Below are 71,125 nucleotides of genomic sequence, written 5' to 3' on the forward strand. Positions count from 1 at the left end.
GAGTGAGTTGAAATTTAGAAAACACACCACTATGAAATGGGCTTCTAAGAGCTGTTACATCACCACCTCATGTAGTTTAGAAACTGTGCAAGTAGAAGGAGTAAAAGATTTCACTGTGAAATTACATGATTTTGTAAAATCTAAAACTCTCTAAAGAGAGTTTAATTCCAAGTTTGTCTTTTTTTTATGTTTTCTTTTTGTATTTAGTCTCTACATTGCTTTGAACAGGTGGGTGAGTCAGCTCCACTCCTGTTTGGTCATGAACTCATCCCTGTAATATCTAACCATCATTTTTCCCATCCATACCATTACAGTGAAGTAAGGATGAGAACTGTACCCTTATTATTCTTTAGAAAGCACTTGACACAGTTTTTAATACTGTGGAAGGTCTGAGATCTTTTCAAACAACAAAGTATATATATATATTGCATATTTTGTCTGATGTTCACATCAGTTCCCAATTAATCACTGCTCATTAAGCTTTTAATTTAGTTTTCCATAGCAACAATTATTGCCAAATAAAATTGTTTTGAGTGAAGCATGAGTGTGGCCAGAGCTTAATAAATGTTTCTGCATGAAGATCTTAGAGCTCTCTAAGCCTTCTAAAGACTGCCAGTTAAATCCAGGCCATTGGAAGATGTTTATTTAGTAGTGTGGTGATGACTACTCTGCCTTTTCTTGTGGATTTGACCTCCAAACAAAAGGCCATAAAGATATTATTTGCCTGCTGAGAATAAATCCCTCTCTGCCCCAGAATGTAAAAGTTTAGTGATGGTGATGTAAATCTGTATTATTTGATTGTATTTATATGTGATAACTCCAGAAGCTTATAACTGGGTAACAGGATTTGTAAATTATCCACAAGAGTACTGGTGGACCTCTAAAAATCTTTTTTTTTTTTCCCTACAGGTTGGCTTGTGGACACAACTGGCAGCTATACTGCATCATTTCTCCTGTGTGGATTTTCTATGATATTTAGTTCAGCACTATTGTGCTTTGCAAGACTAGCAAAGAAAATCAAAAGAACACATTTGCCATCCCTTACTGGTAACACAGCCTTGAAACAGCACATCTGGACAAATGGAGCAATAGCTTATTCTGTCACAGCAGAATTAGACCAAAGGGATGTTGAATTTTTGGCTGTGGATAAAAACAGCTCCAGCAACAGGTGACAAGTGCTGTTGAGATTCAGTAGGGCACAGCCTGAGGCAGACGTGGCTCAGTGGTGTTACACTGTTGAAGATACTTCTCATGTGAAACAAGACCTCTCTCAATTAGATTGTTCTGTTGTGTTTTAGTTGGCTTAAATCTACATAGAGCAACAGTAATACCAAGTTAATGCAGTAATAGAAGAAAGCTAGACTGAAAATAGAGTGTGTAGATAAAAGTGTTCACAGATTTATTTGAAATGCATTGTTGACTCCACAGGGATCAGTCACCAAAACTGAACAATAACATTTACATTTAACAATATTATTAATGACCCAAACGTTTTCATTTTGTGGTCTAGTATGTTTCAATGGACTAATTACACACACCATGAAAAAAACTCTGCATTTATCAGTTTGCATGAAACTCTTTGCAAATGAGTGTTTCCAATGCCAAAATCATGTTTGTTTTGCTTTTGTTTTGTTTTGGTTTCGTTTTTTTCTTTTTTTTTTTTAAGAAAATCTGGCAGGAAACTGATTTATGCTGAAAGTATCTCTGGAGCAGATTTAATTTTTACAATGTGCCTGAACTTTGTACATACATTGCAATTTAATTTCAAATACCATTTTAGACCTGCTTTCACACACACTCTGTAGCAAATTTTACTTTTTTTTTTTTTTTTTTTTTTTTTTCTTCTGGATACCTTTAAAATTTGAACTTCTAAACACTGACATTCTGTTTATGATTTTTCAGTTGATCCTTGTCTTGAAGGGTGTAAAATGTGCTGTGGTGGCTCTACTTATGTGAAGAGGAGTAAATTTGTGGCATGGGAACAGGCATGCTGATAGACAAATGTGCTTTAACTGCATTAGTTGGAAGAAGCCCAAAGGCAGCCCAAGAGACCAGAGAGGCTCTTGTGTTTTCAAACACAGAACCTCTTCCTCTTGTAAAATCAGCACCCGTTAGAGAATTTTAGAGTCCATGCAACCAGATAGCTGAGAGATTGCCCACCCCACGGGCTGATAATGGAGAGGATGCTGGCAGAATTGTTTCTGTGTATTGCAGTGGCAAGTCTGTCTTTTTTCAGACCCAGAAGCTGCATCTTCAGGTAGTGCCAATTGCTCATTTGTACCATCTGAAGAGCTGCCAGGTCACTTTTCCTTGTGGCCAGAACACAAGAGCTGTGACTTGCTGACAGTTTCCTGCTGCTTGTGTGAGGAATATACTCCAGTTGGCTGCTTCACAGGAGCTAGGGAGTGAATGTAGCTTATGGAGTAACTTACTGTTGTGATGGTCCAATAAATACTGTGATTTTCTACATTTCCACAGTGAAAACATTTTTAGCAATGGAAAACTTCACATTCCACAATGCAAATAGTTTCAGTGTTTTAATGCTGTATCAAGCCATATTCTGTTCATTAACAAATTGATCAGAGTCCAAATAATGTTAATTTACACTGAACTAGTAGTTTTGTTAGTCAATGGCTTCTCATGGTGTCCTTTTCCACTCTGTGCCTTGGAAGTGAAAGCAACATAGACTGATGTTTATCAATTTGATCAAGAGTACAGCCATAGGAGTATAATGTATTTATATATATATACACACACACATATATATGAATAGCATGTGTATCAAATCATTTTATTATCCAAGTGTATTTCAAATATGACATATTAAAATTGTTTGTGTTTAAATGAAGCCTTTCTTGCTGTTCTGCTTCAGGAATGTAGTCAGAGCCAGTAGCATGATCTATGTGCATAGACTACAGAATAAGCAAGAGCAGTGCAAAATCTTCTTAAAGCCAATGACATAACTTTTCTTCAGTTCAGCATGAAAATTGACTCTTGGGCCCCAGAGTTTTTAACATATATTCGTAAAAAAAGAAAAAAAATTATCCATGGGTGTTTCTTAATGAGTTAGGAAAAATATGCACATTTGGAAAAAAATTAATTGGTTTTATTATTCAGTACTGATGAAGATAATGTCTGAGATCTTAATACAATATTTTAATATTTTAAAAGGTAGGGAATAGTGTGGTCAATCAAAAATACAATTTTTTGGAACAAGTTATAAATTACTACTGTAAATAAATTTACAAAAATTACTTTGTTATTACATCACAACACATTATGGAACTGCATATTGTAAAAGTCTGTTGGAATAATGCTATATGCATTTTTATCATAGTATATTATAGTGTGTAATACATTATTAGCATTTTCTTATTATTTCAAGATTTTTTTTCATATGCTTTTCCCTTTATGTTTTTAAGCACTACCTATTGTTTCAAATATCTTATTTAGTAGCAAACATTCAACTGGTTTTATCCACAGACCTTTTATAGAAAATGGTAAAATTCTTTCAGGGCTTTCCAGTATTGTTTCTGCTCTGACTTAAGTCAATGGAGAAAAGCTTATATACTGCAATAAAGACTTCTGTGTATAAAGCACACTGTGAAATATCAGCCCTGTCATGAATGCTCCCACTAAGAAACAGAAGGAAAGAAGCATAGCAGGAAATGACCTGCAAGTGGAAGAAATGGGAATACAATCCAGGCTGGTGAAGCCTCAGGCCAAACTTCTAGCTCCTGCTCCGCAGAACCCAGGCTGAACAGATCACCTTCATCCTGCCATGTGAAATATTTCAGGCAATGCATTACAGAAATCTCTGGCTCACAATAGTTTTAAAGAATGATTTATGGTACTGGCAATTTTTTTTTTTTTTCAGAGATCATAATATTCAGGCTGTCCTCCATGGAGGACATTTCCTGGCATGGCTTATTATGGGAATAAATCAAGACACCTGAGCTAGCTGTGAACAATCTGCCAGATGAACACTGCATGTTTGAGGATTTAGGGGTCTTTTCCACCCTTAACAATCCTGTAATTCTATGTTCCCACCAGCCCTGACGGACACAAGCATTGATGGATATGAGCTCGGCTGGAGCACTGCACTGCTGCCTGGCTCCCCAGGACAGCGTGGTGGGACTTGGCTGGGGGTAACATCTCATTCTACCTCAGATGGATCCTACCTGGGATTATGCTCTGTTCTGTGCAGTGGATGGAAGTTCAGTGTAAGTAAGTGAAACTGCTTACTGCGGCTGAAGTTATCCCATGTGTCTCCATTCCATGAGGTTTGAAATGGGGAAATAATAATTATTTTGAAATTACTTATATTGTAGTGATAATCTGGAACATTTAATAAATTGTACCTTGGAAAGTTGTGTGAAAAGAACATTGGAAAAGTCAAGTACCTTCTGTTGAAAAATGACTCTTTTTTCAGAAAAAGTATTCCTGCTACATTCCTATCAGCTTGGATAATAATTTAACTCCTGAAAGACGAAGGCTGTGTTACTATATGGTGAATGTATTTTATATTGCCAAACATTATTGCTTTGTAAAGTGTTACAAATTTATGTGAGAAGAGCTTTTTTAACTTAAACTGTAATACTACTTCATGGTCAGCATAGCAAAGTCCTTAGTGGGGTTTGCCTCAATAAATAATACCTTCTTCTTAGTGATTATTCTGGTGTATTTCAGTAATATTTTCTATATACTTTAGAAGGTGCTTTTGAGTCATAAATGGATACTTCCTGAATTGTTATTTTCAGTTATTTCCCCCCTACACTGCTAGCATCTGCTTCAGTGATGTATTCATAGTTGGGTGTGAATTAATTGACCGGTGTGTTCACCCTCTGTGCAGTTCTAGTTTTGCCTGAAAAAACCATATATTTCTCAAAAATGTGTGTTTCATTTTCTCTAACTCCCGAAGCTCCAACTCAACCTACTCCCCATGTCGGCATAGCAGGCAATGCAGCAGCACCACCCTGTGGGAAATAACGTTTTTACCTCATTTACAAGACAGGCAAAATCCAGAAGGCTGGATGGGTACCTGGGAGCATCCCCAGGCATCTGTGGTCCAGAGCAGTCCTGCAGAGTACAAAGGAGGTGAGGCACAACAAATACACTATTTCCATTACTATGTCTCACAGTTTCTTCACTGTGCAGATCGAGCTGCTATGACTCTTCATAAAAATTCAGGCTCATATTTTTTTTTTTCCCCAAAAATAATGTATATCTTATCCTTATTTCTTCAAGGTTCTTTTTTTAGGAGATATCCTGGTGGCAGTGTAGAGGGGAGAAGGGATGTGTCATCATGGCTTGCACCACCTCTTCCTCAAATTCTTCCATGCTGCCGCCCACCCTCCATGCCCTCAGTGGAGTTTACATAGCACTGATGGTGAGCTTAGAAGCCCTCAAGATTCACAAAGGCAGTGAGATCACCTAACAGACCCTTTTGTCCCCACAGCTGGGCACACCAATGTCATGTCACCAGTTCCTGACTTTGCCCCCACTGCTGTTGCCGCCAGCTTTCAGGAGTGGTCTGTCAGAACTGTTTCCAGTCCTTCCTGCTCTCCCTCCTCACCACTCCCTCCCTAGGCAGGGTTGCCTGTGTGTGTAAGAGAGAAGCTGGCTGGTGGCTGGGAAACAAGGGTGGGTTTTACTCCTGTTTCTTAGGAAGAGGGTGTTCGCAATTATATACAGTTGATTGCTTTTGCTTGTGTTATGAAAGATTCTCTGAAGGAGAGCTGAGAAGAAAAAGGTTTGTTGGTATTTTGTGATCTGGCATTGGTGTTTTGCACTCCTTCATAGCTTGTCATCCTGTCTGAACAGGGGTGCTGCTGTGGGTGAAGGAACACTCCAGGATGGCTAGAAACTAAAGTGCACATCCTTCCTGATGGGCTCTGTCGCCAGTTTGCTTCATGCTACACTACTGGCTAGGATTCCTAAGTGTTTTGGAAGTACAGCATTAGTTTTCCCTGAGTACCATGCTCTATCAAACACAAGGACAGCACTAGGAAATTGTAACGGGACACTACAAACAATATTGAAATTTAGTTGTACAGCTGAAGACTTCTGGCATTTCAGCATTTTCTTCCAACCATGTAGATCCTATGGGCACCTGCCGAGGCTCAAAGTCCTGCCACTGAAATGACAGCACAGGCATGCAGGAGGAGCAGAAACAAGCTAGGAGAAACACCAGATCAGGCTGAGAAAAGCCTGCCTCCCATGGGCCTCTGCAGGCACATGTTAATCGTTTGAGTTTCATTGGCTCTCCCAGTTGTTCCACCCCCATTCAGCCCCTGTTTACCATATATGCATATCTCCTGAATGGTTCTTCCCTTTCTCAATCCTATTGGCCCCAATTTGCTGCAGTGTTCTGCCCGTTATCCCATTGGTTCTCCTAGTTTGCTGCCCCTCCCCTGCACCACTTTTCCCTGTTCCCATTGGTCCTCAGCCCTCAGAGCCACCCCTTTTTTCCCCATATTTAATCCTGTACACTCCACCCTTTTCTGTCTCTATCTCTGGACCTTCTTGGAAACAATGGACAGCCTTTGGATCTCCAAAAAAAGACCTGTCCTTTGCCTTTGTTAGCTTTTATGCAAGTGTGCTCCAGGCTCCGAAAGTGTGGGTTGCTCTCTGGGACCTGTTGAAGTGTGCTGCCTCGGGCACCCACCCCTTTTTCCACACGCCCCTTGTGCTCCCCTGCCCTGCTCTGCTCTGGTTGTGCACTCCCCTCCATGTCTAGTACAGGTCATTTCTTGTGTGTGTTTGCTATCCCTGGCTTTTTTAACAAGCATGGCCGTAGCCATCTCTTTGGCATCTAAAAGAATGTCCTTCCTTCCTCTGCAGATGTTTACTGTTGTGGTTCCTGATAGGGTATTTTGGGTAAACTAGACAGATGTTGTTTTGTGCACAGTTTAATTCTTTGGTGCAATGCTTCTGGAGCCAGCTTTGCTAAGAGCTCAGGGAAAATAAATGGGTGGGGCTGTCTGCTCAGCCTTTCATATCCTACCAAAACTTTATCCTTCTTATTTTTTGGAATGGTTATTTCACTTTACTTAATATACTAACATGAAGGCTGGTCATCAGAGAGATACCCAGAAGCAACAGTTTATAGATTCAACAGGCTCTAGTAGTTCACAACAATAATACATATTTTGTAAGCTTTCCAGTGGACGAGCTAAACAATGTTTATTTTTCATAATTAAACAGCATACAAGATAGTAAACTGAACAAGCCTTCAACAAAAAGTTTCTTCTATGAAAGATATTTTTGAAATACTTAAGCTTCAGAAATTTTATTTGTGTATAAGCATGCCCTTCAAGTATACAAACAAAATACTACAATATGATTCCCTTATCTTTTTCTCAGTAGAAAGTAATATCTGATTTCGGCGTGGAAGTTCTGTGTTCTACAGACCATCACTTAAACACAACATTTATACCCGTGTTAGCATTGAAGACTAAGTTAGATTAGCTACAAATATATAGTTAGCCAAGCATGCTCTCTGTTAGTGAATGAACAAATCAATTGTTGCCTGCAGTTTCTACGTTATGAGCGGAAAGTGATGCCACCTATGTTCCATTTCGTCATAATGTCTATCTTCAAAAGAAAAACAAACAACAACAAAAGTTTCGAGAGTCTGTTGAAACCTCCTTGGTTTGGGGGATATTTTGGTACATAGGATTTTTGTGAGCTTTAGCTTGAGATGGAAAGTCGTAGCTCAGCTAATGCGTTCAGATATTCTTCATTGTTGGGATCCAAAGCAATGGCTTCCTCATAGCATTCAATTGCTTCTTGTTTCTTACCATTTAGTTTATGAACGAGTCCAAGTGTACCAATATCGGTGGCATCTCCTAAACCGCTCTCAATTTTCTGTTTCAATAATGTCTCCACAGCTTCACTGGACCTTTTTCTTGGATAGGAATCTGTTTCCAGTTTCAGACATTCTATGTAATATTTTATGGCTTTTGATTCTGACTTCATGTGAAATTGCTGAAAATGGCCATAACTGAAGTAGATTTCTTGTTTTTCATCACAGGCTAGATCATTTCTCTGAAGCACTTTCTGATATATCTCTTCTGCTTCTTCATACCTCTTGCCTATTGCATATATGCCTGCTAGGTCACTATAGGCAGAAAAAAACACTGGCTTTTTGTCAATCGCTGTTTTAAAATGAAAAATGGCAAGCTGGATGAGATTCTCCATTTCCTCTTGAGGTGGGTATCTTGTCTTTTTCAACTGAAGTACCTTGGATCTGTAGCAGAGTCCTAGTTGGTGATGCAGAGTGGCAGACTTTGGTGTCAGTGCTAGGGCCTTCTTCAAAATCTCCATTGCCATGTTCACTTTTTTTTGCTTTCTGTAAAAATTAGCAGCATGTCGCAGGAAAATAGGAAAGTCAGGGGTTTTCTGCAGTCCTTCTTCAATGTACCTCTCTCCTTCATCAGCTCGATTTAATCGCTGAAGTTCTAAAGCAAGCAATGCCATGACGGTGGTGTCCTTTGGATTCAGTTCCACTGCCCGCTTCAGGGCCTCCAGGCATGGCCTTACCTCTCCACCATACCACTGAGCATTACCTTCCAAGCGATACATTGCTGTTGCATAGCCAGCACTAAAATCTGAGTTATTGGGCTCGCTCTGCAGAGCATTTTCAAAGCAATTCTTTGCCCTCTCAAAGTAATTCCTCCCAAACCGTAATAATGTCCATCCTTGCTCAGCGTAGATCTCTGGAAGCTGAATCTGCCCATGAGCAGTACTTGAAAGCTTTTTGCAGCTGTTTTGCACTTTGCTTACATAGGTTTGAGCTTCTTCATATCTCTGCATGTGGTAATAGATCCAGGCATAGTTCCCCCAGGTAACAAGACTTCTTCTGGCAATTTCATCTGGATAACGTTTTTGAATAGCTTCTTCAGCTTTTCTGAGATTTCTCAGGGCTTCCTCATTTGAATTCTTTAGGTGATTTACATAGGAGAGTAAATTATAATCTCTAATCTCATATTCTGCCAAAAACTTGATATGATTAAGTATTGTTTCCTCTAGGGCCTCAAGACTTACATGCTTCTTCAGCAAAGTCCATGTAAAATGACATTCTAACTGCAACAGGGAAGTCTTCAAGGAATCCTTGGAAATGGCACTAGAAGAAATCAAAGAAAAAGTTGTTTATACCCCATTTACTTTTTGCTATTCTTGTTTTTAAGCCAGGCATTATGTACTTTAAAGGCAGGCAATACCTCACTTGGCGCCCTTAGTCCACAATACTTTAAACAAGCCAAAGCTGTAGGGAGCCCTGTAGAGAGCTGTAGGTCCAAAGTGCTGAATAGTGATTTTAGTAATTCTAATTGCCAGTCTATGATGGTGCCTCTTACACAGAAACATGTTACTGTGGATGATAACATGAAGGGCTGGTCTCTGTAGTAAAGCTGGCACACCCTTGGGCCTCAGGAATATATTTCCTGTGCTGGGAACAATTGTTGAAGCCTACCCAAAAGATGTAATCACTTAAAATTCCCTTAAGCTATAAATAATGTGATTTGATCAATTTCTTAAACCTTTGTACATGTTATGGTTGGTATTATAAATTTAATTTTGCATTTCCTGCATTTTTAAATCCTTGTATGTTAGATCATAGCACCATTCCTATGTAATGGTTATACTGATTATATGGTTAATGTATCCAGGAATTGGGTCCCAGATCTCACCAGCCTCTCCAGTTGCTGACACTTGAATGTACAGCCCCATTCCACTTGCTGGTACAAACCACGCACTCACCCACTAACCCTGTGGCTCCTTAGATGCTGCCTCTGGATGTCCAGTGGCTGGTTAGGGAGCTTCTCTCTCTCCCCAGGTGCCTCATCCCTAGACACACACACTCACACACCCTTATTAACCAGACCTTGGTGACATACTACTGGTCCTTAATACAGTATCCCTGGTGTGGTTTAAGCCCAGCTGGCAGCTAAGCATGATGCTGCTGCTCACTTATGTCCCCCTGTCCCCCACTGGTGGAACAGGGAGAAGAATCAAAAGTAAAAATTGTAGGTTAAGATCAGAATTTAATAATTTTTAATAACTGAAACAAAATTAAATATAGTCATAGTAAATATTAATAATTATGATAAAAGGAAAAAAGAAAAAATAAAACTCAAAGAAAAACAAGTGGTGCACAGCACAATTGCTTACTACCTGCTGCCTGATGCCAGACTCTGTCTCTGCACCCCAATCAGCCCCCTTCCAGGTGGCTCCCTCAGTTTATATACTAGGCATGATGTTCTCTAGTGTGGAATATTCCTTTGGCCAGTTCAGTTCACCTGCCCCAGGAGTGCTCTCTCCAGCTTTTTTGTGCACCTCCTCACTGGCAAAGCACGAGACACAAAAAAGTCCTTGACTAGGATAAGCACAACTACAAACAAATTGTGAGTGTGTTATAACTGGCATAATGAAATCAAAAACACTGTACCAGCTGCTGAGAAGAAATTAACTCTATACCAGATGAAATCAGGACAATCCCTCTCCATCATTCAACAGCTTTTTCTTCCTAAATGGGGTCTGGGAGCCACCAGAGCAGAATGTTATTTGGGTTTCCCCTGCTGCCATTGCCTGCCTGTGTCCTTGTGTGGGTGCACAAACTGGCCTTTGTCACACAATCAAGGGGACATTTTTACAACACAGAGATGACATTTTAGTCCACACTGTCCTTTCCCTTAATTAAAGAAGGATTGACACACAATTCTGTTACTGAGGCTTCAGTCAAATCTTTATCAGAAACACTTCCTTGCTCTCCCTCCTGTAAATCCTAGCAGGTCTAAGAGCCTGTGGGGCAGAGCATGTGCTGCTTCTCAACTGCACAATCAAATCTTTTGGGTAAAAAAAGGACTGAGTGGAAAGACTGCAGAATTATGAGAAGGCAAATCAAGGAGGAATCACCACCATAAGTCTGAGAGAGACAGATTATACCTCTTTGGCTGGGCACCAGCTGCACCTGCTACAGCCTGGATTTCATCCCCACACGGCATGCACAAAATTTCTCTCACTTTCTGTTCTACTCACAGAGACTTAACCTCATTAGAGAAACAGTAACATGACAACATTCAAGAACATCCTTATTTTATTTTGGTTCTTCTCTAAATATTCTGTAAAATATTTTCTGTTTTTAGATGCTCAAAGTCCCTCACTGCTTACATCTATGTAAATAATAAGCATTATTTTCCCGTGGCATAGAGAAAAAAAAAAAGTATCTTTCAGAGACTGGATTGCTTTCTTACCTCATGGTTTTCCTTCTCTGCTCACTTGTCTTCAGGTAGCCCCAAAGCCAGAGGAGTGCTGCCTACTGCTGTTGTGCCTTCAATTTATTTGGTCCAGCCCTCACATGCTCTGTGATGAAACTACTGGGAAAAAGAAAGTGAAACTTATCTTTCCCCTGGATGTACCGAAAGCAGCCTGCAGCTGAGGAATTGAAACTGATTAACTAAGCTGCGCTGTTTCTGCCTGGCTCTGTGCCATGTATTACTATTTGTTGTGGAGAATGTGGCAGCAGCTCCTAATGCTCCCAGCGTTTACTATGTTCAAAGGCAGAGACATCCATGATAAAGAGAATATTTCAGGCTAGTGGGGGCTGACCTGGTTATCCTGCATAGGCTAGGCAAGGGTCATTTGCCCCTGGTGCCTCTGGTGATACACTTTGCACAATTCTGTGCCATGCTGTGGGCTCCTGTTTTATTGATGTTGTGTCACCCACATAACACACATACTTACAAACCTTTACCTCCCCTGTCTGCACTCCTTCATCCTGTGCCTCCACACCACGAGGCCTCTGCTGCTGTGTTTTTGTGTCACAGGCCTGTGTTTTTCTGCACTATGCCATTGTCTTAAGAGTACTGAGTATCCCATCTACAGGAAATGTTTGTTGCTCTCCATAAACCCACGACTCTCTGTTACTATAAGACACGAAAAAACACGATGTGAACATGCTGCTGTTCTCAAGGTAAAAAGGGGGAGGTTATTTTCTGATTCTAACATTTACAGATTTCCAAAGGTGATAGTGGACTGGAGGGTGAAAGTGCCACTTCTCCAATGACACTGGACAAACCAACAGTCCATCAAATTTCTCCTCTTCCATGAAAGAATGCAAAACAATAAGTTATTTACAGAAAGTGTGTGAGAAAGTTTGCTACAAGAATGTAAACATCAGAAGGCTTAGAAAGTCTTAAAAAATCAGAACAACAACTATCCTTTCACAAGTCACATTAGACAGAGGCAGTCAGTTTGAGAAACTGCTGTCACAGGTGTGCCAAGCAAAACAAAGCTGAAGACAGGTTGGGGCAAGGTCAAACTGAGCAGACCTGCATGGTCCCCAGGCCATGCAAAGCCATTGCAAAGCTTACAGCCTGATGCTGGCAAGAGCAATGCCTGCTACAGGCTACACACACGGCAACAGAGATGGGAATGGCCTGGGGACTGGAGCATCTATGAACAAACAACTCATTGGTGCTTAGTTTAAAAAAATTAAAAATGCAGACCTGGCTCGTAAACTTGACTTTGGGAGTAATAAAAAGAACCAAGAAATAGATCATAACATAAATAAATGGCAGTATATATAGTAAATTCAGATGTAACCTAAAGCTGCAGATCAGGGAAGAAAAAGGAAGGTCTAAAAGTGTGTTACCAAACTTGTAAAAATTACTCAAACTAGATCTGGTGGTGAGAGGAAAAAGAAACCACAACCCTCAGCATGACGGCGGAGATATAAGTACGTGATAACTGTTCCTTTCCCTAAATTTCTTCTTCCCTTCTTTTCTCTCCTTTCTCTTTTCCACCCTTTCCCTCCTTTAAAAAAACCCAACAAACCAGTCTTACATATTAGAACTTCTGGTTTCTACAAAAAAATGGAGAGCCTTAGTAACACACCCACACCCACCCCCCTTGTGTCTCATTTAAGTGTCTGTTTGTGTGCTTGTGTGTTTGTGTGCGTGTCTGTGGAGGGACTGATGGAGCTGATGTTTCAGAGCTCAAGACAAAGGTTCGTACAGCTACTACTCGGAGTATCATTCAAGATTCTAGCAACCAGATATTTGATAGATGATAAAAAGACACAGTGGATTGAGAAGGAAAAAGATAAGGGTATCTACACAAATCCATGTATTTAATGGAAAATAAAGGTTGTAGGTAGTTACAGGGGAAAAAAAGTTTGAAAGGTTGCTTCAATGCCAAAACCAAATGTGTAGACTAATGATTTATTATGGTACTAAGTATCTGTGGGTTTCTTGCCTCTGCTTCTGTCCCTGGCATCTGTTTTCCCTGGTACACTGCTTGGCTCATGTGGGAAAATGCAGGCATCTTCCTTCTGAAGTGCAGAAGTTTGCCCTAGTTTCCTTAATTTTTTACTAATTTAGTTGCATCTCTATGCTATGGTTTGACACAAATGCCTATTAAATAAAGTACATGCAGAAAAGTGCTTAAATTAGAATAAGTAAGAGAACACTTATGCAAAGCCTTTCTGCACCATCTGCAGCTTGCTGAGCACTGCACAGGAAAATTCAGAAATCTTTCTACAGCTCTGCTGCTTTCACTTCAGAGCAAGCTGTGGCTAGGCTGCCTGCTCTCAGGAAGAGCTGCACTGCATAGCAGCAAATGCAGAACCTTCTTGGAAAACATGTCCGGAAATGGGCTGGGAACAACAAATGCATTCATATTTAATAAAAAGTCTTTGGTTGTACATACAGAAGAATAAGAAATGTCTTCAAACGTATCTACACATTTTATGAAAGAAAATTCAAATCTGGATATTTCCTTGGAGCTGAAATGGATACATGCTGACAAAGAATTCCCCCTGGAAGCATTAGGTCAGCCAAACAATTGCCTGAAATGCAGTTTTCCTTTTTTAAAATAATGTAAATTAACTATACCATAGTAAATTACAGGGTCCCTTTACATATCCTATTTTACAGTGGTTCCCATTTCGCCTAGGTTAGCATATAATTACTATGTTTGACAGCAGCAATTGTGGCATTTTATAATTTGGGTTTTTCCTTAGCAGGGAAGAGTAACCCGTAATTAATTTGACAAAAAAAAACCAAAAAAAAAACAACAAAAAAACCCCTCACGTGAATCACTGAGCAATAATTATCCCACCCCAGTTCTTCAAAAAGTTCTTTAAAATCAAACAGCTTTAAGAAATGACAGCCAGGAATGCAAAGGAACGTACAGTATCTCTGTATCTAGTGACATATCCACGTATCAAAACACAGGGATGCTATGAAAGCTTCTATGATTTTTCAATTAAAATGTTAATGCTTTCTAAATAAACAGAAACGTTTCTGTTCTGCACACCCTCTTGCTCTATCACTGTGTATTTAGTATCAGCTTTCTTTATGATTCTATGGATATTACTCCACGGTAATGGGCAGAGTAACAGAATATTTATTTTAAAGGATTGAATTTGGTCCAGGTTTTCGCAAGCCCGGTCACATATCCCCTGACCACAGGCACGCTTCTCTGGGGAATTACAGCTGTGCAATGCAGTGCCTGCAAATCAGTTGCCGCAGAGCATGAAGATGACACAGGCTTGCAGGAAGCTGTGACGGCAACCCTGCACGCATGGAAGCCCGTTTTTATAAGGCTGGGTATGTTTAGACAACGCTCGAAGGTGACGGACGGTGATGTGTGTGTGTCAGAGCAGCAGCGGCGGCGGCCGGGCCCTTGAAGGACGGGCGGTGCCCAGGCGCAGGTGTCCGGCCCCGGGGGCACGCCGGGGATGCTCGCTGCGGACACGGGAGCGCCGCCGCCCTCCTCGCTGCTGCTGCCGCCGCTTTGTGCCCGGAGCCCGCTGCGGAGCACGGCACAGAGCCTGGCAGGGCGGCACTGTGCGGGCTCCGGAGGCGGAGCACATGCAGAAGACGAGGAGGGCAGGGAAGCAAATTCACGGGCGCCGTTCTGGAGGCTGCTAGGTTTCTGGAAATGGAGCCCGGGGGGCGGGAGGATTCGCACAGTATTGCTGCGGAAACGCTGAATCACGCCGGGCCCAAGGCCGCGGCGCGGCACCGGCGATAGGGCCGCGCCGTGTGGGCTGAGCCCGGCCCGGCCCGGCAGCGCCGCCCCCGCCGCTCCCTGCGCGCTGCGAGCCGCGGGGCACGCCCGGCCCTGCCCGGCCCGGCCCGGCCGCGCCGCTGCTCCCGCCCCTGTCACCGAGCGGTGGCACAAAAGCCTCGACCGGGCCCGCTCGCAGCCGTTCTGCTTGGCCGCCGTGTCCCGGCTCCCTCTCGTAGGACGAGGATGAGGGGCCTGGTGCTCGCCGCTCTCCTGCTGCAGAGCATCGGCGGCTCGGGCGCGTTCGCCGCCGGGAGGAGGAACGTGGACCCCGAAACGAACATGAACATCGTGAGTGGCGCGGCCGCGGCGGGGAGAGCCGAGCCTTGTGTGCGGCGCGGCCGGGCTGCAGCGCGGCGCGGGAGGCTGGGCGAGCCGGGCAGCGCGGGGAGCCCGGCGGCTGCAGACACCTGCCAGCGTTCGCTCGCACCACGCGTTACACGTCCTCTTTCCCCGCTCCTCCTTCCAGGTCCTCTTGGTCCGCTGTCGCCTTTATTTGTTCTTTCTCTCGCTTTTCTTCTGACGCAGACCTATGGATTTTTGCTAGCGGCTCTTTGCCACTGTCTTTCGGAGCCGCTATAGAAGCGCGTGTTGGTGGGGCACGGTGAAGTTCGAGCACCATGCTCCTGCGTTCTTACCCACGACTGCTTTTCTCCCCGTTTGGGATTTACTCTCTTAACTTCTTCTGCGGCAGGAGCTGACTCCTGAAATATTTCCTGTTGACAGCCGGTATTAGTTGCTCTTTCCTCTGCCCTATCTAAACTGTGCCAGTTTTTCACGTGTATGAGAAGATGCTTCAAGATAGAAATGCTTAAGGTGTATAAGAATAGAAGTGCTTGGATCATGTAAATACAGTATAAAGGACTGAAAATAATAATTTAGTCTAAGGCTAATAGCATTGGAATAATACTTAGCCTTAAAATAGTTTTGGAATGTTAATGTCACTGTGAATACTTTTAAGATGTATTTAAAATAAATAGCATGCTTAATTAAATTCTTCCCCTCTTCCTTGCCCAACAGTCTAAGAGAAGAACTCTGATCATGTCTTGCATTTCTTAGACTTTCTCAAGGCATGGTTGGTATAAAACCAATGACATAGCAAGTTCATTGCCCTAGAGGAGCTGCATCAAAGTAAAATAACATAAAGCCCAAGACATAAGAGACGAGAAATTAAACCTAATAATGAAATCAGAGCATTTAAGAGGTGTGAGGATTTTTAGTATTATTTTCCCTTTTGCTTTGACAGCAAAGTCACTTAAAACCTCTGCCCTCGGTATAAGTTTTGAGGAGAAAGGTAAGAAATGGCACATCCTTCTCTCCTTCTGTATGCTGCAGTGGTGCCAGTGTCTCTCTTCTGTCTTCACTTGTACGTTACTTGTTTTCTTGAGAGCAGACAGTTTCAATTTTTGTCTGACAAATCTGGCTCTTGGTGTTTTGCCCTGTTACCATAGTCTCCTTTTCAACACTTCCTTTTCTTTCTCGCTGTAAGCCCCGTGTGGCTGGGACAGTGTAGGGAATCCTTGCAGATTCCTGGGATGTCTTACTAAGAAAATCTGCCTGATAGGCAGATGGCATATTACTACCAGACCCTTTAATTCCACATTCCAGGCTTAGAAGAAACCCATGGTACTTTGCATGTATTAGTGGACTGAAGAGCCTGACAGTCTGGTTCCAAGATGGTTTCTTTTCTCTCCTCAGAGCGAAATTATTACCTTCAGAGGCTACCCTAGTGAGGAATATGAAGTGACAACAGAAGATGGATATATTCTTTCCATTAACAGAATACCTTATGGAAGAAAAGGCCGTGAAGGAAGTGAAGGTAAGATTTATGTCTGTTTGGGAAAAGAAAAAATGAAAATGCTATCTTTGCATTATAAAACTTTTGTTCCTGTAACAATCCAGAAGAAGATTAAGGACTGCTGTGGTTTAAGACCATGGAGGAGATGCAGGGGTTGTACAGGTGAGGAGGTGGGGGACAGAGAGAATAGTGGTAATGTAATCTCAACATTACAAGGGAGCAATATGGGCAAAGGCTTTTGTGAGGACTGAATGATAGAATGCTTTAAAAATGAGACAGATGTGAAGAGAGACACATACGTTTTGCCTTGCTGTCCTCATACACTGTGTCTGGAATTGAAATTGTCTGTGCAGTGGTTAAATTTGTTATCAGTCTTGCCACCATCCCTTATAAAAGCTCCTACAGAAATTCATATAACAGCAGCCCATTTGCATAGAAGTTATGTGTTCTGAGGATTGCCTCAGAATACTTTGGACTGAAAAAATCCTAGGATTACAGGTAAAAACATGAAGCTCCCAAAAGAAATTTATGGTTGTCCTATAGCCTTGGGTGTGAACGAGACCTGTGGAAAAACCCTCTCCCCTGTCAGAGGCCAAGCAACAGCCTTCCTGAGCTTATCTGTTGGATTTGTAGGAGTTAGGATGTTTGCACTGTCTGTTGTCTTTCACAAGGAATGTGTAAAGATCAGTGCATGGACGAGCCCCCTCAAAACTGTCAGGTGTCTTTGTATTTAATTTCAGAGATGCCCACAGGAAAAAGGCTGCCTTTGTACATGTGGTTTTGTTGAATCCTTCATTGATGACATAAGTAAACAGAAGTTTCCTGACGGCTGGGAATTCTCCACATACCCCTTGCCATGCCCTCGACCCCAAGTTCATGTTTTGCAGTGCTTTAATTTGAGAAAACAAGGATTACTGACCACATTTGTGGAAGTATGAGCTTCTGGGAGAATGAAGATTTCAAAGTTCATGTTGATCCTAAGTTTTTATAGACTTGGTATCTTTCCTCAGAAAGATACCAATGATGTGTTACTGCTGACTTTGCATATATATGCCGTATTTTTCTTTTGCAATACCTGCATAATGTGAATGGAATTCCTTGGAATTATGTATCACATGGTGCTTTGGAACAAAGCCCACCATTCTTCAGGGAAAAAAAAAAAAAAAAGGGAAATGTACAGAGAACCTAAAAGCAAAACATCAAGGATTTTTTTTAAATTGTAAAAACCCTAAAACAACTGCATAGCATGGGTAAGAAGGGCATGGAAATAAATCTGTCTTCAGCTTCTTGGGTCTTGGGTAGTGAAGAGGACAAAATGTTCTATGCAGGGTAGTTTAAGGACCCACCTTTTTTATTTCCCTTCTGGGGTTTTTAGGATCACAGGTGATAGAAAGTCATTATTATTATGCAAGTCAGTTTGTCATATGATTGTGCAGTTCACATGGAGATCTGGTGACTGCTTGGTAAAGTGAAAAAGGAACTGGCAGATATTGGAGGTTATGAGAACAGAATTAAAGCATTAAGGCAGTTAAACAGTTTTCCCCTTCCAATGTTATGAAACAAGCAATAGCAGCTTGAGGAGAGCCTGTTCTTCAAAAATTCAGAAGTTGGTTGATCTGGGTTTAGTAAAAGGGAAGAAGGTGCCAATGGGAAGTGGAACATTACTGGAAAGAAATTCAGTGTGAGGCTTGACAGTCCTGTTTATAAGACAAGAAAGTATTAGCGCAGCAGAGTAAATAGTTATGTTGCACTGTACTGTCACCAGTGCCAGCTGGGCACTGCTGGAGACTTGCTCTGCTTGCCTGGACAGTATGCCATGTGGGTTTTTTAACAAAGTGGGAAAAGCAGGCACTCAAAAGGTTCCTTGCCACAAGTATAAAGATTTCCAGAAAAGGGGAGTATTGTTAACTTGGAATGTGAAACTTGCAGCAAACATTTATGGACATGACCTGTGATGGATGATATAGGTGACTAGGAGTTATGATTTACCTGTTTCTACTGAAAGATCCAAGTCTAAATTATCAATGGAGGAAGTACTGTGTGAGTCTGTATGTCACTGGAAGAGGTAAATTCCTGAGTAATCTCAGGCATTGCGCTAGTTGTCATGTCACCTATTTTCAGTTTTCAGAGCAGAAGTAAAAGCCAAAACACCTGTGCTACTGTGAGAACCAGAGACAGGTCTTTGTAGTTTTTGAAGGCCTTTTTTCTCCTAAGGGATTAGATGTTAACTGATTTTCTTCAGGTAGAAGCAGGAACTTTCAATTTTTAAATCTGTATTCCGCATAGAGGCGCCATGTCCCTTTCCAGGATGGGGAAGGGAAGAGAGTCTTCTTAAATTCTCCCTGGGTCTTAACTGTGGTTCTTATAACTAGTTAAATTAAGGGGAGAAAGTCCTCTGGAACACAGATTCCTTTGTTGGCTATTGAACTGCTTGTCAGGTTCTGCCAGAGCTTTGGTGATGGAAGGGTGTTGCACAGAGATAATACCAGTACCAGTTGCAGAGATTTCCACAGCTCAACATAGTAGTTTGGCACTGCTTTGACTGGAAAACAAAGACCTCAGTAGCACATATGTGGGAATGCCTTCCCCACATGTAGGAGCAGAGCAAAGTTCATAAGTGTTAAAACTGCCACTGTCTTTGAGCCACTTTTCTGAGTCTTGAAACAGTTGTAAGGGCTACCTATATTTTTCTTGTAGCTCCTGCTTGTCTCGTGTTTATTTATTGCACACTTGTCTGTTTTGAGCTTCAAGTTATGAAACTAAGAAGTTGCTAGTTTAAAACTCTTAATGATAAAAAATAGATTTTGGTGAAAAAGCATGCAATTTCATGGCACTATGACCATTATACAAATTGCTGTTCTTAGTAGATTAAGTCAAGTAGATTAAATACTCAAGTGCAAATCTAAAACAGACTTTCAATAGCTCACTTGAGTTATTCTTGTGTATGTAATGCTTAACAAACAGGAATCTGACATAAACTCTTTCTTTTTCAGGTCCAAGGCCTGCTGTGTTTCTGCAGCATGGTTTGCTTGCAGATGCCAGCAACTGGATCACAAACTTGGATTACAACAGCCTTGGCTTTATGCTGGCAGATGCTGGCTATGATGTATGGCTGGGAAACAGCAGAGGGAACACCTGGTCCAGGAAACACACACACTTCACAGTGAAGCAGGAAGAATTCTGGGTTTTCAGGTATCCTTGTTTTGCTATCCAGTCACATTGTGGACTGGCAGGATATTTCTGTGTGGTTAAATGTGGTTTCACACATGTAACCAGATGAGGGATAGTAAGGGGGAGTTTTGAGGTCAGTTTGGTGTGCTGAAACTCATAGGTGGTCAGTAGAAAACTGAAAATTCGATCATCAGAGTTCTGTTTCATCCTAAAGAAGTTTTTCTTTATGTCCACACAATAGATCGGTGCAGGAAAGTTCTGTGCAGCTGTTCCTTGTTGGTTTCTTACACAACTAACTTTTTGTCTTTGCTTTGTAGCTTTGATGAAATGGCTAAGTATGACATTCCAGCCTCCGTGGACTTTATTTTGAAGAAAACTGGCCAGGAACAAGTATTTTACGTTGGCCATTCACAGGGCACCACAATGGGTATGTGGAGAGATGCATTCATTAGAATATATTGTGTTTGAAATTGCATCAAGTTCCACATGTGTGGTTTAGTGATTAAAAACTAGGGCACTTGAGAACTACTGCTTTTGGTTTTTAGTGGCTTTCTGTAATATTAGTCAGCATGAAAATGAAAAGATGTAATCTTTCTGTGTTTATTTGAAAGTTGGTCTGATAAATTGAAGTCACAGGTAGCTGGCAGTACAGCTTCTATTAAAAAAATTCCATGAATTATGCATAAAAAAATTAGACTCATCAGACACAGTGAATAAAGATTCCCATTTCCAGAATATTTTGCTGCACATAAGGCCTGGCTCATGTGCTTTAGACCTTCTTGTAGAAGAAGGGTTAGTAAGCATTAAATTGCTTTCTGGAAGAAAGCAAATCTTCTGAATTACTGTGTTTAATTTGGGCTTTGTAGTAACTAGGTCGATTTGCATTATTTAACCTAATCCTAGATACTGCAATATAGTTAAACTATTAATCTTAAAAATACTTTTGCACAATTTCTCATAGATTTTTGTAGAATTTTACCAGGTAAAATTCTTATCTAACTTGTGTCAGTGACGTTTGTTAATTGTTCTTATATTATTTACAGCTTTTGTTGCTTTTTCAACTTTGCCACAGCTGGCTAAGAAAATCAAAATGTTCTTTGCCTTGGCACCAGTAGCTACAGTCAAGTTTGCCACTAGCCCTCTGGTAAAATTGGGATTGTTTCCTGACATGCTGCTCAAGGTTTGTATTTTAGTGTTTCAAGCCAAATGAGGTATGTCCCTTTCTATCTGAAAATAGCATAGGAAAGAATGTTAATTGCTGTGGATTAGAGAGTAACATATGATAAGGATTCTGGGTCAGTTTTTCCATAATGATGCTATTGAAGTCAACAGTGTCTTCTGTAGCTTTATGACTGTCTAGTGAGACAATTTGCGTCAGTTTAAAGTAGTATTTTACAATTACAGCTTAATAGGTGGCATAAAATTGTTTTTCCATTTACACGTTTATAGAATTTAAGCTAGGAAAATCATATGATTAACTAGTCACTATGTTTTAGAAGAGTTGTATGATACCTTTATATAGAATACAGTTCCTGAATTGTCCATGAACTTTAACAGATTTGTTTCACAATCAGCCGTTTAGTATTGGAAGAGGATCCTTCAGAGGGTGATTAAGAGCAACAGCTTTATTTAGATGCTGTGAATCATCCTCTGGATGAGTTTACCTCTTCCCCACTAACATCAAGGGGAATGAGGCAGGCTGCAGTAAGTGCCTGAAGTCAGACATTGTGAACACCCTGCTGTGTGTCATTTTTAACCATCACTTTTCTTTCTACCACCCATGGAGATTCCCACACAGAGCTGTTTGTTCTGTGACATAAACCCCCTTCTGATCTAGCTTGTACTGATTTAAAGTCTGTCTGTAATACTAGTTCCTTGCTCTAAAGGCAGTTAACATAAAAGCAACACTAATCATTGTGATCTCCTGTTCCTTGCATAATGGACTTTGTCTAATGAGACTAGCAGCTGATCGGTGCCTTGTGCAGATGTTCGTGTTGTGCTGAGGAACTTGATTCTCATGGTGACTTGCCAAAAACTGGAGTGCAGGGAGAACCTGACAGTGACAAACCCCTGGGTCAGTCACATCTGTAAAGAACTGTGTCACTTTTAAGGAAGTATTCAGTGGGACATTTTAAAATCCTTGAACAATTTAAAAATACCCATCAGGAGGAAGAGGTCACCACATCTCATGCAACTTGTTTTTCTCTCATGGTTTGAAGAGAGGAAGTTGCAAGTACAAAGTCATTTAAAATTAGCAGGCAGAGCTTAACATACTTTAACCTGAAACAATCTGATGACAAAAAGCTGTACAATATAACTGTAAATTATTGAATTTAAAATTTATTTGAATTAGAGGTTAGGTTTGAAATTCTTGCAAAATTTTCCCAGTTTCCATGCACTCTTTGTGGGGTTAATGTACTGCACCATTTGTAGCAGAAGCACTAACCATGACATGCTGATAAGGAGATCAATGATTTTCATATGACACACCTGTCACCAGTGCAAATGCAAATAATTACCTCAAGAGTGTTGTTATATAAAAACTGAAAATAGGTCATTCTGTGCAATTACATGGTTGTCTTATGTGTTTGTTATTTTGTAGGACATGTTTGGAAAGAAGCAATTCCTCCCTCAGAATTTCTTGCTGAAGTGGCTTGCTACCCATGTTTGCACCCACAGAATACTCGATGACCTTTGTGGAAACCTGTTCTTCCTTCTATGTGGTTTTAATGAGAGAAATTTGAATATGGTGTGTTCTAGTGACTTTCTTTAATAACGAAGTTATTGTGAACTCTAACACAGTATTGACTGAATATATTAAAAATGCTTAAGGGATACCATTATTAAGTTTAAAATTCAGCTTGAGAGTTCTGTTGTTCAATGCAACTAATCCCCCAAATGTTTTAACTTCTTATCTCATCTGTATGTATGACTCCAGTTAACTTTTGTTTATAACAGTTCTAAGTGGAATGGAATAGTTTGTTAGTTGTTCAGGAAGCGAGGAGTAAACTATGTTAATGATTTTGTTGCAGAGCCGAGTGGATGTGTATTCAACACACTGCCCTGCAGGAACATCTGTACAAAACATGATCCACTGGAGCCAGGTAGGGTTTCCAGAATCTAAAGTGCCCATGACTTCTGGTTTGTTTGTAGAATATTGATGTGTCTGATATTTAAGTGAAATAAAATGCCAAAATATATTTGTAGCCTAGCCCAAGTGAAATTTGGAACTGTCAGAAGTTAGAATGGCAGTTGTTCAATGCAGCTGCTTTCATGATAAGGATTTATGGTGGTTCATCCTTCTTCCCTATTTCTTTGAAAATATTGGAACTGGAAATACTTAAACCAACAAAAAAAAAAATACAGCAGAATAACTCCCCTCAGAGAGATGCTGTAAGGAGTATGTGTTTCCCTTTTAGTAAACCCTGTTTTGATTACAGGTTATATTTTTAGCCAGGGGAAAGCAGGAGATTTTCTGTTCTATTCTGTTTGGCTTCATTTGATATTTTGTTAGCATATTTTGATGTTTGTCTCAGTGCACAGTTTCATGCCTGTGATGCTGTTGTGCCTGAAGCTTGGTCAGCAGGCTGACAGGTGAGACATTTTCCATGGAATCAGTGGTCAGTACTACTTGTGATCTCATAGCTGGATTTGGTCACCTCATCAGAGGCAGTGTACACAGCTGTTCAAAGGTTGGCTCAGAAACTTGCGAAGATTTTTTTTTCCAGATCCCTGTTATATAAACTTCTGTTTCTGAAAAAATAGTAGATGGTAAATTATGCAGAATAGGCTTGCTAAGAAAGCTCCCTGCTTTATTTATACACATTCAGATATCAAGGTAAATATTTCAGAAGTAAACATGGAGCTTCCATATCCTGGCTTTGGATACATTAAGCTGTTTTCCTTAATCTTTTCTACCATTGTCATGAGAGAGTGTGAAATCTTAAGGGACAAAGTCTAATGGTATTGAATGTTAATGTTTTCCATTCCTGTGACACTGGGAGAAGCAGTGACATTTGTTCTTGTTAATATTTGGCATTCCACTGTTTCTTGTGTAGGTTGTCCGTTCTCCAGATGACTACACTTTTTAACTCTTCTGGTAGTAGTGTTGGAGTTCTTTGTATGTGCATTTTTTTTTATTTCTAGGCTGTGAGGACTGGGGAACTCAAAGCTTATGACTGGGGAAGCAAAGCTGCAAATATGGCTCACTATAACCAGGTAGACATCTCCTACATTTATAATTCTAGAGTGTCACAGAAAATAGTCCTTGGGCACTTCTCTGGGTGCTGTATTTATGCTGCATGCTAAAGAGCTGTTGGTGTTATCCAATAACCAGAATGGAGATCTGCTTTTTCCAAAACAACAAAAATAGAAACCAGCTGGGACTGTAGAGCTCAGAGGTACTCCTAAGTCAGTGTGGGGCTCACATTTGGAAATGAAGCTGTGGTGGCACACACTTCCTTGAGGGGAAGTCCTGCCAGTCTAGATCATGAGATCCCCCTGCACTTCTCATCATAAGGCACAGGCTGTCAGTTCATGTGTATTGTTTATCTTTAGTCTGTTTAATCTCCATGAATTTTTGTTTCTAAATTGCTGTGTACAATGCCAAAAATATTTTGCCCCTTGTCTCTTAGTGACTGCAAAATACTTCAGTGTCAGACTTTGAGAGTAGCAGTCACTTTGGGCCTTAGATTAGAGTTGAAATATCTTGAATAGAATGCACTTTTGCATTCTCTGAGGTCCTGCTACCCTGCTGTCTTTGTAAACTCCTTAAACCACATCTTTACTACTTCACATGCTATAATATTGCAGGACTCTTGCAGTTAACATTTTTGGTTGAGCCAGGACTCCATCTCTAGCTGTCCAAGAAAGAAAATGAGTATCTGACACATTCTTGCAGTTGCTAGTATGTTACGCTGGCAGTGTAGGATCACAATGAAGATTTTTTTTTTCTAATGCTTTGTTTTCACTTTCCCTCTCCTCAGTCTACTCCCCCTTTCTACAAAATAAAAGAGATGACTGTACCAACTGCAGTGTGGACTGGTGGACAAGACTGGCTGGCAGACCCAAAGGATGTTGCTATGCTGCTCACTCAGATCTCTAATTTGGTTTACCACAAAAACATTCCAGAGTGGGAACATTTGGATTTCATCTGGGGCCTTGATGCACCTTACCGCATGTATAATGAAATAATTAAAATGATTAGGAAGTTATCTCTAAACTGATAGGGCTATTGGTTCACCAGGAATTTGTCAGTTTTTAGAAAATACACTTTTCAGGCAATAATGCTACATTGCTTAGGATGTTGCATTTTTAAAATGCCAGCAATGACTCCTAAATTGGATTAATATTTGGTTGCTTTTTCTCAGTATTATTTCTCTCTCTTCACAGTATTTTGCTTATTTTGCACACAGTGGCATGGTACTCAAAACACAGCAGTAGCACAAAAAGAGTATGTCATGTGCACATAAATTTAGTCACCTGTCTGAAAGACAAATTAGGCAAGTTAGTCCATTCAGCACCTCAGGTGTTTGACACTTACAATAAGTGTTTCACTGTGCATAAAACACAGCCCTTTCTCAGTATGTGGCCATTTCTAAGTACCTTTGAGAAGTACTTCTTGTACTGAAGTGACCTATTTGGTGCTGGCACTTTACAGAGCACTTAGTAACTTTTTGCTGTGGTATTACTTTAGTCAGTCACATAAAATCAGATTACTTCCCTTTTCAATATTGCCCAGAAGAACTGTGGTGAAGCCAGAGAAACCACTGTCAGTTAAAATCTCCAGTTTTGGGACTGATTCATTGCTGCATTTTCTTGCTTTGATGGTGTCCCTGAAGCCTGTAGTGTTTCACATACCAGCTGTGGATAGAGGTCGCAATTTGCCCTGGCAGATTCCTGGAACAAGAGTAACGTTCAAACAAAACCACTTTCAGTTAACTTTGTCAATAGGCTCTGGCTTTCAAGGAGAGTGATGTAACATGCTTGTGTTTTGCACTGACCACTAACTAGAAAACAAGCTCCCCCAGTCTACTGCTGGTGAGAGAAGAGCCAAAGCATTAATTCTACAGCTTGAGTGACTTAATTTCTGTGGACTTTTCCCCTTAATCATCTGCTGCATTGAAGATCTGTTTACTTCTTAACCACTTACAGGGTGCTCCCCACCATTGTGTTTAGGAACTAAATAACAGCCTGGAGAAGCCTGACAGCATTGCAACAGCTCAATTTGTCTGCTTCAAACTGGGGCTAAGACCCATTTAATGGGGAAGAGGCTTCACATCTGTCTCAGGGGGCTGACTTTGGAGCTCTTTCCATTGACTGTGCAGAGGACTTTGGTTTCTCTGAGATCCATCAAAGTTCTGTGCCAAATGAACAATCTCCAGAGTCAGTTGCCTCAGTCCAGATGATAATTTCTGTGCCATAGTTGGATTCAACTCAGATTTCTTCAGTAATCCCAACAGGATAAAGAGCCTTTCTACACGTCATAGGAAATAATGCATTTTAAATTGAGGCAAACTTATTTTGTAAAAAAAAAAAAAAAAAAATTGCAGAAATAGACACAGGTTGTAAATTAGGACTTGTTTCTTTGGGTATTTTTTTTTATTATTCCTAATTCAGACTCAGGGAATTCTCAGGTGTTGTTTAGGGATGAAATGGTTGGTTCATTGGTTTAGGAGACTTCAGTCTTTTGTAAAGCACAGCCAGATGTGCTTTACTCAGTGTGCTGAAGGGAAGCTTCTCTAGGAATCCAGCGTGGCTAATTTAACAGTTGTGAGGGTATGTGGTGTAGCAAGAGCCATATGCAACATGTTTATTAAGCTGGAGCTATTTCAATAAACATGAGACCTGCTTGGAGTTTGGAGTGGTGTGGTGTTTCACTTCCTGTTTCATGAATGCATGGGAGTCTTTGGGACAGAATTCAGAAAGCCAAGTCTATTTTTCACAACCATTAATTCATAGAACAAGTATAGAAAAAAGTAAAATAGCTAAGTAAACTTCCATTTTACTTTTTTCCTGAAAGAAACTTTTCCCAAGCTTAAAAGCCCATTCTTATTTTGGTGGACTTCTCTGAGACTTTTAAGTAAGGTAATAATTGTAAATAATTACTCACAAGACAGAGTAATTTTCTAAGCCTTCAGGTGAGGCTTCTTTTAAACCACTGACGTGGTGGAAAGCTTCTTGTATCACAGTCTTAAACCCTGGGTAATTGGATTGCTTAACAGACTGTCTGGTAATCTCATAAATGGCATTTAATCACATAGTAAGGCAGGGAGCTAATCTTTGCCACAGTACACATGAACCAGCTTTTGACCTTTGTCACCTTCAATGATAAATGTGCTCAGGCTATACTTTTCTGTACATTCTGAATACTGTAGTTGTGCAGTCGAGACAGTAGAGAGTATTAAATCCTACGTGTTGCCACCTTTGTCAGCTGATGAACACCCTGTGTGCCTGGAAATAAAGCCAGAATACTGGAAGCTTTACACAAAATCCATTATGGAGCTTCTCTGCTTCACTGGAGTAAGGATAGTTATGGAAATGGTGAGCTGCTTTAGTTCTTCCTGACTCCCTGAAGTTGCAGGTCCTGTGTGACAGAAACTTGGAGAGGTGCCAGTGGAAAGAATTGTGCAAAATAAGACATCCTGAACACAGAGGAGACGACTGAGATGCTTGGTCTATTTAGAATCACCTGTGAGGAATTAAGAGTTCAGTGATGAATAGTACATTTTTCTAAGCAGATCTTAAATACTGAGTGCCTGTTCTATGGACCTCTGTGTCACAGGTATGTATTTATGTATGTGCTGTTGAAGGTTGGCTGAACATCAGCTTTGGACTGTATAAAAGTGCACTGGCTTAACAGAGGGCATGGGACACTTTCTGCTGGCTTGGTCTCAGCATTTAGCAACTTCTAGAAAGGCAGAAGAAAATAGTCCCAGCTGATGGATCTCAGACTCACAGACCTGTGTGCAGCTGAAGAGAATCCATGGCCCATGACTTTGACGAGAGATATACAACAGTGCGGCGTATCAGGGATAACACGGACAGAAAGACAAGGTTCTGTCCTCATGTTGTGCTTGGAGCTTGACAAGGATTTTTTTGCAGTCATCTGCAAGTATATTTACAGTGTTCATTTCATGCAGAAGGCCTGAGGATGGTGGAGTGTGTGTTTGTTAGTGCAGTGTACTGAATGATGCACTAGTTCCACACAGAGCATTTTTACGCTGGTTAGTGATTCCATGGCTAGTGATAGCACTGATAAAAGTTTATACATCAACTCAAGCAGTACAGAAGTGCCTCAGCATAGGAAGAGGTGGTAAAACAGACCTCCTACTCAGGCCCTGCAAGAGAAACAGTTTTGTCAGCTCGGGAACAAATTTTTCTAGAAATTATTTATAGTGAATGTGCCATACCAACAAACAAACAAACAAAAACCCCAAAGCCCCACAAAACCCCTCCAAATGAAACAGAAGTGCCTTTATATCATTGAAAGTTACAAATGGCTTTACTCTGTAAGATGTGAGAGAGAAACCTTGATGGCTGGATAGGTTTTTGGATATCTACTAAAACGGCTCCTGGTCTAAGATTTTCTTGTAATGAAAGCATTTATAATGTCTTCTCCCTCTATTGTGTTATAAAATACAAACTCATGCTGCAGCACTGCCTATCAGGAACTTGCCTTTCTTCCTGTCAGCCTGTTTTCATAAAACTTTATATGACCAAAATAATTGAAATCATCAATGAAATAAAAAACTATGAAGGTTGGTGGGACACTAGCCACATCTGCAACAGGACTGCCTAATTCTTATTTTCTGAGTGGAAGTGTCTGCATTGCATTCCGACTCTTCTGGAAATTATGTCTGTAAGCTGCTGAGAATACAAATCAATTTCTCATTCCTGAGTTAAGAATTCTGAATGAAAGGATTGTAGGATATTTTCCTAGTGGTTATTATTTTGAAAAAGGATCCTGTTAAGGTAAAGCTTGAGAATTAGCAATTTACTTCACCGTCAGTTTTCCATCATCAGCCATTGTTGGAAGCTAATATAAAAGTGACCTTTGATTATGTTTGATACTGGCTGGAGAAGTTTTCAGTGAAGCTTGGCTGGGGAGATTAAAAATTTGAAGAAGAAAATGTGTTGGTTCTGTTGTGAAAACTATTTTGTGTTTAGGCTAAAGTTTTTAATCAAAACTGAAGAGGAATGGGTGTTCTTCGTCCTGAAATTCTCAGCATCCCTGTGGGCTCAGGGTTCAAGCTGCTTACCAGGAATGCGAGGAGAGTTTTATCTCACTTATTTGTATCCAGATCCTGCATTTTAATATGCAGATTAACTAAACAGAAGGGAACTATAGGTTAGATTCATAAAATCATTTAGGATTGGAAAAGACCTCTAAGATGGAGTCCAAGCGCCCTCCTTCCCTCCAAACCCATTACACCTATAAAGCCTGTGACAGACCCGTGCCTACCAACTTTCCGTGCAGCTGCAGAGCAGTGTGTAGTTGGTTATCCCTGGATCCGAGGAGCGTTTCCCGGCTCCCTTATCCTCCAGCCGGCGGCGGGGCCAAGGACGGGCACCAGGCGGCGCTGCCGCTCGCGGGGAGACGGGACCGGGCGGGACCGGGCAGGGCTGCGGGCGGGACCGGGCGGGACCGGGCAGGGCTGCGGGCGGGACCGGGCAGGGCTGCGGGCGGGACCGGGCGGGACCGGGCGGGGCTGCGGGCGGGACGGCCCCGCACCGGTTCGGCGGGCAGGTGAGTCCGGGCGTGAGCACCGCGCTGTGCCAGCATGGTAACAGCTTCCTTGAAAACGCGAGCAGGCAGTGCCGCTGCTCCTGGTGCCTGCCCTGCTTCCCTGGTGCTGGTCCCAGCCCTCTTGCCCAGCACGCTTTTCCCGGCAGAGGGCTCTGCGTGTTCTGGGATGTTGCCTTATCTCTGGTACAACAATAATACTACCATACAGAGGGGGAGAAGAGGAGGATGGAAAAAGAATTTTCCCCTCTAATGCTGCATTAGTTTCAGTATGTCGATTCTAGTTTTCTCTCCCGCTAACTTTCCCTTATTTTCCTGCTACCCGCTGTAGGGCTGTGCTGTTTACGTTGTAGCCCGTACCTAACAGTGCAGCCTGGGGTAGGTGCTTGCGTCTTGCGCTCATGTGGAATCTATTTAAGACCCTTTGTGGGGCCTCATTCCAAACTATGTGCCCTTCAACCTAAACTCTGTAGCAGGAGTGAGTTTTTGAGAGATTCTTGCAACACATGGGAAAGTTTGGCAGCATTGTAAACTAAGTGAAAAAAGCTGGGGTTGTGTCGCTGAGTAAGGTACAGAAGGGATTTGTGTGTACTTTGTCTTTTTTTTGTGTCATACCTTGTGCTGACAAGGAAACTGAAGTTAGCAGAGCGGAGATACGCGATAAATGCCATTGGGTGGCTAAGCCAGGCGGCTCGGACTCGGATCCTGGAGGATGAGGGTCTGTCCTCTGCGGAGCTGAGCTCTGGCTCTCCCGCGGGCAGCCCGGCGGAGCGGGCTCGGGGCGGCGCCAGCCGCGCAGGTAAGTGCTGCTCCTTGCGCCTTGCTTGGGCTTCGTGTTGCAGGATACCCTAGAAACAGCGCTGCAGGATTCCGTTATTTTTCCTTAAGGGATTTAAGAATATTCTTCTATGACCTAATCTGCAGGCAAAATGCCTATTCTTTAAAATATAACTTGTGGGCAGCTCTAAATGGCTCTAAAACTTATTGGGACTTCACGAATCTGTAGGGATTAGTCGGAGGAGTGTCTTCAAGGCGGCTGAGCAATTTATGTCAGTCTCCCTTCAGTGAGATTTGGAATACATTATAAAATAAATTGATTCCCTGCATAATGATAAGAGAGGATCACTTATCCCATCTGGGAGGCTTAATTTCTGATTGTGACTGTATAAATCAACAGAAATCACATTAATATTCTTGGACCCAGGTGGTGATCATGTTATAAATGCCTTATTGTGAAGTAGAGGTTAGGATAAAATGCAGCCAGAAGCATTTGGATATAGATCCTCACCTGTTAGATTAGTGTCTTGCACCAGGTTTTAATTCACAACAGATAATGGTTTAAATAAATTAATTCAACAAATAATCTCATAACAGCACGGAATCTGAATTCCAAAATATATGTGGAACAGGTAGAAACCTGTCTCCAACAAGGACCTACTGATTGCCTGAATAATAGCACAGATAATGTTACTACTTAAGTAAAATTCTTGGAGCCTAAGGAGGGAACAGAATCTAATGAAAAGAAAACAGTTGAAACCAAAAGCAAACTTAATGCATATTCAGAAAAGGTCACTGCTAATTAATAATACCTAATTATTCAACAGCAAGGAAATACAGTCTCACATTTGCCCCATCAGATTTATTTTCTGATTAGCAAAGAAGTAAAATCATCTGAACAAGCTAATAAAGTCATCCAGGAAGTTGACCTCATTTCCAATATTAGAATAAATGCTTTACTGACAAAAGAGGTGAGTTCATAGGAAGCTTATGGCAAGCTTTGTTTCCCTAAATGTTCAAAGCTTTGTTTTTCTTTTTCTAAAAGCACAAAAGAAGTGATGTCTTAGTGGTTAAATCAAAACTTCCATCAATTACCTCTAAAAGCTTTTAGCAAATTAGGAATGTTGGAGTCAAGCCTGCTGGCTTCTGCCTGTGGTGTGCTTGCCTGTGGCCAGAGGAAGATCCTTTAAAGGACATGGGACTAATGGGTGGATCTTTTATGTGCATATGTTAGTTTGATACATGGGTAAAGGAGGATTTTCATATCAACTTGCTAATAGAGCCATTGAGATATGGAGTGAATATTGTAATATTGTGATAATACTGGTCACTAAGCATCTGTGTGGAGGTATAATGAGACTTTACCCTCTATTCTTCTCTGCAACTGGGGGATCTTATGTTCTTCAAAAGTGGTTGGCTCAATTTTGCATCTAGTCAGGTCAGGTGAATTTTTCCATGTCAAGTAGATACAGGTACATAAAGGAGAATGTGACCACAAATATCATGTTAGATGGAGATAAGTCACAGCCACCACATCCACACTAGAAGTGTATTGTAGGTCTCCTTAAGTTTTTAACTAAGGCTCTTTTATAACCAAGGGATCATTAAGGAAATGTGTGTTTGCACACAGCCATTACCCACCAGATACCCACAGGTCTGACCTGGAATTTAGGTAGCAGTCACATTAAAAAAAAAAATCAATGGTATTTTTTATTGCCTTATCTATAAAGACAAAATGATAACAAAGGATGGCACATTTCAAACTTAATAAGAAACAGCAACTTTTGAAGTGTCTGCAGTAAGTGGAATGGAAGATGTTCCAACTCTTTCTCTGAATTCCACCACTAGAGTTCTGCACTTCTGCTTCTTTTTCCTACTGTGCAAGTCTCTGGTAGAGCTCTGCTGATAACCTTGGCCAGCTATTTCTGTTCTGAGATTGTAATGCATTATATTGCATTCTGTATGACAGGAAAGGGAGCTTTCCCTTTAAGGATACACACTGCTATGTGAGAATTTCGGGGGTGGAGTCACTGCTTCAGCAGGCTGCATAAAAACCTGCAGGATTTCCAGCTGCCTCAGACTGCAACCAGCATGAACTGCAGCCTGCCGCAGCGGGTGCTGCTCAGCTCTCCGATGGAGGGACAGCGGGACAGGTTGTGCCTGCAGCCTCTCTGGGACTTTGTCACCGCAAAGGAGCCATTGATCAAGTCACCGTTTTTTCCAGTGCTGTTTTCTTTTACAGCATACATGGCTTTCTGTCTTCCATATATTGCACTGGACTTTTTAAGCATTAGACTACCAGACTTGAGAAAATACAAAATCCAGCCACAGAACTATCCAAGTCTTGGAATGATGGTGCCTTGCATTATTCAAAGTGTATATCACCATGTTGTTTTGATCTTCCCGGTGACGTTTCTACACTGGTACTGGAGACCCATGAATCTACCAGTGAAAGCTCCAGAGCTGCCTGAAGTCCTGCTGCAAGTCGCAGTTTGTCTGCTGCTGTTTGATTTTGAGTACTTCCTGTGGCATTTGCTTCATCACAAGGTGCCTTGGCTCTACAAGACCTTCCACAAGGTGCATCACAAGCACGTGTCGACGTTCGCCCTTACTACACAGTATTCCAGCGTGTGGGAGTTGCTCTCACTGGGATTTTTTGCTGCTATAAACCCGCTGCTCCTGGGATGCCATCCTTTAACAGAAATGATTTTCTTCCTTGTAAATATTGGTTTGTCAGTGGAGGACCACTCTGGATATGACCTCCCGTGGTCAACTCACAGACTTGTGCCTTTTGGATTGTACGGAGGAGCACCACATCATGATCTCCACCATCTGAAATTCAAATCAAACTATGCTCCCTACTTCACACACTGGGACAAACTCTTTGGGACATTCACAGAGTCACATTCTAATTAAGAATATTTACCTGTGGATGAACTCTTATTTTTTATAGACTAAACTGGGACATTATTTTTTTAAAGAGATACAGAAGATTGTATATTTGAAGCTGCCTACAAAAGCAATAGCTATTTATAACAAATCCTCTTAATATATTTGTGTATTTGTGTGTGTACTTGGAACTGCCTGTGTTAAGGGACTGCAAATGGAAAAGTGAATATCTGTTGCTTAAATTTGAGTCTAAGGTTTAAGGGAAGCATTAAGAGACGTTCTCTCTCCTTTCCTTCTTTCCAGCTTTCATAAAGCATGTATCATGTTACTGTATGATGTTTTATACATACGCCAGAACATTATCTTACTGTTGTAGGATGATTTATGATGTAAACAGAAAAGGTACACATCATAGATTTTGTGGAGTTTAATCTGCCAGAAAAAATTGTTATGCAATGATTTTGCAAAATATTGCTGCCAAGTCATGGTGGCTGGCTAGCTGTTAAATGATTTTGATATTTATATTTTTTACCTTGATGTACTGTCTCTTTTTAATAGAGAATAAATATGTTCATTCTTTTAAAATCATATTATGTTTCATTTTATTAATTCCTCTGTTCAGATTAGGAACAGGTATGGTTCCTTGCGCATCGGTGTAATTTATTTGAATTATAAAATCATATAATTGTTTAGGTTGGAAAAGACCTCTCAGATAGAGTCCAACCATTACCCTGATACTGCCAAGTCCACCACTATACCCTGTCCCTGAGTGCCACATTTACACATCTTTTAAATACCTCCAGGGATGGTGAGTCAGCCACTTCCCTGGGCAGCCTTATCCTGTGCTTGACAACCCTCAGTGAAGAACCTTTTCTTAATATCCAATCTAAACCTGCCCTGCCCCAACTTGAGGCCATTTTCTCTTGTCTTTTCTCTTGTTAACTGGGAAAAGAGACTGACATCCATTTTAATTTCAGAGTTGCAGAGGTTTTTAATATTATTTCAGAAGTGAGTAGTTTACTTTTACTCCTGAGTCATATGTTATTTTAAAATAGTTTTCAATTTTGTAGAAATGTAATATTAAAGAATACGGTTTAAAAAGTCAGTGAAATGTTATTATTATATTTCTGAGACTCTTGAATAACTTTTACTAAGCAGCCCTTTAAATGGGAGCATTGGTCCTTCAGAACCATATCAGTTGTTACTTGCATGCAAAATCCTGTCAAGGAATATAAACAGGGTTTCTACAAAGTAGATAGTTCTTTCAAGCAGATTTCAGGGGAAGAGAAACAAACCTTTCAGGATCCTAAGACAGAACAAAATGGTTATGCATTGCTAGAACAGTTACATACAGAAGATCAAAATGTATCACAGAAGTCACACTGAAAAAATTAGGCATGAAGAGATAAGCAAGTCTTTGATGTCTCATTCAGCAGAGATCCACACGGGTGTCTAATGTCTCCTACAAAACATTTTAATGCTTGTTATCATCCTATCCTGTATTACTAATAAAATTCCCAGGACGATGATGGAAACAGAGAAAGCACAAATAATGTAGAAAGTGTGGAAAGAACACTTAAACATCATCATCCAAAAATGTCTTTGTCCTTATGTTATGTCTAGAGGGTCGTGTGACCTTACAGAGGCCGTTTGTCCAGTGGAAAAGAGAACCCTTAGTACTTCCAGCAAAGTGAAGACATTTGAGACACTGTGTCTTTTTGATGACAGGAAATAATGTTCATAAACGTCTTCATAAACAATACAAAATGCTGCAATCTTGCTACTCAAATACTCTCTCTGCTCTCTGGATATCATAGAAGAGCAACCCTTCTCTTCCTTGTTAAGAACATGATGCATACTGAGAGCAAAAATTGAGGCTTAAAATAATACTGGAATCTGTCATTAATCTATTAAGCTGTGAGGAAGAACCCTCAGTCTTTGTGATGGTTGTAATCTTAGGTATTCTGGTGTGTTCTTGAAACAGAGGGAAGTATTCTTTCTTTTCTGCCGAATGCAGGAGGAAAAAAACATTTTCTGATTTCTTGGTGGTGTTTAGCCATTTTGAGAAGTCCATTTTCTGATTTCTTGGAGCTGTTTAGCATTTTGAGATGCCCCAAACTTATCCTTTCTGTTCTAGAAATCCCACTTAATTCAGCTTGGCAAATTCTGAGCATCTGGCAAGGATAATCTGTGGTTTTAATGAGTTATACCTTACAGTATATTTTGTAACTGTACACTGTAGCAGTCTGTTTCATGTACTATTGGCTCTCTGAGTAAGCAAGGGTAAGGCTAACTGGTACTTACATATGTTGCTGTAGGAAACCTCTGAGCAAAACCCACAGGAAAGGTTGTAACTAAACTCATGGGGATTATTCTGCTTTTTGTATGAAGCTTAAGAGTTGATGTAGTACTTTATATAGTACTAGAAGAATTCTAGTCAGCTGCAGGCAAAACTGTGCTTGCTGTTAAGTCAGGTGAGATGATTGTTTGATTTGGCACTGACAGTGGAGCCTGACAGCTACTGAGGATGATCAAACTGGCCAAGGAAGGAGGCAATGTGTTGCATAATGGTCCTGCCTATTCCTCACATCCTCAACATTTGCATTACTTCAGACACACACCAAGAATGTGTTTCCTCAACTATGGAATTTCCCCCAGGTTATATCAGTACTTAATCTGTAGCCAATCAGACCTGGAACCTCAGTTTAAAGGCTCATTATTGCAAGAACTTGGAATACTCCAAAATAAAAAAAAAAAAAGGCTGTTAAATGAATATTTGACTAATACATGTCTGGAATGGCTTTTTCGAACCCCATACTAGAAATATGTGTATGTCATCCTCATGACGTAATCCTAGCATACATGTTCCCTATTTCTCCAATGCTTTTGAAGGTAATTTAGGTTCTAAACTCTGAGGGATTGAATCCATTTGTGTGTTGTGTGTACTTGGAAGTGCTTTCTGTAGCAGTTTACTTTAGTCTAAATTCAGTTGTGCATGTGAGAAAAATTCATGAGCAGGAGACCCAAACAAACACATAACTTCTGGCCTTTGCAATTCAATGAAAACCTATACTGGAGATAAAGCAAATAAGGGTTGGTTTTTTCCTGTTTTCATTGAAAGCTCAGCATATACTGTGCCACTGAGCGTGAGAGAACAGTAAATTCTGTGTATTGATAGTGGTGAGATTTGAAAACAGAATTTTATAGATGTTACTTCCTATATTTGCATTTCCCCATGGTCTTTACCACAAATCTTTACCAGACAAAAGGAAGGGCATGACACTTGCTTGTAAAGGTTTATGTAAGAAAACCAAACCAAACTTTCTCTCTTCTGTTCCAAAATTCTCCTAGCTTCCTTCCTCTTTATAATGTGACATGATGTTCCACACAGGCTTCCTATCTAATCTGCTGAAAGCAGAACTGTGGTCATTTGTGAGTAAATAGAGGATGTTTGCAGAGACCTTTGAAGCTGTAAAATGAATGTTTTTGGTGTTGCTATTATCTACTTTATATCTTCAAAATTTAATAAAGCTCAGAGAAAGAAGATTTTATGCATTTCTCTATCTTAACTCTTAGGCACACATTAAATATTGAACTCTTTGTCTGTTCTTGTGAATTGCAGGAGTTCCCAAATTGTCACTGGCAATTTAGTCCTGCACTTCTCTTGAAATTTGGTGATAATGTTTCAAATGATACCCAGCCTGTCAATTTTGAGAAAAGAGCATAACCCTGCAAAGGAACAGGTTTGTACTTGGTGGGAGTGCTTTCAGTGCTGCTGTAAAGTGGGCTCCTCACGTGCTTTGGAGTGAGCATAGGATGCTTAGAGCCACTCTCAGTCAATATTCAGTGCTGGAAAAGGCTTTGTCCTCCCTCATGTTGATCAAGTGCAAGCACTTCACAGGAGAAAACCTACACAGTTCTGGTCTATAACTATGATGTCTTATGATTTTTTTGTGATTTATTATTATGAAAAATAATGTGTATCAACAATGGGCTTAGTGACTTGGCTGATCTAGTGTGTTATCTGGATTATATGAAAAACTAGCATCTCTTTGGGTAATGCTATCTCTAAATTAATTTTGAAGCAATTTGTGATGACATCACTTAATTGACATCTGTTGCCTCTCAATATCATTAGAAGGAATTAATAACTCTGATGTGGTTTTATCTTAGTGGCTTCAGCAGTCACTTCACTTATTCTTCCTTCCATGCACAAGTATTAAGCTTCCTCTATTACCTGTTCAAATCCATGCAACCCTTTTTGAACTAGTAATGGATCTGTATCTGAAAAAATCATCTGTCTTGGACTCTCTGAAAGCATGAAACCCCACTGGAACTATTCACAGATTTCCCTGGGGGATGGACTGACTGGAGTGTGAACCAAGCATCACATTTACATGCAAACCACGTCAAAGCCCTGGATTTGCATGCTCAAATATTGACACTGGTCCTGCATTGCTCAGTGCAATCCAACCTGAAAGGTCTTTGTAGCAGTCTGGAGCTGTGTTTGCAGCATGGTTTTCTTGTAAAAGCAACTGCCAAACAATTGTTTTCCAAAACTTAAATGTGTTTCTAATTTAGGGAAATTTGAAGTTGTTTACTGAAAAAAGTCCCATACTGTCTCCCAAACTAACCAGCATAAGCATTCCAGGCTTTAAAGGGAACAGAACCAACGCAGGGGGCCCTTCAGCTGTGGGAAACGATGCTGAGTTTTTAATCATTCTTTTCAAACTGCTTTCTTCTCAAAGAGATTACTAATCACCTTGTCTCCCAGTCTGGAATGGTTGCTGTGACCAAGGCTATAGGTGTGCACAGGGGAAGAGGAGAAAGGAGGCTGGGAAAGTGCTTTTGTTTCTGTCCCTTGGTGCAGCGTGCAGTGCTGTCAGGTATGGATGGAGTGTTGCACTGATATATCCTTCCCACCAGAGCACAGATGGTTTCAGCCCTCAGGTTCTTATTGCTGGAGTGGTTCAGACTCCACATCCACACACAGCCTTTCCTTATTGTTATCTCTTTCTTTCTGGAAATTCCCACAGCAGCAAAACACAGTGACCTGCAAGAGGGAACTCCCCCTTCGGTCAGCATAAATGCAAATATATTTTTGTGTCATCAAGCATAAGACTAAGTTAAAAAGATCTACAGGCACATGGACTGGAGTGCTCTTCCATGCTCAGATTTGAGATAGCAGGTTTTACTTGTGGAAAATAAAAAAGCCAGCAGTCCAAAGGGGATGATTAGTAGGCCAGACAGGCAGAAACATGGTATCAGTCTATTGAGAGAGACTTCAATACTGCAGATATGTGATTTAAAGGGATGGAAAAGGAGGGGCTACCTGTACTTCCTGGAGAATTTACATGGCACATATTTTTATTTGTCCTCAGAACTACACAGCAAACAATTCAGGGCATTGAGTAGTCCAAAATCGAGGATGAGCTACAGGAAAAACTGTTTTTAAGGTGAACAAGATGCACCCTCTTTATCAAAAGAATATGAAAAAGTTCTCCTAGAAATTTTGTTGGTGTCTATTTGCACACCTTTTCAGCCTTTCACAGCAGCTGTGAAAAATTACACCCCTAACAAACAACAAACATGGGTAATTTCACAGCCCCTTTAAGGGATTTATTTACAAAACTTCCAGAACTAGTCTAAATAGCTGAGACAGTGGAATTTGTCAAGATCTCTAGACAAAGGAACTTGGGAAATGGAATGACTTAAAACTGCACAAGCAGCTTCCCCAACACTTGCAACTTACAAAACCTGTGAGATCAGAAGTGTCCTTCTCAGCTGAGCTGACAGAAAATGCAAATGCCCACCAGCTGCCTTCCCCTCTGTTTTTAGCCTAGGAGTTTCCACAGGTGTCCTCTCTTCCTGGTACTGCCAAAATACTTCTCCTGAGCAGCTGCTGACAACCTCCCCTTGTCCTCTAAGGAAAGTGGCTGAGTCCTGCCAACTGCTTTGCCAGGTTTGCCATGATTTATCCCTTGGGCAGTCAGGCGATCACTCCCTGCATCCCCTGAGAATCTGTAATACATTGCATGCACAAGTCCTGCTGCAAATGCAGGCTTATCCCTCACAACCTGTCCTGAAAACTATGTCTGAGTGGCCAAGCTCTTGGTCTGACCCTTTTCCTCTTCTATTCAGCTCCAGGCAGGCTGGGTTCTGTTTCAGGTGTTGACTCCCAAAGTCAATCCCCCTGGGGGCAGGAGAGTCTCTGTTACCTCCTCACCTCTAGAGTCTATTTGAGCCCAGCTCACAGGAGCAGGAGAGAAGATTTTTGTGTCCTCTGTTTCAGGGAGGTCTCGGTTTGGCTCCCTGTGCTCACTGAAGTGGCCTGAGCTCGTGCTGGACTGCGGTGGTGGGGAAGCTCCAACCCTCCCGTGTTCTCGTGGCTGGCTGTGACGGAGGGCCCGGTGCCATGGTGAGGAGGCCAAGGAGGCACGGGGGCTGTGGGAGGGCAGGGGGCTCTGGAGGGGCTGGGATGGTTGGGGCAGCAGGGCCATGCTGGCCTAGAGCTGCAGGATGGAGCCTTTGAGGCTGTCAGGTTTTCTTGTCAGCAACAATTCCGGTGTGATCAGGCGTAACCCAAACTTGGAGCCTCAGGGAAGTTAAAAATGGCTTATTGGCTTTGGTACTACTGAGGTGAGGAAAGCAAAAAACTATGTAATTACTTGTTCTGTGGGTATGATTGTTTCCATTGTTTCCATTGTCCTTTCTCTGTTCCCATAGCCATGGCTGGCCATTGATTCAGCTTGTCTGATGTTTCTTGTGACTCACCTGTGGAGAATTGCTTTTCCAGTTCATGGCATCTCCACTTCATGTCACGTAGCAGGCCTCTTTCTTAGACCAGCAAGCTGAAGCAAAATCACTGCCTTAGACCTTGCAACTGGCTGGTGGGTAACAAGTCTGTGTAGCAATACTGTTTTGGAAGTACCATAACTGAGAGTTTACTATTTTATTTACTCTCTTGCAAATCCTGGTGCTATGCTCCTAACTAACCCCCTCTTCCCACCCTGTTGAACCTGGGCTCTGTGCCTGCTGCTCTGAATCCTTTTCTTTCTGGAGATTAATTGCATAGTTTAGCCAATATGCAGTATGCTTTTCTTTCTTTTTTTTTTTTTTTCCCTCTTTTTGACTCAGATTTGTATCTTGAGTAATTAAACCATTTTTCAGAAGAAGGAATTTTATTTCCCTCTGCACTTGGCACAGCTTGCAGAAGAGCACTGTTAAACTCTGAAAGCTATGGACAGATAACAAAAGAGCAGAGCATGTAAAATGTGGAAAGGCACATGCACTCAGCCATAGCAGCACAACAAGCTGATTCTCTGTTTTATTTCCTTTGTCTGTTGAACTTCAGCTTACTGCTTCACTGCTTTTCTTTTAGACCTCTTCACCATAGGGCAGTGGGATAAATTAGTGCTTATGTGGACTAGCATCAGTCCTGTTTGTAGAAGTTAGCCATCCTGCTAGATCCTAATTTGCACTTAGTACTAATTCAATTACTATTATTTATTTAAAATATTATTTTGAAACCCTGACAAAAATCTAGGTGCCAGGAGCTATATAAATAGAGGAAAAAAACTCTTCCAAGAGGCTAAAATCATAGTGTGGGCCTTCTGCATTCAGCAGTTACTTAGTCCTGGTAGCTACAGTGAGGTTCTAAACCAGGACTGAAGAAATCTGTGTATTTTGTGGAAGCTGTATTTACTTCTTTGTTAGCAGAATATAATCAAAACTTTCTCATTACAGACATTTAAGTTTGACTTGGCAGTAACTGGTCCTTTCAGATACCTGAAAAGCTGATGTGTGTCTGTTATCTACAAAGCACTAATACTTAGACAAAACAATGGGGCTTTTTATTTTTTTATTTTTTTATTTCCTCATGCTGTTATTACAAATCTTGATTATATAATGTAGCTGTAGCACCTACGAAGCTTCTAACAAGGAGTGGGATTTAGAAGTTTGTTTTGCTTCTTGCAATGTATATGAAATCCACTGTTGTAAGAGATTTCTAATAATTATGCTGTTAAACTGTATGCTTAAGGTACTTCTGCCTTTTAAGGCAGAAAATTCCAGACAGCAGCATTAGAAAAACAGCAGGATGCAAGTTTGGACTCAGGTCACACAAAGGTAGCTGGTGTCTGTCCAACTACCTTTGACAGTGGCTGTCAGGGTACAACTGCATTTTCATTCTGCTTGAGTGAGAATTCCAGGATGAGACTATTAGAAATGGATGTGTGGCACTTCTGGTGATTGTCCAGCTCATGATAGTGCACATATATCTCCATTTTATTTATCTATGCAACCATATACATATAAATATTATTTTTATATATACATGTGAATTCTTCTTTGCTTTTTTCTTTATTTACATATATATAAAAACTATGGCATATAAAGTGTGGTGTGATGTGGTGTAAGAAAGCTGGGATGGCATCAAACCAGAGTCATGGCTGGTAGCTAGAGACAAACGCTGGCAGAAAGGACCATGAGGGAGCAGTGATGGGGAGACATGGGCAGGCATGCTCACTCTCAGGAGAAGGGTTCTCCCCCAGGTCAAGAGTGCTGCCAGAGAACAAGACAGCTGAAACTTGTGTGGTAGTGATAGTGTCGTTTTTCACTAGTTTCAGGAGGAAACAAGTTATGCAACTGCAGCTTATGTCAGTCTTCCAGTAATTTGTGTGCTCGTTACGCAACTCAGCACAATTATACAGAGCAGCAGAGAGGTGCCAAGATATAAGTGCTCTCAAGATTTGTGGAAATCACTAGCTGGGCAGAGGCAAGAGGTGTTTGCACCATTTTAACCACCCCTTTAGGGGAGGAAGTGACCCTGGTTCACTCAGTGTGAAAGCAGTGTGACTGCAGCCTGCACTGCCTGCTCCTCAGCCCAAGGCCAGGCAAGATACAAGAGAGATGTTCTGGGGGGTCTGTGAGCTCTGGGGACATGGGAAAGGAATGAGGATTTTGTGGGACAGTATAGTAAGCCTGGAGGTAGCTGGAGACACTGCTGCATCAACTGGCAAAGGTTCTGTGGTTTTTGTGGTGTAATGTTTAACTCACTAAGTCAATAATGGACAGGAAACAAGGATTTACAGCTCCCATGCAGTTTCTTTGATTTGAACGATGACCCTTATTTTCTGCTGGAATTAGTGAGAAAATCAAGAGCCACCTCATGACCCCAGTGAGCAGCTCTGCAGAAGAGACCTCATGATGAGCTCATCAGTGTCACACTTCTTCACAGGAAGGTGAACTCCAGGGCTGTGACTCCTGCTTGAGAAAAGAGAGCAGCTCTTGGGCAGTGCTGCAGGAGAGGCAGTGGTGGCAGACTGATCACAGGGAAAACTGAGTGGTAGGAAGCACGGGAGCAATCCTAGGAGGTGGCTGGCTCCAAAGCCACATTACTTTACTACTGGTAATTGTACACAATGAAGTTTTCCCACAGAATTTGAAGTTTGACGTGAAGGCACAGAAATCATGTGATTTAATTGCATGGATGTGTAACTTTCTGTGTTTTTAATATTCTTACCAAAAAACTGTTTCTGATATCATTATTTTATATCTTTCTCCTAGCACAATAAATTATTTTCTAATTTTACTGGTTTAGATGGGTTTAAGACACAAAATTGCATGATGATAATGTAAGCCTATATCAATGTTGGGAGTAGAGATGTTAATTATCTAATTAAATAATCTTTTGCAAGAAGGAAGGTACTCCGCGTTAACTGGATGTGAAATCAATGTGAAGAATTTCCTTAGAAATTTCAAATTACTTTTATTCGTCTTTGAAAATTACCAGCCCTCTACACCTCATCATTCAGCACTCTCAGTTGTGCATCCCCACCTGCAGAAAGCCTCTTTGCACCGGAAGGTTACGGTGTTTTCTCCATACTCCCTTTCCCCTTCTCCTGCTTCTACATCTCAGTAATTTTTCAGAGGGGAAACAAATTCTGTGGCATATCTGAAAATGAAAACTCCAGCTGTTTTTGTTTCTTCTTTTTTTTTTTTTTTTTTTTTTTTTTTTTAAATATAGTTTCTCCTTAGCATTTTGGTATCATCTTCACCAAGTGACAGCTGGCTAAAGCATTGTGTTACTGATTCTAGAAATCTCTTTTGGAGATTGGCTGGAGCAAGCTGCACTGACTTTGTTTGAGCAATACTCTGAAAGCATTCCGTGCTGCCTGCAGGTATTGCATTGATCTGACTCATGTCATCCTGGCTGATATAAGTGGTTTTGCATCTAGAGTAGAAGATTTTGCGGTTTCCCCCCCCTCATTTTGAGTGGGCCCTAATCCTTTCCTCCAGGTAGAAGCTTGGTTTTGGCTTGCAGCATGTCAAGATGAAGTTTAAACCTCCATTTTAAGAAAAAGGAAGTGCTGATGAAGACTTCAGCAATGTTTCCCATGAGCCAAAATTAACAACTGAGTCTGGAAGGGTGGGGGAAAAAAAGCTTACTCAAAATTAGAAGGATCTGAAATGTTTTCTGGGGTTTTCTCAACTTTGTAATGCAAAAGGGGAATAACAATCTTTAAGAACAAAGGGAGCAGAATTTTTCTTGTGGCAAAGTGGGAGTTTCCCGTTCACGTGAAATCCTGGGTTAGACCTCAAGCAGCATTAAAAAGGTAGCAGAACAAAATCAGTGGAAATAACTACTGCAGAGACTAACTAAGGTTATCTCTGCCTTTGCAGCGAGGAGACTAGCTCTCTGTTGAATACTGATATTTTTGTAGTTATAACTCCCTTTCTCTTGGATGTTTTTCCTCCCCAGCCTTCTTTTTTTTTCCTCATGCCATGTCACTCTGCAACGCTAAGTTTTTACCTCCAAAAGCTTTCTGGTTCTTGTTCAACTTTAGTCTCGGGCCTCCTTTTGAGGAAATGAAAATTGAGAGGAGTCAGAAATGATGCTAGTTCACAACTCTTCTAATCACACACCAAGGGAAAAAGATCATGTCTGTCAATCTCTCTTGGTTTTGTGAATCGTATTGTTAGCCACTGTCAGTCTTTTATAAAAAAAAGGCTCACTCATGATTTATACTTTTTAAAATTTTTGGATATGACATTTTGGAACTTTCTTTTTTCTGGAAATAAGATAATTGAAATATTTTCTTGGAGATAGGCACGACTGTAACAAGTTCCAAACTTTACTGTGCCTGCTAGGTGGCTAGACTTCATTTGATTGAAAATGTTAATTACTGGTTCCCCAGGAAGCAATGAGCAACACAGATGCTTAATCTTAGCCATAGATCTGTGCAGAATATGTTCAACTGGTATTGCCTTCATCTGTTTTTTATAGGATGCAGGTTGGCCAAGGAGGAAAAGAAAGGATTCAGCTTTGAAAAAGAGTGAGCAATGCTAATGATGTGATGTCCAAAACTGTAATGAAGAATGTGTGACTTGTGCAAACTAAGTGGTGCAGACAAAAGATTGAGAGGAAAGAAACTCACAAGTCTTTCACCTAGTGATGGACCTTCTTTCTGACCAGACATTGAAGCTGCAAATTTATCACAAAATGTGCCTAGAACGCACTGTGACCTCTTTCTCTAGTGGTTGCAGAAATAGAGCACCATTCTCCTTGCTCCTTTCCTGGTCAGGTGAGCTGAGGACCAAGCAATTAAAACTGCTCAATACTGAGATGTATTAGCTTAGTGACATGCAAATAATCCACAAGGAATTAGATAAACTACACTTGTCTAATACAAGAATTTAGATTAAATTACATTTATCTAAAGCTCATTCTGAAGTGAAAACAGAAAGTGAAAACAGAGACTTATTGTGATTTCATTGGGATGCAAAGCTCTGGCACTTTGTTTCAAAAGTACTTGTTAAAATGTCTTTTTGGGTTTTGTTTTCATTTTTCTTTTCCCCCACCTCTACACTTTTAATCTTATTCCATCCTGTGCGGTTTTCCTTACCGTGTCCATATTGCTCCCAATGGTGGTTTCCACAGACTCCCACTGCTCTGCCCTCACTCTCACGCTCCCCTTGGCTTGTGCTGTTTGCACCTCGAGCTGCTGAGCGCGCGGGGCTGCGCCTGGCGCGGTGCCCTGGTGTCCCCGAGCACAGTGCCCTGGTGTCCCCAGCTGCCTGCACAGGGACAGATCTTGGCCCCTCTCCTGCAGGGACCACGTGGGAAAGGTGCCCAGATGTGCAGAGCTGGCTGGAAACAGCTGCACGCAGCGTAACGCTAAAACCAGAGCTTTCTGTGACATTAGTGGCCTCGCTTGGAGAAAAAGTCATGGAATCAAGGCAAGGTGGATATTTTAAGTTCCATTTTTAAGAAGGAATATTACATAATCTATTTCTTGACTTTTAAATTCTTGTATTAATTCAAAATTCCAAGTTTAATTTGAAAACAAAAGCATTTGATTTTGAAAAATGGAAACACTTCATACGTAATTGTTGCTTTAAAAACTTGATCTTTCACTCAAGCAGAAATAATAGAAATTTCCAAATAGTTTGTAGTAGTAGTAGTTACAAATGTAAATTGTTAGTTAGTAGTAATTTTTAGACACAAAAATGCATCTTTTCAACAAAAATTTAGTTTTGTTCTGAAGAAAATTACCTAGCTTCTGTGTGATCATTTAATGCATAACATCCTCTCTGGAGGATATGTTCTTGTATTTCAACTAAAAAAAAGTGTGTTCCTTTCTTTCTTTACTTTTCTTTACTCTGACTTACCTTTTGGTACTGTATAACAACTTGGAATGTGTACAAACCATCTATTTTTTGTCTATTATTATGCATACTTCATCTAAACCTCGTAAGCCTTTCCTAGCTGCACTACTGACAGTGTTTGTTATGGTTTATTGTATAGTTTAATCCTTTAATTTATTTGAATGGGTGATTTGGTGTCAGGAGGGAATTAAGAAGGCAATGGACTTTGAAGGTGCTGTGCAAAATCTGTACACTGAATTTGCATAAAGCAGATGCTGACAATAATGACATTTCTGCTACTGGGAGCTCATTCTACTTGAGACGCATTTTGGCTTTGTGGATTATCTGGAAGCAAAGCCTGTAAATGCAGCTTCTGTTTTCTAGCAGTGTGAGCAAGACCCTGCTTCTCGCCACTCCTACCAGTGGTTGGTAGATCTGCAGCTGAATCATCCCTGGATGTTTATTCTGCAGGCATTCTGTGGTTTTTTCAACCTAATTGCTGTGGGTTATTTCATACCCCAGAATTATTTTGCCACATACACAGCAATTTAAGTCCTGCTTGCTTAAATGGCTTAAATCCTGTTCTGATTGCATGTCTTCTGACTTGACAGGAGTCATAACCATAGGTGCTAGATCCTATAGAAAATATCACGTGTAATTCAGAATTGGGCTAATTATTAGTTCTTTACTGAAGAGGTCACTAAAGCTTATATGAATTTGGTCTACAAAGCTCTTTTGTTGGACTGTTCTTAGCTGAAGGCCAGTGTAATCCCTAATTGTGTATCCCACAAACAAGAATGAGACTGAGCAAAGAATCCCTCAGTAACATGCTGGGCAGGGCTGAGTTGAAGAGACGTAGGACTTGAGCCTGTTGGAAATGGATGGAAGTGGAGGGTGGCCTGTATTTCAAAGGACTTAAAAGTCACACGGAGTTCAGCAGTCTGGGACACTGCTTTCTGCAAAAAGCACAGTCAGAAACAGAGCTGAGATTCCTAATGGTGCTCTGCAAGTTTAAGAGATGTGAATGTGAGACTGAAGGAAGACAGTGTGTTCTGGCATCATTGTATTTTATTTTCTTTGCAAACAAAAATACCCTCGCCCAAAAATAAAAGAAAGGGGAAAAAAAATAAAAAGAAAAGCAAGCTTCTGTGAAGGTAGATTGAGTAGCTTTACTGTTTTCCTAAAAGAGACAAAATCCTGGTCGGTTTTTTTTGGTTGGGAAAACAGTTGAACCATGGGGAATGTGGAGCTGAAGGAAATCATGACCAGGGAGTGGAACTGAGCACAGTGCAGAGGAAAAGAAGCTGGAATGGTTGGGCTGTCGGATGTGATTTATGAGGGAGGAAGATGGTTTAAGGTGAGCTGCTGGATCCCCAGAGAGGCTGGGAGGAGAACTGTAACAGTTGATTAGAATCACTTGCTGCTAAATTGCCTAAGACAAACTTGTCTTTATGGCATGGATGCCCACAAGGAGGAAAATCAAAATATATTGCAAGAATGAGTAATTTTTGAGTGCTTATAGAAGCATTTCCTCACTTAGGGGTTAAAGATGCATTCCCTAATGACTCAGCTTACTTAGAAACATTCCTGTTGTATATTGAAAACTTAAAGGAGGATACTAAAATTGTTAAATAAAATAGATCAGCACCGTCATCTTATTTGTCCTCTCCGCTAAAAACTCTAAGTTCCTTGCCACCATAAAACTCTGAATTATTGTTTCCTGGAGAAAATTTTGGTAACTTTTTATCTTTGTATTATAAGAAATACGGCTTTTTATGGCTCCTCACTAATGTATTGTTCCATAAATAATTGTAGCACGACAGTAGATCTCTGATTGAACCTGACACAAGGCCCAGGTGTGCCAGTATCTTCCCAAAAGAGGCAATAGAAGACTCCTGTAAGGTTTCCATTGTACTCTGCTTTTGAGATGAAATTAGAAATAACAACAAGGAAAAAACAACATTTTACTGATAATGAGTAAGAGATTACTCATTTCCCAAACATTGGTAGACACTGGCCAATAACAAACCTAGCAGCAGGACCAGGAAATTGACTGGCTTTGTTGGGTCAACTGGCTTACAATCTTCCTGCTGATATTCAAACAGTGATATGAAATATAAACACCCAGATGTTTCTGTTGAAAATGAAAAAATTCTACTGCTCCCACTCCCTACTCAGATTCTTTCCATCCTCACCCAAAGTCCAGCTCTCAACCCACTGTCTTTACGTGTTGACTTTTAATATTTACTTAATTTTTTGACAATTAGAACAGCGTCTCAGTATGTATCTGTGAAAGTGGATTGAGATAACCCTCTTCTTTATGGGCTTCTGAAAATCTAGGTCAGTGTATTCAAATTCTGACTGATGTAATCACTTCTGGTGGCAGAAAATCTAATAGAGCAAAGCGATTTGTACTTGAATGTCAACTCAAATGCTTCCCATACTGAGGGCTTTGATCTCTTTCCTTCACGAGCAGTACAGATAATGAAGAAGTCTGTGACACAATGTCTTCATTGTACAAATGACTCTTGGCACTTTGTCTTTTTATTCTTGCACACAGATGAAGAGGCTGTTTGGCTGTCCAGCAGAGAGTGAACTGCATCTTGCCAAAGATGCAGAGAAAGTAAAAGGGTGGAGGAACGAATGTGTGTGCATGGTGGAGGTGCCTTTGATTATGGCACTGTGAACATTCATGTGGTGTGTTCAGCCTGGTTAATGGCACCGTCTCTTTCAGTTACTACAAACATTTGACTTCAGCTCAAGCCCTGAAGCCCATCAGCTCTCTGAGGCTGGCACAGAGACAAGAGTTTCCTGAGGTCTATAAGTGCTGTTTGAAACTAGCCCTGCTGTGAGCAGAGGGCTGGACTAGGTGATCTCTACAATTTCCTGCCAACCTCCAGAATTACGTGTTTTCCTCTGCTTCCATAGGGGCCTGAGGCAGCCAGGGTAATGATGCTTGTGCCAGGCACTTCTGCTCCCTCGGGGAGAGAGGTGGCTTCTGAATTTTCTCCAGTTCTCTGCGGCCCCCCAGTATTTTTCACCCTTACCTGTGCTCAGCCTTCACAATTGGAAGAGGAGTGATGAACCCCAGCAGATCCCTCTCCCAAGTGTCAAGGCTTTTTTGTTACTTTCTGCTAGCAGGGAGATTAACTTTTTTTTTATCCTTGACTTAATTCTTCATGGAGTCGCAAAACTGACAGGGGGTGCTCCCTGACAGGAGCCTTGTCCCCTTCTCCCTGTTCCTATTGCAGTGCGATGTGGTGGCATCATGCTTCCTTCTCTTTGGTGATGTACTTGAAGTGGGCTCTGCTGGCTCCCTTCCCTCAGCATTGCCTCTGAGGGCTCTGACCCCTTGAACTTGCCTCAGTCTGTCAGCAGAGTGTGGGTAGGACAGTGAGCACGGGTGTCTTGACAGGACAGTGCTTCCTGGGAAGCTGTGAATCACTTTCTGGGGCTGTTGCCATGATTTCCCTTCTTCATCACAAGCGCTGGGGATCCAGACACCCACTCAGCCAGGAAGGAGCCCTCTTAGCAGCTGGGGTGCATCAGTGCAGGGGTCTGCTCCAAGTCCCCAGCGGCCCAGGGAGCTTTGTCACAGCTTTGGCTGCTCCTGTGAGATGGGTGGGAGTGGAGCTGAGTGCTGCGAGCACCAGGAGCATCCTCTTCAGGGGCACCAAGCTGGAAGGACAGCAGCTGTGAAATTTGTGCTGTGCTGGGGAGGGATTCAGCATTCAGATCCTGGATCAAACAGCCTGTCTACTGGACATGCTGCTAGTGTTTGTTTATTGTCAGAATGTCCAGGAACTGTGCTGATGGATGAAGATCTCTGCTGTGGCTGGTAGTGTGTAAACATGTGGTGCCTACAAACATCATTCTTCTCACACCCCCACCCATGCAGTCTATGCACTGGCTGGAAAACAAGGGACAACAGGAAGGTCCAAGAAGTTGGAACAAGGTAGGGAAGCAGTTTCTTAACTGTGTACCATGGGGAAAGGGCTGTGTGTCCTTGGGAAAGGACAACAAAATGCTTTTTACCCTGTTTAATGGGTACTCCTTGCAAACATGAGTTTTTGCAAGAGGTGCCTTTCTAAGAAGAACAGTGGTGATGAAGAGACTGAATGGTGCTGGGAGCTAATCCTTCTGTGTAGATGGAAAGAGAGGCAGAAATCAGGAAGGCCTTGAAAGGAAGGATTAAGAACTTGAGTTTTGTGTGGGGGCCAAGAAGGAAAGGCTGTTATGGAGAAAAAATGAGAGAGTTGATCTTTTCAGCTGCTTTCTAGGTGAACTGGAGCAAGACAAGACCGTGCTTGATAGCTCCTCTTGAAAGGATGTTGCAATACTTGACATGGTGAGAACGTGGATAGGATTTTTGGCTGGCTCTTTGGGGCAGGAAATGTCATAGAAACAACTGCTGTGATTTATCAGTGGGCTGAACCTGAAGACTCAAAGAGAAGCCAGTCTCCAAGTCTCTTCCCTTGGTTTTGAGTAGACAAAAGGCTTAGCTTCAAGTGAGGAGACAGGAGGATAAAAAGAATTAAAAGCTGTATTGAAGATGCAAATATGGTAATTTTCTTTTTGCTTGCTTGGGAACACTTTGCAACAGATATCTGAACTTCACTATTCCTTTCATGATAGCTCCTTCACTGTTTATGAACCTAAATCAGCCATTTGGTGAGCTACTTATTGAAGGTTTCTTCTTTTTGTCGTCAAAAGCAGATATCCAATAATTAATATATCTACTGATATATGACTGGAGATCTGGAGTGTTTGCATGGGGTTAGTTGGGGAAGTGGTTGTTAGCTCTGGAAAGCACAGGGGAAAAATACAGGTTTGATTCAGATTAAAAGTTAAGCATGTCTGAATAAAAGTAAGTGGTTGGATTAGAGCTGTTATTTTACAGGAGTTTTTATAACTCTTTGTTAAATAGTCATGCCCATGGCCTGCACTACAGTTCATTGGCACACTAGCAGGGCACATTCCTAGGTGGCTTTACTGGGAGCTTGCCTTTTAAGTAATTTCCCTCTTCCATTGTATGTTGCTCCCTTTTCAGTTTTATGTACATTAGATTTCAGATTGCCAAAAACCCTCTGTTATCTAAGTTGTTGTGAAATTATGGGAACAGATAACAACACTTAAGAGGTAGAGGATAGAAACTGGTTATCAGGGTGTGCCTTCTACAGAGAGGAAAAGGAACGAGGGATGAAAGGAATGGATACCAAAAGTCAGATATGTTGAAAATAGACCATTGTTAAAATACTGATTTGTAGGAATATATAAAATGTCAAGAACTTGATATGTGGGTGGTTTGAGCAGGCTAATTTTGTAACAAGCATTTAATGTTTTTCCACTGTGGATAAAGTCAAAAGCAGACGGAAGAGCTAAAGAGATCACAGAGCATGAGAAGAGAGTTCAGAGAAAACAGTGGAAATCACAAGATGAAGAGAGTTCTGGACTACACTGGAGCATCTGCTTTCCAGTAATGAACAAAACCAAATGTACTTCTGTGAACCCCCAAAATTCTGAAAAAGGATGTGTAGTGTTTGTTTGAGTGCTGAGTTTCCAATTGCAAGTCTAAAACAGGTGGGTTATAATGTTAGTTTTATCATATTTTTTTTCTCTATGCTTGATCTTAACGAATATAATGAGGGAAAGTGATTAGAGTGTTAAGTTGTAGGCTATTTATAGTTTATCTGGTAGCAGTCAAGGCTGAGATGAATCAGTGCTGAATGATGCAATGACTGTTTCACTGTCTTCTTAGTTGTGTTGCTCAGTTTCCCTTTAGCAAGGGTTTGTCTCCATCAGACACACTGCTGAGAGGATGATCGCTTCCCACAGACAAACATACTCTTACAGGAAACTGTCTGTTCTGCAGGAAGCTTGGAGGGAAATCTGAGTTAAGCAGACTCTGCATCTCCTGTATTGGAATACCCAGCATTATCTTTGCCACATACAGCACAAGGGAAAACTATCAGTCCTTGATTTTTATTTAGAGGAAATTACTGTTATTTTATAAAACATTTAAATTGTTTTTCAGTTCAAGAACCTAAATGTTATATATTTTAAGAAGATTTGTTCTGGTCAAAGCATAGAAGTAGATTTTGTAGCCCTGGAAGTTTTTTCACTTTCATATTGGATTTGTAAGTGTGATTGTTTGTTTGCCAGATGCATTAGAGCCTTCTAGAGTTTTGACAGATGGAAATGTAACCAGAGGCCCATACAGCTGGGATGTTTGCACTAGAGTTTGTGAATTTTCCCACATGAGAAAATCTCTTGTAAGCCCACGAGGAAAGTCTGGCAACTGAAGTATGTGGTGTTGTCATAGACATATCAACTCGTGAGGTAGCAGCACATGTGAGTTGTAGTGTGAAGCCAAAAACATCTGCTCAGCCACAGGTGAGCTGAAACTTTTCTTTCCCCTCATCTGGTACACAGATGCCAGGCAGGCAAGTAATGCCTCCTGTTGTGCCAGAGGAGATGGCTCCGTGTCTGGGTGACGTGGGGTGAGCCCAGTGACAATAGAAGGAAGGATGATGACACGGGGCAGTCAGATAAGGCAGCACGTTTGCTCCTTTCCTGTGCTGCAGACCAGAGCTCATCAGAGCGATGATGTGAGCACACTCAGCAGTCCCATGGGTGAGTCTCTGGCCTGCCCTTGCTAAGTGGCTGCTAAGGAGGGAGGGAGGGACAGATCCCCTCCCTGTGGCTGGAGGATCTGATTCCCTTTTTAACCTTCTGAGTCTAAACCTAATTTCACAGCTGAAAAATTTTGTACTGATCAGAATTAGACACAGAGTGTATACTTTTTGTTTAATGATGATGAAGTCTCACTAAGTGCAAAGCACATAACAGTGGTTGAATTTGGATCCAATCAGATATTTGAGTTCATTTCTCATGCACAATGACACACAGAAACAGAAGAAGCACCTCACAGTGGTAAAGGTTAACATTAAAGTATAAAAAACTCAAAATATGTCTTTAGACGTGTTTAACACTGATACCTGAACACTTCATGCACACCAGGTTGTAGGTAAAGCCATTTGTTACAGAGATTGGTAAATATACCAATAGAGACTCTAACCTTTATCAGCTCAGCAACCACAAGGAACAATGGAACTTTGCATTACCTTTTTTATTATAATCTGAATGGGAGAAATTACTGAGCCAAACTATCAGAGTAATTTTTTCAGTTTGACTTCAGAGTGAGCTTGACTATGAGAGTACTCTGTGTGGTTGGTTTCCCCTGATAACAGTGCAGCCTCTTTACTGTGAAATGAGAAAATCTCTGCTATAGGAAAATACATGCATAAACCTATGAAACCTGATGTGGGAATTTTGGCAGGTATAGCTCATAAGACTACATCTAAATGGTTTCTTCTTTCTTGGTTTTACCCTGACTAGAGTACTTACTGACTGTGCTGCTTTTATGCTATATTTCCTGCTAGGGTTTTCAGTGTATGTGCTGTAGGAGCTCTTTTCTGAGAAAAAAATGCCCAGTAGTTAATTTGTGTAAAAAAATTCTTCTGGCCTGCACTTGACACTACAGTATGCAGTACAAAACAGTGAGAAATGGCTGTTTCAGGAGCAGAATTTCACAACCTGCTGCTTTTCTCTGTTAAGCGTAATTCTACATGGTTTCTGTTTGCTCTTTGGCAGCAGGGTGCCTTGGGAAGCACAGTGTGGGAAATGAGCTGCCTTGGACACAAAAGTCTTGTAATAAAGCTTAATTTTCTTTTTATTTTAGTGTTACCTTTTAGTGTTAATGGGTTCTGGGTTTATGATTTAATAGGTTACTCTAGTGTTAATAGGCAATTCCTGGGAGGAATTGCTTTTGCTATGAGGACAGTGTTGGGTGTGAGATCTGTGACCGCTTTCAGTGTGTGGGGATTTAATGCGCTAATCTCAAGGAAGGAGCCACAAACGCCTTAGCTCCTGTGTACACAATTAATGTAGACAGCTCTTGGAGAGCTCCTGGTAGTTCAGGGAACCTGAGATCTCAAGATCAGTGCAGTTCTTCAGAACACGGGCTTGAACATACCTGCAAAGGGCCTGAGCTTTAATCCTGATTTACATATACTTTACTTTAATTCTGATACATAGCCTGTTAAATTTTCTTTTTGCCCAGCATTGTCTAAGATTGCTTTGTACTTGTCTAAAAATTAGTCCCTACCTCAGAGAGACAGGGGTATATCTTGGAGTGGTGACCAGTAATTGGTAAGTCTCAATTTGAAAAATATTGTCATTATATCTAGCCTAAAACTACCCTCTTTTAGTTTAAAACCATTACCCCTTGTCCTATCACTGTGAAAGTCCCTCTCCAGCTCTCTTGAAGCCCTTTCAGGTACTGGAAGGTGCTTTAAGGTCCCCCCAGAGCTTTCTCTTCTCCAGGGTGAACAGCCTGAACTTTCTCAGCCTTTCCTCATAGCAGAGGTGCTCCAACCCCCTGAGCACCGCTGTGACCCTCCTCTGGGTTTGCTCCAAAAGGTCATCCTTCTTTTTTTGGGGGCCCAGGGCTGGACACAGTGCTCCAGGTGGGGCTGGTGAGGGCAGAGCAGAGGGGCAGGGGAGGAACCTCATCCTGCTGCCTTTGCTGCAGCCCAGGCTGTGGCTGGGCAGTGAGTGCTCCTTGCCAGCCCGTGTCCAGCCTCTCATCCACCAATTTATTACCACTGTGTCACTGAGCCTGAGAAGAGCACCTTGGGAAATGGAAGTGAAGCTTGAGGAGTGGAATTCTGGAAGAATTTCTGCTGGAAATGTTGCTTGTGGATGTCATTGCTGCAACCCTAGTCTGTATCCTGGGGTTTAAAATCTTTTATCTTGTAAGAGGACACCACCGGCCAAGTGTTGTGCCAAAGCAAGTGTGACTGGGGTAATTGTAGCAGTTCCCAGTCTCAAAGGGGTCTTACCAATTCCAGAGACTTCCCTTGTTTTTCAGTCTTTGTTACGTATACCATGAAAAAATGCAACCAAATCTGCTTTTTCCCCTTTCTATTGTTTTTCCTATTTTGACCTGATGTATATCTGATGATTCTGGCTTTTGGAAACAGATGTATTTGAAAAAAGAAATGCACATTTTTCTTTCAAAAATACAAATAGTTCAGTTTGTTAATCCTTTTCTTTTTTCCTTTTTCCAAATTAAACCTTCATTTCCAAAATCTACATGGAATAAAAAGCAACATTCATTTGCTAGTTGCTGCAATGTTTAGCTACTATGGAGCTATAATCCATGATAGGCAACATTTCCAGTTTTATTTCAGCTATGCCTTTTCCACATTATGGTGTTGTTTTCCTTAAGTGTCATGTTAGTTTTGAAGACATACCATAATGCTCCTTAGCACTAAAATTTTTACAAGCGTGTCTGTCATACATGCTCATTTTCTATCTTGAAATTACTGTTCCAGAAATTTTTCTTTTTTTTTTTTTTTTTTTTTTTTTTTTTTTTTTTGTTTTGTTATGTAAGATCTTAATTATCACCCTTATCTTAGAGTTTCTTAGGGTTTTGGAAAAAATAAAAATAATGCAGAAATAACCCTTTCAGGCTAAAGATATAAAAATTTCCAGAACAGATTATTAATAATGCAGTTGTCAAAACCACAGTGTCTCACAAGTAAAGTCACAGCTAAAAAATGTAAACCAAACAAGCCCTGTTCCCTAAAGGCTGTTTTCATTTAAGAGAAAATGCTCCTTGCTCTTATATCAGATTTCAGATGTGTATGAAAGAGGATAGAGCACTTGGCAACTGAATTAATTCTTTTGAATGCTCCTTATTTTTGTGAATGTCACCAATTCCAGTACCAAAATTACTTCTATTACCTACAGATTTATTTTTCCTTCAGCTTTGTTATCACTTACTTGAATTGTGAAAAAGTTTTTACCACACTCTACCAGAATAGCTCCTAGACAAATGTGGTCGCATCCTGAGTCTTCCTTTTGCATCATATCCAACTTCTTGACAATGGAATTCTGAGAAATCTAAACAGAAAAAAACACCCAGTTTGTCTCACTGCAGAGATTAACTATTACTTAGTTCAAGCTCAGTGAATAGAGCAATATCTTGTGAATGATTTCTTCAGCTGACTTAGTTCTTTTCCAGCTCACAAATCTTCTGCTTTACATTTTATTTGTTATTATTAATAATACTGCCAGTATTATTGCAATACCAGAAAAATGTGTTACAGAAAAGTTTCTGTTCTGCCCATAGCAAAGAGTAAAAGGTTTCTGCTTCACCAAGGCTGCAATTTAAGAGCGAAACAACACAAGTGTCTGGAGGACCCATGTGCAGAGGCAAAAGAACAGCAGTGATCACAAGAGGGATGGGGGTCACCCAAATTGTTTTCAATATTCAGTAAGTATCACAGCGGGGGAAAGTTTTTAAGCAGGACTTGAATAAGAGTAGTTATTTTCATGTTGGAGGTATTAGTGGAAAGATCCTCCACATTTCAAGTGCAAAGTGGATATAAACACAAGGACAGAAGTTTAAAATGTAATGACTAGGCAACAAGCATGGCGGGCAGTGAAAGCTGTAATCTGACCTCGATTTTCTATGAGAAATGGTGAACATAAATGGATTTTGTTATGAAAAATCTTGAAGGGGAAGACAAATAGTCTCTAATTGCTGTGCTGCAGCAAAGGAAAGATGTAAAGAAGATTAAGATATTCTAATACAGGAAAGAAACTAATTTTGAAATAGCATGTAGATTTTGTATGAAAAGCTCAAAAGTTTTTTTTTTTTTTGGGAGAAAGACATCATGGTGATGAGATGACTACCTGAAGAGCAAGTCTTAGATATGCAAGAGAATAACACGTCTTGGTGATGGTGTACAAAAAGAATTGACAAGATTTAGGCACAATCTCAATCTGAGGACTCAAGGACAAGCCAGTGTCAGAAACAGTGAAATTAATGTTTTAATGATGTCACTGCACCTTATTCATTGTGCCTGCAAAATATGAAAGACATTCAGAAGAGAATTGTGAGTTCTTTTTAGACTTTGCTGGGTTTGAGGAGTAATCTTAACATTTTCAAGAAGATCCTTGACATATGAAAGAAAGTTTTGTTAGGATCAAAGTGCCTGGTGTTCAGGGATGGATCTGTAAACTGTCAGATGGGACAGGGGATCTGAGTTTGTAAATCTTTTGATTTACTGAATCTAAGGTATAAATGGAGACGTGGAAAGGATTGTATATTTATGATCTTGGAATACAGCTGACACTCAAAAAGCATAAGCATAAAATATTGGTTTAGAGGAGAATTAAAATCTAAATCTGCTTTCACTATAGGGTTCAGGAAGGATGGATGTGATGGATTGTTGCATGAACAACTAATTTTAGCAAGGAAGAAAGGAAGGAAGCCAAGCAGACTAGACAGCAATTTAACCATTATAAAAATAAATAACAGCATTTGTAGGAAGTGCATAATGTTTTGCTAAACCAGCCAAAGTTGCTGCAGAATAACACACCTATAGCCTGGTTTTATTCAGCAATATTGGATTGTCTAATAGAATATAATACTTGAAATAATGTTTGTGACTTTTTAATTCCTACAGCATGTTCAAAACCAAAATATGTGATTTAGGGCTGATAATAAATAAAGGGCTTGCTCTTCAAGCATAAAAATAAACATTGCTTCAAAGTAACAGTTTAATATCAAAATAATATAAAAACCTAGAACCCATGATTTCACTTAGTTTTTAATAGCTTTGGGACTCTTGACCTCCAAAAAGGATCCTTGCTGATGTTCTTTGCTTGACACTACTCTTGCTTGAAATTGGTTATTGATTTCAGTTGTTGCAATAACATTATTTGGGCACTTTATTTTTAGGTCTGGAACAATAGATGACTCAAAGCATTAGTATTACAAAACTTCAGAAGAAAGGGCGTCTCTGCAACATTTCTAGATGAGGCATAGTATGGATTTCATTGTTAATTGCATTTTAAAAATTAACTTTATTTAGACTATTACTTTATAATTTAAAATATTTAATGAATTTACATAGTATAAAATGAATTGTGGTGATTATATTAATATAAAATTATTGTATTTTGCTAATGGTATATGTTAATATTGTACTTTATAATTGTAGTATTTAAATTTATTTTAACTAAATTGTTCATTTACTGAGGATTTACTTACTAGCTGCTAGACTTGGTGAGAGCAGAAAAGATGAAGAGCATGTTTTACATGTTTAACTCCAAAAAACCATAAGGAGAGATTTAAAAAATTGTTGTGCTGACCCATTTATGACAGGTAAAGGAACAAAAAAATAGCAAAAAAGTATGTTGAAAAAATATGCTCAAAAATGATGAGTGTTTTGGGTTTTGTCCATTAATGACTTGACAGGAAGTCTCCTAACATGTATGCTCCTTCATTCAATCATTTTCTTTCAAGTGCAGCACAAAAGCTTGGCTTGGGAAACATAATAGGGAAAATGAAATCAGCAAAGTGAACCTTAATGAGGAAGTGAAATTATTGTCACACAGCTTCTGAATAGCATTTCTTTCTCCTTTTTTCCATGAGCGAGGCACCATTCTTACATCATCTGACTAAAGTTATCACTGACACCGTAGTACAAGGCTATGAGGTAACCCTTTTCCTGTCCTGTTTCTCATCCCTCAAAATGCACTCTCAAACACTGGAGACCCTCGATGGCTCTGCCCAGTTCCTGCAGCTTCAGCTTGGTCCCTCAAGCCTGCCTTGCTCACGTGGCAGAAGGCTTTCAGCTTGTACCACAGCGGGAAAAATGGCTTACCCTAAATTCAGTGGCCAGCTGGGACACCTGTGCTAGAGCCAGGGTGGTCTGACCCCACTGATTGGGGTCAGTGTTTGAGGCTGGAGATGGAGAGGAAGGTTCACTCACAGGTGTTACAGAAACAGAGCTGACTGACTGCTTCAGAAAATATTTTCTCTGGGTCTGGTAGCGACTGAAGTGCTTGATCTCTGGTTATGGAGATGGGTAAATTACCTTTTTGGTTAGAGGTGGTTGTAGAAATGATCCAGAGAGGATGTTTTTCTGCTGGATTTTGTCAGGTAGAGTGGGATCCTAAGCACCTTTTGCAAGTTTCTTAGAGAAGTTGAAATATCTGCTATGTTTGTATAAAACTGTGCTCAAGGACAGCACTTGAGAAATGGGGCTGTGACAGCAAAGTTTGTTATTGATTGTTTTTGTAATGCTTATGAAGAGAAATAGGAATACTGTGATCTCTGAATGCAAATGTCTTCCATTGCTTTCTCAAATGTTAATTCCAGTCCAAAAACTCAAGGTAACTTTAGCATCATGTGGTACATCAGTCAACTGCAGAATGAAGTCTAGAAAGGGCCTTGATCTTTTAAAATGAAATGTTTATGGTAATGCAGTAAGTAAGAGAGCTTCTGTGGCCGGTAAAGATTGTGCTGAGTTCAGGGTCTGCTGAGGAAGGCTTAGGGTGGGCTTTGGCTTGGAAACCCCACAAAACAATATTAGCTGTTTGGAACTGTAGTGGCTGCAGGAGTAGAAATGAGAGCCAATGTTGCCTGCTGTGTTTCAGAGATTTGGAGATGGCTGCACCAGGCATAAGTGTAAGGTTTGGGAGGTTCTGTTGCCCTGGTGGATTTGGTTGGGATGATATCTGCTTGTTCCTTTTTAGCTGAGTGCACCTAGTATGACTCTGTTTCCATTTGAGCTTTCAAAGTCCTTAGATCTCTGAGAGTTTCTGGAGGATGCAGATAACCTGTAAGCGAACTATGAGTGATGTCTAAATGCAGATCAAACCAATCTGCTTCACAAGCATCAATCCTACAGCCTTACTTAACTCTGGAGAATTGAGCTGCCTCAGCTTGTGCAGCTGGACAGAATTTTCTTGATGTGCATAGCTCAGTTATTCTGTGGATTTCCAAGTGCAGGGTTGTTGTTTTTTTAACAAAAGAACATTTTAAGCTTTAGCTTCTTCTTACTATGATGCTTGTTTCCTGTCAGCCCTGACATTTCTTGAGCATCACAGTTTCACCAACACAAAAAGCCTCTGCGTATTTGTGGGATATGGAATATTTCCATGTGTAGAAGGATGTAGGAAAGTGTCAGGCTAATCCAGTGAGTGGCTGTGTGGGAGGGAAGGAAGAGGCTGGCAGCGTGTGGGAGCTGATGTAACTCCTACTGAATAAGGAAGTTTCCCAAGTTGAGCAACTCATCGGATATGATGAGATTTATCATTGTCATCTCTACAGCCAAGGCTCTTGGAGGAACATCTAGCAGACAGTTTTCTTTCCACTTCGGAAGAATAGCATTTCTAATGCTGGAGTGGGGCTCCAAGGGAGTTTTCTCTCATTTTGAGGCTTTTCAGGAATAATTTGAAGTAATTAGAATTAAGGTGAGAACCAGCCCGGCTAGATATAATGCAGTAGAACCTATGTCTCATTTCAAATCTATTCTTGCCATTTATAATTTGTTCTTTTGAAAAATAAATCCAGGGGATTCATTATAGATGAGAGGGCATGAGTAGGGTTACAAGCATATTTGCAAACTATGCTTTTGTCCATTTAATAAAACAAAGCACAAATTCATTTCTGCACAGGTGAGGGAGGAGTTTCCTTCTATCTTGAAGAAATCTTGATGGATTTCTTTCTGTTGGGGAGCTTGCATCAGCCTTTGCTGACATTAAAGGGAATAGGCTCAGCAGCAATGTCTCTTCTTTCTGCATTCTAGAAAAAGACTAATTTCCAATATAAAACTGACTTAATATTACTATGTTAAATTTATTTTTATTCCATATTGTTGTTAAAATGTTTGATGCTTTCAGTTTTCAGAAAGAACAAGCATCTTGCTTGAAACTGCAATTTTAGTCCTACCAAGAGAATGCTTCAACAAACAGTTTTATTATCTGATTATACCCTCTTTTTGTGAGGCTTAGCTATAATTATGGGAAATTAGGAAATTTTTCTGCTGTGGAAACATAATAATAACTTCTGTTAGTATTTTTAGATCAGTTTTGAAAATGTAGTTTTGAAAATGTAGTTTTGAATGTTACTTTCAAATCTCACATTAATCAGATCTTTATATGCTGGGAAACTCCTGGCTGACAGAGACAGCCAAAATCTTCTTAGTGGGGTAGATCAATTTGCATGTTCCTATGCTGAGAAAGTTGGAGGTTTTCAAGTTTATTTTTTCAGTGGTAGCAAAAAGAGACTCAGCAGAATAGGAAAAAGAAAAGGAAGGCTGGGAGCAGCTAAGCAGAGTTTGGGATGAAATGAAAGGAAATAAGGGGGTTCTGAGGATGAGATAAAAGAGTAATTTTTTTCATTTTTGGATGAAGACAGTGTTGTCTTTTATTTTTTTCTGCTTTCCTTTTGTCTCCTTTCATGGTCTCTCTGCAGCTGTCTCCCCCTGCAGCTGCCTGCTGCCACTGTTTCAAGTGACCACAGCTGAGCTCTCCTGTGCTCTGCACCTATTTTAATGGTTGTCTTGGATGACTGACACTCTTGGTCAGCACCAACCTGAATGAAATGTATGGATTGTGACATATAGGAGGTCAGGTTGGCCCAATCATCTCAGTGGACCTAATGAGAAGAAGCATCTCTAGTGGTCAGGGATCAAAAGGGTTCAGTGTTGGATTCAAGTCCTGGATCCATTACCTTATAGAGAAAAGCACATGGTAACATGAATATGAATCATCTTTTGTTTGTGAGATTCAGAAATATAAACATGACCTTTTGTTTGTCTAAGGACAAGAGAGTTTTAATCCCTTATTTAACATAGTGTCTGAATAACACAGGCCTCTCTTTTGAGCAGAGACAGAGTCATCACAAAAGTTTGTTCAGTCAAGTGCAGGTAGCAGAGCTGGGAAAAAACACATCAAAAATTAAAGATGGTGTATTTTGAGAATATATTGTCAGAGTCATCTTCACCCAAATGATGAGCACACTCAGCTGGGCTTCTTGATATTTTAAGTGCATCCTTTCATTCTTGGTAAATATCTGAATCTCTACATACATCTAAGTGTTTATCTGACTGTTTAGAAGGCTAATAAACTGATGAGAAACAAGTTTTTTTTAATCTATGAGAGACTGAAAACTTGCCCTTTGGAAGAAAAGGGTGAGAGCTTTGCAGTGTGCAGTGGTCTGTACAACTTATGCCTGAGCATGTCCTTGATAGAAAAGTGCCCATGTAACCGGATCTGTCTGACTTGTTTTCCAGAAAGAGTTGGAAAATATTTAATTTACTGTGTCAAAACATGCGCAACAAGTAATAGGTGAACACTTCCTCCACAGAAGAGATTATTTCTAGAGCTAAACAGATTTTTGTGGAAAGCTCTACTTCCAAGGAATCCATGAAAAGTGAGGAATGTGTATATCTTGTTTCAGTAGGAATGTGTATATCTTGTTTCAGTTGGCTGCAAGCAGAACTTAGAGCTTTCTTCAGAACATACACAAGGACTCAGGCTCCAAGGTGCTTCTGACAGTGAAGGCTGTGAATTAGGCTGCCTGCTCTTGTAGAAGAGCCATGGCTAACCTGAGCAAACAATTTCATTAATTTCTTGAGACTTCTGAAATTTAGTTCATGAGGAGACACAAACAACTCTTAAAATAATGTTGAGAAGGCACTTCCAAAAAAATTTTTGCGTAATGTTTTTTTTTTTTTTTCCCCAGCAGGACTCAGGTGTCAAAATTTTCATTGACATTATGGCAACTTATTTTTCAGCTTCACCTCAACACAACAACTCTTTCAGAGAAAATAATTTTGTATGTTAAGTTTTGGGTGTTGTTTTTGGTTGGGTTTGGGTTTTTTTAAGCATTGAGGAGAACTGCCAGGCCATAGCTTCTTGACTGCTTTGTGGATTATTCAAGCAGTTAATCTTCCTGCTCCATCTCTTGGCCCCTCCTTTGGCCTTTCCATTCTGGGAGCCAGCTGGGAGGAGCATGAGGGAGGACAGACACTGGTTTGGGCTGTTTTAAACTCATTCCAACACTGGCAATGGAAACTACAGCAATTAGCCTCAGTTAGTCAGTGATCAGTTAGCAACTAGACAGAATCTAACTGTTCATGCGCTCTTCTCCATGCGCACACTGGAGAAAGCACTTTAGTTCAAGCCTGGCATGGATTAGGTTCCCCAGTGTCACTTAGTTCTAAAAACATGGAGAAGCCCTTCTGCAGTTGGGTGCCAGTTTTGCTTTGTCTTCTTGGTGAGCGTGGTGCCTGTTTCCTTTCAGCTGACTCTCCTCATTTGGACTTAGCAGCAATGGACAAGGAGCCTTTGGGACCTCATGCTGGCCTTTGACTTCTGAGAAATGTGTGGTGGAAGTGAGTTGGGAGATGAGAGTTACTTCTCCTAACAGAGGGAAAAAAAGCATGAGTTAAATGTCATGGTAAACCTTACTGTTCTTGTGAACATGTTAAAGTAACCCTGATGAGCTTGATTTTGAGGGGATAAAAGGCAGGACACTACTATTGATTTACTATGACTACACATGGCACCTTGTCGTACAGATTGGTTCCTGCATTTTCAATGCTTTTATTCTTTGCTCTTAGAGAAGTATAACAGATACAACACCCTTCTGCTACAGAAGTTTTCTATTTTGGGAGCAATTCAGAAGGTTATTCAAATTGCATCTTTAAGAAATACAGAGTAAACAACGTTTTGTTAATATATTCTTTGCAAGAAAAGGCAAGTTGTAGAGAGAGCAGCAAGCTTTTTTCCCTTCTTATTTCTGAAGTAGCAATTTATTTAAAAAAATCAACTTTGCTGAGAACAGTTTATTAGCAGATCCCCCTGGACAGTAAACTATTGCTTAGTTTTGCAATTTTTCTAGTGATGAATGTGTCACTACAATTGCTATCTCTATTTTTTAAGCAATTTCTTCCTGAAGACATTGTATTTATATGCTTAATATCAGTTAAAATATTATTAATGTGTATTGCTTCTTATAGAATGTCCCCTACCCTTAAACTAAGTTACCTCCTGGACACAAGGACTCTGCAGACTGCATCTGTGGCTATCAGAATAGGCAAAAGTAAGTATTGAGGAAAACTAAAAGTGTAAGTACTGACAGCGAATGTTTATTCTTAAATTTTTATCATGTTCCATTTTTTTCTACTTAGCAACATCAAAAGAATCCCATTTAAGGGCCTCTCAGTAGCAGATGACACAGCTGATGTCTTTATTTGACCTCCTGGTGATATTCTAGATATAATCACAAAGGCATGCTTTGTCAGAGGTCTACTGCCTCTGCTTGCCTAAATGCAAGACCTATAGTTTTGAATTTAGGCTTGTGGTCTCAGGTAACATTAGTATTTAAGATGTATGTAAATTTAGTAACATTCTCCTTTTTGTTTTCCTCTTGGCAAGGCATGGGTGCAGAGTGCCACTTTTCCTCACAAATGTGTTGTGCCAGACTGTCCTGTTGTCCAGTTAAGAAACTTGTGCAGAATCTTGTATTCATTTTCCTGCGGTCCCTGCAGGGCTCATTTTCTTTATGTTGGCTCCCTGGTGCTGGTGTCATTGCAAGAGCAATGTGTGTATTCAAGACTAATATGTGATTTTTAAGTTAGACAAGATATATTATTTTAATGGTTTCAGGCAAGCCAGTAACAGCATTTCATCTCATTGTACACTGTTATGTAAACACAGGAAAAGCTAAATTTTGCAGCATTTTCCTATAGAGACAATATTTACTGACAAATTGGACATCTTTATTTAAATTATAAAGTATACGGATGGTAAATGAACATAATACTTTTGATCAAGAACTGCATGCAACAATTACCTATGCTGTGACTAAACATTTAGACTTGTTAAATACCGTAGAAGTGCCTATTTCTGTGATGCTTTCCCCAAAGCACAGACAGTACTTGAGGAAGTTGTAGCCAAGACCTTGTATGAGCTCCCACTGTGTATTTTAAAGCAGCTTTTTCAGAAATTGTGTTCTTTTATTATACCATTGGATAACACATATTTTCCAACTTGTTAGAAGAGTAGCTTCATTTCCAAACGTCCTCCTACTCATTTGAAGGTGTGTCTCTCTGCTGCACACTGTAGAGATGACCTCTTTCAAGCTTGAAGTGCTTTTTCAAGTGGTTGTGCTCCCTCTCAAGCCAGCTACAGGGTGGAGTCAAAAGTAAGAAAGGAGACCCAGGGAAGTATTTTAAGAAAATATTGCTCTCTGCATTGGTATCATCTTGCAGGGGCATCTGAAAATTGTCAGTTCATTACAGTGTGCTGAAAATCCATGGTGCCTTTTATTGAGCAAGTTGAGGGTAAGAATAAGGGTTTTTTCCCTATAGTGGTACTCCTTGATATGAGCAGAAAAGTGGAGCTGTGTGCTGTCCTGGTGTGCCAATCAATTCCACCAACAGCATCGGACATCTGATGGTGCTCTGTGTCAGCAGGGATGATGAAAATGTTAGGGTTCCTTCTGAGAAACAGCAAAACAAGTGGGATCTAATCCAGAAAGTACTTGCAGAGTGATCAGCCTTGAATAAACATTTGGAGCAGCTGTAAATCGAGGCCAAATTCAATTTAATTTAGGAAGCAAATTCTGTGATGTCAGAGAAATTTGTATGTATTTGCTTCATTTGTTGATTTGAAAGATTCTGCCTGCTCCCAGCTGCTTCTTCCATCACTTATCAAATTTTACCAAGCCTGAGCTGACAAAATGCAATTTGGGAAGTACCGAGATTTAGAAAATGAGATTAATTTGGTTTCAGTTTTCACTGTCAAAAACACTGTATAAAATCCCTTTGATTTTAAGATTAACTAATTCTGATGAAAAATTCCTCTACAGTATGTTTATCTCTGACAGATTATTCCCGTCACTCACAATGTAATGCATACATATTTATTTTCTTCACTAACTATAACTAATCTGTTGCTTCTAGTGAAAGTTAGCCTTCCACTAAGGGTTTTGTGTACTTATGGGAAGAAGGTAGGCTTAAAAGATTATGTTTCCCAGAAACAAACAAGGTAAAAAGCCCTTGATCTGTCCAGATGTTTCCTCTAGGGACATGCCCTTCTCTTTGGGATTTTAACATTTGCAATGAGTAATTAAGTTGTCCCTTTCAGTTTCCATGCCTTTGTTAAAACACTGAAGGTTTCCTTACTTATTGAGAGCTGAGTAATTGGAGTACACAGATGAGAGTTATCTTTTGTAGTCCAGATAAATATTTATTCTCTTAAAGTTATTAGTGAAATGTTTCCTCGTGTTAGGTATTAGCAATCTAGCATTTCCTTAGTTGGGATTTTCACTATTAGTGCATTTGACACCTGCTTTCAGGAGCTCACACCACTTCTCAGGTATCAGATTTTGTCTAACATTATGCCTTTAGGTCTTCCACTATTCCTCTTCTCCCAACGTTTGCAGCTAAAAATGCATACAATCCTTACAGGTTTTATCCAAGAAAATAATCCATACTGGGGTTTTTCACCCTTAGTCTGCTTACTTCCTCTTCTACCCTGTCCTTCAGAGCAGTTTCCCAGAGAAACAGGATTTCTTTGTTCCTTAGGTGGTCCCTATGGGTGTCTTCCTTCCAATGTGGAGGTTCAAAAGGTCGAAGACTTTCTGCCCATGTCTGTATTCTGCCTGAGCTGGCCAGGTCCAGAGCAGGCAAAAGCTTTGGGTGATCTTGAGACTTGGTCTTGGTTTCCATATTACCTCTCTAGGTACAAGTGGCTCACACTAAGCCCTTTCTACAAGTTGCAAGACTTGTATTTGTGTGTTAAGGAAAGCTGATGCATTTCTAGGAAATTTGTAGGAATTATCCAGAACTCTCTTCTATTGCATCAGTCATATAGCATCATTTTAGTAGTAGGTAAGATAAATGGGGGCCAAACAAGACCACCTGATATAATAATAGGATATCTTTTGGGGAAAACTGAGTTGCCCTACAGCTTGCCTCAAGTCATATAATAAGAGCATAGCTCTCCCTTGATCTTGGGTTTGGTAGTTCTTGTGTGTGAATGCAGCTCTGAACCAGAGGCTGGCAAAAAGAAATGGAGTTAATGACGTGATAATTTTGGGGGTAAAGCATCCACCTACCATCTTGAAATAACACTTTGGTATGACAGAAGAAGCCAGTGTTGCTTTTTCAGGAGAGAAGTCTTACTTTGGTACATGATGGCAGTGAACATGGAGCCAGGACAGTACCAGTCTCCCACAGAGCTTTAATGGCAGTCACTTCTAAATTGAAAGCAGTCCTCCCAAATTCTTCCTCATGCTCCATGGTGTGAGTGAACCATTAGGCTGAAGCCTCTGTAGAGACTGTCTGTCTGCAAATTCAAACTGGGGAGGAAGATGGTTGTAACAGTGTCAAGGGTAGTGCTTTGGATGGGGAGAGAAGTGGCTCTGTCAGCCAGGAAGCACTGGGTGAGAGGTAGGAGAGCTCCCTTGAGGGTTCCAGCGTGCCTCCAGCTAACTGGGCTCCTGGGAACAGCGAGAGCAAGAAGCAGGGATGGATGGATGGATGGATGGATGATCAGCCAGTTTTTACTCATTTTACTCATGAAAGTTGGGTAAGCTTAGCTGGATGCATCATTGCATCTCATCGATTTTGGTTTCAGTAATGACAGGAAGGTTCAGTGGTGAGAACAAACTGTTTTTTTGATATAAGAAGTAAAGTTAGCATGTCTGCCAGTGGGAATTAAACAAGCTGCAGCAGACTGTGGCTCTTCCTTTTCTCCCAGAAAATAATTCCACCAGGTTATTTACTTTGTGATAGACCATGTTTTATTTTCAGGGTCTTTGTTTTCTAACATGGAAAGTGGTAATAGAATCAAACAGGTAAGAAATATATTAAGAATAGGATTGTTGCTCAGAAGAGTTAACATTAAAATTGTAATTTTGAAAAGTTTATATTTATTTTGCAACTTTTTTTCTTTTGTAGTTTAATTGTATTTGAAGGTTTTTGGTTTTTTTGGTATAAATCTGTAGTGCACAAAAAAGTTGGCTGAAAATAGTGTTGTGATTAGATGTGTCAATTAATAATTTTTTTTTTCATTAAACATGTACTTAAAAGCTATAAGTTTTCCGGAAGAAATAGTTTAAATAAATGAAATCCAAAAGCTCTAAACCTGATGCCAGCCTGCGTGCCCTAACACAGAGGAAAGAATGTGGGAACATTCCTCTCTATTTGTAAGGGATTCCCATTTCCTGGAGCTGAATAGATGAAGGGACATTTTGGTAATGACAATCATCATCTACTCATGCAGATGTACTTCCCTCCAGCAGACTGGAAGACCTGCCTGCAGTTGACTTGTTTCTACTAGATAATGTCAGGTGGTTGAAACTGGAGCAGGCCTGTGGACTCTCACTCAGTGGAACAGAAGAGTTTTGCACTCCTACGTGCTCTGTGTGTCAGCATTCAGAGGCATTCATACTTTCCATTCCACCACTGAGGCATTCCAATCTTACCCTGCCCCAAGGGCGATTTGCATAGCTCCATGCAGAGTGGTAATTTCACAGACAAATTCTCCTTTCTCATTATGAAAACCTGTGAATCCTCTCAAATGTCTTGCTGATGCCAAATCCCACTTCCTTGTTCTCTATTAGTCCCCAAAAGGTTTCTTTCAACGTTAAGTAATACCATAAATATGGGTGGGAGCTGGAGTTCTGATACATTTTGGAAGGTTTTAATAGGTGATTCTGTAAGCACAAAGATATTATGTGAGGAAAAATAAGTTCCTCATGTTAACTGGTTGCTACTTTGCCATTTGAGTTCATGTGATACATGCTGGCAACATTTCTTCAGGAATGCCTATTTTATAAGAATAAAAAGCGCGTGGTACAGAGTGGTGGCTTACATCATTGCCTTTGGCCACATCTGATGTGAGAGAACCAAAGATGGAGCACAGGCAGTATTTGTGCTAAGGCCAGCCAATGTGGGCATTGCAGCAGCACTCCCCAAGAAAGGCTTTCACAGTGAATAACTGCTGGAAAATTAATGTGAGCCACAGATTTTCAGAACTTGACAAGGTCTTGAGCAACTTGATCTGAATTCAAAGCCGGCTGTGCCCTGAGCTGGGGGCTGGAGTAGGTATTTTCCAACTTTACTGATTCTATCAATATGCTAACTGATATTTTAGCTGACTAGCTTCAGTGATTTAATGAGGTCTAAGGTATGAAAATATTCCTTTTTCACAACAGTAGGAAGCTACAGAAGTGTCTGACCTTCTGGAAGAACCCGTGTTACTGCAGTGAAATGATCATACCTTTTAATTTAAATGTATGATAAATGTAGTACTTTTAATTACATAATAATTTTTTCCTGTTATCTCCTTGCATACTGCTGACTTCAGCAACTTCATCTACAAAATTCTGCTGAGCTGAATGCACACTTGTGTCTACTGCTCAGATGCTCTTTTAGTACTTTCTTTGTATCAGTGAGAAGTAGGAAAGAAGAACTGAAGACTAAGACTCATCAGCTTAGTTTAAATTCACATCATCATAACTAGGAAAGGATTTCTAAACAGATCAGTCTATTTCCCTTCTTAGGCTTCCTTTAACTGACCTCATGAGAATGCAGGAAGGAGTAGGTTTCAGATGTTTGTGATTTTACTAAGGCTTTTGATCCAGTTCAGATAAGAAAATCAGGGAAATGTGATGAAGATAAATCTAGTACAGGATGAATAAAGCAGAAGAATCAGGTTCTTCACAACCATGTCTTGTGTCTGATAATATTTTCAGTAAATTGAAGGACCGTAGAATTCAAAATGATCTTGACAAATTGAAGAAATGGTCTGATGAAAATAGTATGTGTTTTTAAAACAAATCAAGCGGTCTGTCACAGATTTTTTGTGGGGAACTAGAGTTTAAGTGGCAGAAAAAAAGATTGAATGGATGAAAACTTGAAAAGGCATCAACAGTGCTGCTACTGTGCAAATGACAAATCCTGGGTCATAAAAACAAAGCTTAGGTTGCAGGGAACGTCAGGGTTTTCCACTTGCCGCTAGCAAAATGTTGGTTGTAGCTCCATGGCTAGTGCTAGCAATATGGCTTGAGAAGGATGCAGACAGGCTGGAGACAGTTCAGAGAAGAGCAGTAGCAATAAGGAGCCTTTTAGAATACATGATGAAAGATGGAAAGATTAAAAAAAAATTGGCATAGATGGAAAAAAATTGGTGCTTGAGTTCCTTAGTGAAAAAGGAAGGCTAAAGGGAAACACACTGGTCTTCAGATGCATTAAGAGCTGCTTCAAAGGTAGAATCAGTAGCTCTTTTTTTTCTATGCCTACTATAAGTAGGATTGAAATAGTGAGTTTCAGCTGCAGTAAAGGAAGATTTGGTAAGTTCTTAAAGAAATGTAATGTGTCAGGGAGACATATGAGCATTAAGGATCATAAAAGTCTAGAAGATGATTCTCTGGTGAGTTTTCAGTCATCATCATCAGAAAGAACAGTTCAGTGACATCCATTAAGATCCATGTGGATTGGTGATTCTGCCCTAAAACAGGGAGTGCTGGTTAGCAGATATATATTAACAGAGTTCTCCTGTTGCTTAATTCAGTACAGTCCTTGGAAAAACCCAGAGGCACGTGGCTGGTGGAGGCCAGTGGCACAGACCTGTCAGTGCTGTGTGGGGCAGCTTTCTGCCCTGTCAGCAGCTCCCTGCTAACTTACACCGTGAACCTGTGCTGAACTCCCACTCCCCTCTGTGTCCACGTGTTTCCCTCTCCTCCTCCGGGCACTTTCAGGCCAGCTCCTGGTGAACTGCTCATTCTGTGCCTCTGTGTAAATGGAAAGCGTGTATGAACTATAAATAGAATTGTTAGTAAACCAGGGAAGTCAGTATTTCAGATAAGGACAGCTTGAGTGGGTTGGAAGATGGCCCAGCTGTGCTATATGAGTGCTGATGTGATCTCAGCAAACAGATTTGATAAAACTTGGAAAGACTGAAGCAATGGTCTCTGGTGAATTCAAGTTACTTTCTCTACTGGCTGACTTTTGCAGGTTTCTTGTGCTGTGTCTCTGCATTTATAATCTCATATTCAGCTACAAATTAGCTGCTAGTTAATGATATATATTATAGTTGTCTCCCCTCGGTTACAAAATGTGTTTTCTTTTAAATATGAA

The 71,125-nt window shown here is 40.5% G+C and overlaps 4 protein-coding genes across 6 annotated transcripts in view; 3 read left to right on the forward strand and 1 right to left on the reverse strand.

Moving 5' to 3' along the window:
- The window catches only part of SLC16A12 (solute carrier family 16 member 12), a 29,309-nt gene extending 28,028 nt beyond the window's left edge, over positions 1-1,281 (forward strand). For both annotated transcript variants that reach the window (XM_041461381.1, XM_041461382.1), the window contains exon 7: positions 910-1,281. In XM_041461381.1, coding sequence (XP_041317315.1) covers positions 910-1,172 — 263 coding nt within the window. In that variant the 3' untranslated portion in view covers positions 1,173-1,281. The remainder of the gene's footprint in view (positions 1-909) is intronic.
- Positions 1,282-7,275: 5,994 nt separating this feature from the next.
- LOC121350358 (interferon-induced protein with tetratricopeptide repeats 5-like) lies at positions 7,276-11,345 on the reverse strand. The gene is made up of 2 exons (XM_041461631.1): positions 11,256-11,345; positions 7,276-9,127 (listed from the first exon to the last, which is right to left on the reverse strand). The coding sequence occupies exons 1-2, from the start codon at positions 11,258-11,260 to the stop codon at positions 7,693-7,695; spliced, it is 1,440 nt and encodes a 479-aa protein (XP_041317565.1). The 5' UTR covers positions 11,261-11,345; the 3' UTR covers positions 7,276-7,692.
- Positions 11,346-14,500: 3,155 nt separating this feature from the next.
- Positions 14,501-26,899, forward strand: LIPA (lipase A, lysosomal acid type). Of its 2 annotated transcripts, none has more exons than XM_041461211.1 (9): positions 14,501-14,612; positions 16,774-16,894; positions 19,867-20,065; positions 20,362-20,471; positions 21,088-21,224; positions 22,647-22,793; positions 23,077-23,148; positions 24,191-24,262; positions 25,030-26,899. In XM_041461211.1, exons 3-9 carry the CDS (start codon positions 19,956-19,958, stop codon positions 25,267-25,269), a joined length of 888 nt encoding a protein of 295 aa, XP_041317145.1. In that variant the 5' UTR covers positions 14,501-14,612; positions 16,774-16,894; positions 19,867-19,955; the 3' UTR covers positions 25,270-26,899. The 2 variants fall into 2 exon arrangements, with proteins under 2 accessions (XP_041317145.1, XP_041317144.1); XM_041461210.1 differs by lacking the exon at positions 14,501-14,612 and adding an exon at positions 14,825-15,366.
- Positions 26,900-29,786: 2,887 nt separating this feature from the next.
- Positions 29,787-34,029, forward strand: CH25H (cholesterol 25-hydroxylase). The gene is made up of 2 exons (XM_041461308.1): positions 29,787-30,588; positions 32,536-34,029. Exon 2 carries the CDS (start codon positions 32,658-32,660, stop codon positions 33,480-33,482), a length of 825 nt encoding a protein of 274 aa, XP_041317242.1. The 5' UTR covers positions 29,787-30,588; positions 32,536-32,657; the 3' UTR covers positions 33,483-34,029.
- The last annotated feature ends 37,096 nt before the right edge of the window (positions 34,030-71,125 follow it).

The sequence above is a fragment of the Pyrgilauda ruficollis genome, unplaced genomic scaffold, assembly GCF_017590135.1.
Source record: "Pyrgilauda ruficollis isolate IOZ18807 unplaced genomic scaffold, ASM1759013v1 scaffold15, whole genome shotgun sequence".
NCBI classification, from domain to species: domain Eukaryota; kingdom Metazoa; phylum Chordata; class Aves; order Passeriformes; family Passeridae; genus Pyrgilauda; species Pyrgilauda ruficollis.

What these genes read in the sequence shown, in the direction of transcription:
- LIPA (XM_041461210.1), top strand. Translation starts at nt 15,262, where the DNA reads ATGAGGGGCCTGGTGCTCGCCGCTCTCCTGCTGCAGAGCATCGGCGGC. An exon ending in CCGAAACGAACATGAACATC is followed by an intron (nt 15,367 to 16,773) that starts GTGAGTGGCGCG and finishes TTCTCTCCTCAG; the next exon opens with AGCGAAATTATTACCTTCAG. An exon ending in GAAGAATTCTGGGTTTTCAG is followed by an intron (nt 20,066 to 20,361) that starts GTATCCTTGTTT and finishes TTTGCTTTGTAG; the next exon opens with CTTTGATGAAATGGCTAAGT.
- CH25H (XM_041461308.1), top strand. Translation starts at nt 32,658, where the DNA reads ATGAACTGCAGCCTGCCGCAGCGGGTGCTGCTCAGCTCTCCGATGGAG.